Below are 72,089 nucleotides of genomic sequence, written 5' to 3'. Positions count from 1 at the left end.
TATAAATTTACAAAATGTGTATACAACCTTAGGAAATAACCTATACAATATTGGGTATGTGTGCGCATATGCAATAAAAAAAATTATTATTAATACATATTTTAATAGAATAAGGCCATTTATTCCAAAAATATATATATATATTATAATTGCGTGAACAATATGTAAGTGTGTATGATAAAGGACATGAACATTAAGTGAATAATTATTTGTAAATGTGTTTGGTAAAGGACATGAACATTATTACGTGCCTGTGCACATTATGCATTAAAAAATATATTTTAATAAAAAATGTGCACACAGATAAATACTTTAATAGAAAGTATATGTACTATATAGCAACTGATGCAATAGTATGACTGGTGTGTGAATAGTGTTGTGTAAAAAAAAAAGGGCATTTGTGCACATTTTTCCAACTGATAATAAATACAGTGACCCCCCGACCTACGATGGCCCCGACATACGATCATTTCAACATGCGATGGCCTCTCAGAGGCAGCATCAACATACGATGCTTTTGTATGTCGGGGCCATCGCATAAACGGCTATCCGGCAGCGCAGACTGCTTCAGCTGCCACCGGATAGCCGTTTACGGTGCCCAGTGTGCGCTGACGATCACTTACCTGTCCTTGGGGCTCCGGAGCGTCCTCTTCGGGATCCCCTGCATCGTCGGCGCTCTCCATCGTCGTCATCACGTCGCTGCGCACGCCGTCCCGTCATCCAATAGGAGCGGCGTGCGTAGCGACGTGATGGCGGCAACGGAGAGCGAGGATGCCGGGGAAGCAGAGGCCTTGCCGGAGTGTCGGGGACACCTCAGGGACGCGGCGACAGCGATGGAAGGCGACATCCAGGGCAGCGGTGACGAGCGGGGACGGTCCGGAGTGGTGGGGACAGGTGAGTACAACTTCCTCTAACAGTGGTCTACAACCTGCGGACCTCCAGATGTTGCAATACTACAACACCCAGCATGCCCGGACAGCCAACGGCTGTCCGGGCATGCTGGGTGTTGTAGTTTTGCAACATCTGGAGGTCCACAGGTTGTAGAACACTGTCCTATACTTTACATTGCACGGATCCCTCAACATGCGATGGTTTCAACAAACGATGGTCCATTTGGAACGGATTACCATCGTATGTTGAGGGACCACTGTAATATCATTGTATACAGAAAAAAAATATATATATATATGTATAAGTTAAAACCATACTGAAAAAAAACACATTAACCAAGGTGGTTAAATGAATAAAAATTCTCTAATTATTTTACATTTTCTATAGTTTCATTTAAACCCTGAGGGGTCAATGTAGCTAATTTGTGAATCCAAAAGGATTCAAGACTTATGAAACGTTGGTAACGATTAGGACATTTATCAGGAATCTTCTGTAAAATAATTAGACTTAATGAACTAATATCATTTTTATGTACAAAAGAAAAATGTCGGAACAGTCTATGGGACAAAAAATAGTTTTTATACATTTGAATTTGAATTTCTATATACTATAGCAACTGATGTGATAGTATGACTGGTGTGTGAATAGTGTTGTGTATAAAAGGGCATATGTGCACATTTTTCCAACTGATAATAAATAATATCATTGTTTACAAAAAATACATATATAAAAAAAAGTTAAAACCATACTGAAAAAAACACATTAACTAAGATAAATGGATTAAAAAATTATTTAATTATTAAAAATTTTCTATAGTTTCATTTAAACCCTGAGGGGTCAATGTAGCTAATTTATGAATCCAAAAGGATTCAAGACTTATCAAACGTTGGTAACGATTAGGACATTTATCAGGAATCTTCTGTAAAACAATTAGACTTAATGAACTAATATCATTTTTATGTACAAAAGAAAAATGTCGGGACAATCTATGGAACAATAAATTGTTTTTTTTTTATATTTGAACGGTGTTTGCACATGCGGGAACGCACCATCTGAATGGCGCGCCCCACAGACTGCAACCGACAGCTACAGGACAGAAGATAGATCACGTACTGTGTGCTGTAATCTACTCTGTCCTGGATGGAAAATGTTTTATTTGTTTAGAAAGATTGAAAGGTGACAATCCAATTATTTTTTTATCATAGGACAACATAAACAGCGAACACTCGTGCAACGTGAGCATCCAACTTCATCAAGAGAATCTACAGTAAGTGGATGAATTTCTTTTAATCTGCTGGAAAATTTATGTACTTACTGTAGACTCTCTGGATGAAGTTGGATGCTCACGTTGCGCGAGTGTTCACTGTTTATGTTGACCTACGATAAAAAAAATAAATTGGATTGTCACCTTTCAATCTTTCCAAACAAATAAAACATTTTCCATCCAGGACAGAGTAGATTACAGCACACAGTACGTGATCTATCTTCTGTCCTGTAGCTGTTGGTTGCAATCAGTGGGGCGCGCCATTCAGATGGTGCGTTCCCGCATGTGCAAACACCGTTCAAATATTTAAAAAAAACAATTTATTGTTCCATAGACTGTCCCGACATTTTTCTTTTGTAGATAAAAATGATATTAGTTCATTAAGTCTAATTGTTTTAGAGAAGATTCCTGATAAATGTCCTAATCGTTACCAACGTTTGATAAGTCTTGAATCCTTTTGGATTCATAAATTAGCTACATTGACCCCTCAGGGTTTAAATGAAACTATAGAAAATTTTAAATAATTAAATAATTTTTTAATCCATTTATCTTGGTTAATGTGTTTTTTTCAGTATGGTTTTAACTTTTTTTATATATGTATTTTTTATAAACAATGATATTATTTATTATCAGTTGGAAAAATGTGCACATATGCCCTTTTATACACAACACTATTCACACACCAGTCATACTATCACATCAGTTGCTATATAGTATATAGAAATTCAGGTAGAAAAAACAGACATGGTCGCACATCTACATATTGGCCCTCATTTACTCAGAAAATCGGGTTGTAAGTCTATGTTGCTTTTTTCCCCTGGTATTTATTATTATGTCGCATCCTGTTTGTCGCACTGGGTTTTGTTGGTTTTGGTTTCCAACTCCTCTGAGCTGTCGGGAAAAAATCCACAACAATTCAACAAATTCGGGTTGGAAACCTTTATAAATACGTGGGAAAGCTCAGAATTGTTGGGTTACGCCCCTTTTTCGGGTTTGGGAGAATCCACATTGGGTCCGTCGGGAAAAAATGTTGCATCCTGTCGCAGACTGGCGCACGATGTCTGCGACATGTCGCAGACAAAGATGAGCCAAAAAAAAACGACAAAAGAAGTCGGGTTTAGAATAGTAAATGAGGGCCAATATGTTTTGATCTAATTGCTTCTCAGCATAAATTCAAAAACTAACAGGTTGTTAGTATACATTTTGATCAAACGGTACAAGCCCACTCACCACGTCAAGGCCACCTATTTGAGTGGGTCCCCAACATAAAATGGCGTAGCATTGGGCGGCGACCACCACCGCCGCGGCACCAGCGCCCACAAGGGGAACGACCCACCGGCAGAGCGGCCCCAATGTCACTCAAACCAGTCCATGGGTCGCACCTCCCCACAGACACGGCGCCACGGCAGCAACGGACGCTGCACAGCACCACACCAGTGTGAACAGGGTGCTACAGCTCACTTACCATGCGCTCCCAATCAGACTGGGAGGCTGCTAGGAAAGAAATGTCCCTTGTGTAGATAACTACTACTTATACACTAATCCCCCGACCTGCGATGGCCCCGACATTTGATAAAATCGACATACGATGCTTTTATATGTCGGGGCCATCGCATTAACTGCTATCTGACAGCGCAAAATGCTTAAGCTGCTGTTGGATAGCAGTTTATTAAGCAGTTTATTCCCGCTGCTCCGGGTCCACTTCGCGATCCTCTGGCGTCTTCTGCATCTTGTCCGGGCCTCGCTTTCTGATGTTGTTATTACGTCACTACGCACGCCATGCCGGCGCAGCAGCGTAATAACGTCACCAGAAAGCGAGGCCCGGACCCTGCAGAAGATGCGGAAGAAGCCGGAGGATCGAGAAGAAAACACCGGAGCAGCGGGACAGCATCGGGAGCCCCTGGGACAGCATCGGGAGAGGTGAGGACCTGGTCCGGAGCGGCGGGGACAGGTGAGTACAGCTTCCTATACTTTACATTGCACGGATCCCTCAACATACGATGGATTCGACAAACGATGGGTCGTTTGTAACGAATTACCATCGTATGTTGAGGGACCACTGTATAGAGTTGGGCTGAGGGGGTGGGGCAGAGTGCAGACACATGTTAAAACACATGTGATTCCTACGGTGCGCTCTTACATGCACTTGAGTGTCAGGCACGACCCAAAAGTAGGTTTTGACTGTTTGGAGGAACTAAACCATGGCAGTTCTGAAAGGAAAGCTGGGGCCATCAAATCTGTCACTGGAATTCATGAAGGCCAAGGCACCGGTACTCCAGGGAATTTCACCTAGCATCTCCTGGGAGTCACCTCGCCAGCCAGAACCCACCCTGCAGGGGGTAAGTGACCGGGAGCTCAGAGAGAGCTGGAGTCACCATAGATATTCTTCCACCCCCCACTTTACTAGGAAGTGCAGAAGGGGGAAAGAATCCGAATTAGTCAACATTGGCGGAGGGGGACACCGATTGATCCCAGTTGCTTTCTCCTCCAGCAATCTCCGAAGACCAAGAGATGCCAGAAGAGACGACTCTGCTGTGCCCCATAGGGACAGAGAATTGTTCCCTTTCGGGGGAGGGGCTTTTTAACCACTCTACTGTGTCTCCTGTTCCTATGGGATATAGTACTATGACAGCGACCCACTTCAGCCAGTGAAAACAAGATGAACCGACACTGGTGGTGGGGGGGGGGGGGGGTTGTCCAATCACTACATTATAGTCCCATGAAAACCCGCCACAAAGATGCAAACCGTGTACGCAGGCCTCAAGTCGTTGCATTATCTTTTAGTGATGTAACATGTTTGTCCTTTTGTATCTTCAGAAATAATTGTCTTCCCAATGGAGATCATCTACCCAACACCCTATGTCCTTGGCTGACAGTGTGACAGATACTAAATAATTAGAGTGTAATAGAATCAATCCCATATATAGCGACAAAGGAATTACTGAGATGATAAGAAGAAAAATAAATGTCTTACGGTGGGTTCACACCACGATTTTTCTAGACAGTTTTTGGATATGTTTTTGTTTTTCTTAACTGTATGCAACCGTACAGCAAACCGTGGCCATAGACTTTCCATTCAAAACCGTATCAATAGTCACTTTTTTTCCCTTTTAAAAAAACATAAGCAATTTTAGGACATTCTGTAATATACAGTACGGGATTAACAGCTCGGATTCGATTTGTGCAGATGACACCGAGCTGTGCAGCATTGTACAGTCTATAGAGGATGCGCAGAAGTTACAATGTGGATAAATGTGGATAAATGTAAAGTTGCGTGCATCGTATGTCTTGGGGGGGGGGGGGGGGGGTTAAAGGGGTATTCCAGGAAAAACTTTTTTTTTTTTTATGTATCAACTGGCTCCAGAAAGTTAAACAGATTTGTAAATTATCATATTTTTCACCCTATAGGACGCACCGGCGTATAAGACGCACCCAATTTATAGGTGCAAAATCTAAAAAATATTACGATTTTTAACCCAATAGTGGTCTTCAACCTGCAGACCTCCAGATGTTGCAAAACTACAACTCCCAGCATGCCCGGACAGCCAACGGCCATCTGGAGGTCCGCAGATTGAAGACCACTGCATAGGAGGTAATACTCACGTGTCCCCGCCGCTCCGGACCCGTCAACGCTGCCCTGGATGTCGCTCCATCGCTGTCGCCGTGTCCCCGTCGCTCCGAAACGTCTCTGCTGCCGGCCGGGTATCCTCGCTCTCCGTCGCCGCCACCAAGTCGTTACGCATGCCGACGCACGTACGCGACGACGAGGAAGGAGAGCGCCGGCCATACAGGGGATCCCTGAACGGAGAAGACAACGAGGAGGCAGGTAAGGTCCCTCCCGGTGTCCTGTAAGCACTAACCCGGCTATTCAGTCGGGCTGTTCGGGACGCCGTGGTGAAATCGCAGCGGTCCCGAACAGCCCGACTGAACAGCCGAGTTAATGTCACTTTCCCTCCAGACGCGGCGGTCAGCTTTGATCGCCGTGTCTGAAGGGTTAATACAGGGAATCACCGCGATCGGTGATGTCCTGTATTAGCCGCGGGTCCCGGCCGTTGATGGCCGCAGGGACCGCCGCGATAGGGGTGTATTCGCCGTATAAGACGCACCGACTTTTCCCCCCAGTTTTGAGGAAGGAAAAGTGCGTCTTATATGGCGAAAAATACGGTATTTCACTTCTATTAAAAAATCTTAATCCTTTCAATAATTATCAGCTGCTGAAGTTGAGTTGTTGCTTTCTGTCTGGCAACACTGCTCTCTGCTGACATCTCTGCTTGTTCGGCAATTGCTCTATAGCGGTATTGGTGAAAAATAGAACCTCTAGACGCGCTTCAGGGTGCTTCATATATTGACCCTTTCTTCAGTAGAGACCATACTCTACTGAGGAAAGGGTCAATATATGAAGCACCCTGAAGCGCGTCTAGAGGTTCTATTTTCACCAATACCGCTATAGAGCAATTGCCGCATCAATACCGCATTATACAATAGAACTCTAATCTTACCCGCTACTAATCCAGCCGCTTGTATCAGGAATTACAGCCTTTACCGGGCAAATCTTCATTACCATAGAGCTGAGGTCACACGCCAAGATCCCTTCCACAAGGTTTGTTTGCCATCACCGGAGTGACTACATCTTTCTCCGTGAGCGGCGGCATATCCAGGTCTGTGGCAGACAGACCAGCCTCCGGTGCGCATCAGCCTCTTCGGGACGGATAGTGAAAGCAGCTCCAACAATCAATATACCTCTTCTTGAAGCCGGTAATTATATACGCTGATCATACATTTGTGATTGCGGACTGAGAAAAAAAAAAAAGACACATCTTGTCATTGAATTTACATCTTTGCCGGATTATCAGATTAGAGACTCATTGCGGTATTTCTACATTTTAAGTGTATTTTTTTTTTTTTTTTAGAGATGAGCGAACTTACAGTAAATTCGATTCGTCACGAACTTCTCAGCTCGGCAGTTGATGACTTTTCCTGCATAAATTAGTTCAGCTTTCAGGTGCTCCCGTGGGCTGGAAAAGGTGGATACAGTCCTAGGAGAGTCTTTCCTAGGAATGTATCCACCTTTTCCAGCCCACCGGAGCACCGGAAAGCTGAACTAATTTATGCAGGAAAAGTCATCAACTGCTGAGCCGAGAAGTTCGTGACCAATCGAATTTACTCTAAGTTCGCTCATCTCTAGTATTTTTCATCAAAGTTATTTATGCCTCCCCACAAGGGCCATGTGGAAGGAGACATCTTTATTTTGTATTATATTTTCTTATACATTTTTGTCAAATTGTTCTATGTATTTTATTATATTAGCGGTTATTAAATATATTTTTAGATTCTCATACATTTGAAGCACAGTTCTAATTTATTATTTATACTATAACCATCATGTATCAGTTTTTTCTTGTATTAGTCTAGAGGTGAATGGTTTTTTTTATTCTTTTTCTCTCATTTACAAATCTGTTTAACTTTCTGGAGCCAGTTGATATATATATATAAAAATGTTTTTTCCCCTGGATAACCCCATTTAAACTGGGAGAGTCACTGGTAGAGATGAGCGAACTTACAGTAAATTCGATTCGTCACGAACTTCTCGGCTCGGCAGTTGATGACTTTTCCTGCGTAAATTAATTCAGCCTTCAGGTGCTCCGGTGGGCTGGAAAAGGTGGATACAGTCCTAGGAAAGAGTCTCCTAGGACTGTATCCACCTTTTCCAGCCCACCGGAGCACCGGAAAGCTGAACTAATTTATGCAGGAAAAGTCATCAACTGCTGAGCCGAGAAGTTCGTGACGAATCGAATTTACTGTAAGTTCGCTCATCTCTAGTCACTGGTAGAGAAGGATCTGGGTGTACTTGTAGATCATAGACTACAGAATAGCACAATGTCAGGCAGCTGCTTCTAAGGCCGGCAGGATATTGTCCTGTATGGACAGGGACATAATACTCCCCCTTTATAAAGCATTGGTACGGCCTCGCCTGGAATATGCTGTTCAGTTTTGGGCGCCAGTTCATAAAAGGGACGTTGTGGAGCTGGAATGGGCGCAGAGACGCGCGACTAAACTAATAAGGGGCATGAAACATCTTAGCTATGAGGAAAGCTTAAAACGTACCTGTTACCAAATATACTGTAGACCGAACTACATAGGGTTAGTCCAGTCTATTTTGCACCTAATTTATCAAGAGGCGCACGGCTCTTGATAAATTCTGTGCACGGACTTTGAGATCTATGCTTTAGACCAGTGGTCTCCAACCTGCAGCCCTCCAGACTGTATCTAAACCTGCTCCAGCATGGTCTGACATTTCGGCGTACTTTCAGCCCATGTGACTTGATGCCGAACAGTCGCTTTTGATAAATTCAGCACCAATGCATTTTTCTGTCTAAAATAGACTAGAATGCATCATGTTCTAAAAATAACTCTAAAGCAAAAGTCGCAGAAAAGTCGCACATATTTAGACTGCGACTTTCTGTGCGACAAATTTAGACAGGAAAAAACCAGTCTGAATCCTTTGATAAATCTCCCCCAGAGGTTTCCGAGACTGGAGCAGCGGCCCGGCATAGAATGTAGGTGCTGCACAGAGATCGCGGGGGGTCCCAGCGCCGGGCCCCCAGCAATCAGACATCTCATCCCCTGTGCTTTGGATAGGGAATAAGATGTCTATGGCCGGAATACCCTTTTAAAGGGTCACTCTCATTAAAACTAATTTTTGCTATTGCACTCCTTATGGAAAATGAAAAATATTTCTAATATACTTTGTTTAAAAAAAGTTTTCTATGTTTTATTTGTGCTTAAAAGGGGTTATCCAGGAAAAAACTTTTTTATATATATCAACTGGCTCCAGAAAGTTAAACAGATTTGTAAATTACTTCCATTAAAAAATCTTAATCCTTTCAGTACTTATGAGCTTCTGAAGTTAAGGTTGTTCTTTTCTGTCTAAGTCCTCTCTGATGACACGTGTCTCGGGAACCGCCCAGTTTAGAAGAGGTTTGCTATGGGGATTTGCTTCTAAACTGGGTGTTTCCCGAGACAGGTGTCATCAGAGAGGATTTAGACAGAAAAGAACAACCTTAACTTCAGAAGCTCATAAGTACTGAAAGGATTAAGATTATTTAATAGAAGTAATTTACAAATCTGTTTAACTTTCTGGAGCCAGTTGATATATAAAAAAAAGTTTTTTCCTGGAATACCCCTTTAAAAAAAAGCTCAAGAGAACATTTTCCCGCAACTCATACACAGACTTTGGACCAAAGTCCAAACACAGGAAGTGCAGCCTGGAGTGCTGAGGGGGGTGTGTCCAGCCTCATCCAATCAGAGCTCCTCTCACGCATAACTGCCATATGCTGTTGGTTGGACTCAGCACTCCAGGTGGCACTTCCTGTGTTTGGACTTTGGTCCAAAGTTTGTGTATGAGTTGCGGGAAAATGTGCTCTTGAGCTTTTTTAAGCACAAATAAAACATAGAAAACTTCATTTTTTTTAAAACAAAGTATATTAGAAATATTTTTCATTTACCATAAGGAGTGCAATAGCAAAAATTTGTTTTAATGAGAGTGACCATTTAAATATAAAGTGCAAATTTAACCCCTTAAGGACGCAGGACGTACTCAAACGGCCCCTTTTCCGAGTCCTTAAGGACTCAGGACGTTTGAGTACGTCCTGTCAAATCCCGGTCCCCCGCCGCTAGCTGGAGGGGAGCCGGTGCCCGATGCCTGCTGAAATCGTTCAGCAGGCATCGGGGCATATCGCCCAGGGGGATCATTATGCCCCCCCATGTCGGCGATGGCCGCAGATCGCTGGACAATTCAGTCCAGCGTTCTGCGGGAGATTCCGGGTCAATCGGGTCTCCAGAGCCTGCAGGGGTGAGGTGGCACTGGTGCCACCTCACGATCGCCCTGATTCGTCGGCCGGATTACCGGCCGACCAATCAGGGCGCCTGCTGCGGGTGTCACTCCCGCAACCCGCTCCGCCCCTCTTCCGGAGGACGTGAGCGGGTGCGGGACGTGCACCCCAGGTGCTGGGGACCCCGATCCCCGGCGTCAATGTTGGGATCGGGGCCCCAGGAGCAGCGGCGGCGACGACGAGGGACTGACCTCATGCGGCTGGATCGTTGGAGGTGAGTGACAGCCTCCTGCTGTTGCTTAGCAACAGCTCCCAGCATGCAAAAAGGGCATGCTGGGAGCTGTAGTTATGCAACAGCAGGAGGCAGACCACCACAACTCCCAGCATGCCCTTATGGGCATGCTGGGACTTGTAGTTTTGCAACAGCTGGAGGCACATTTTTTTCTATGGAAAAGTGTACCTTCAGCTGTTGTGTAACTACAACTCCCAGCTTGCACCAACAGCTAAAGTGCATGCTGGGAGTTGTAGTAGTGCATCTGCTGGTTGCATAACCACAACTCCCAGCATGCCCGTTGGCTGTCGGTGACTGCTGGGAATTGTAGTTTTGCAACAGCTGAAGGCACACTGAGTTATGTAGCAAACCAGTGTGTCTCCAGCTGTTGCATAACTACAGTCCCCAGCCAAAGTAGTATGCCTCCAGCTGTTGCATAACTACAAGACCCAGCATGCCCTTCCGCTGTCCGTACATGCTGGGGGTTGTAGCTTTTGCAACAGCTGAAGGCACACTGGTTGCAAAACACTGAGTTTGTTACCAAATTCTGTGTTTCACAACCAGTGTGCCTCCAGCTGTTGCAAAACTACAACTCCCAGCATGCACTGATAGACCGTACATGCTGGGAGTTGTAGTTTTGCAACAGCTGGATGTCCCCCCCCCCCCCCCAATGTGAACGTACAGGGTACACTCACATGGGCGGAGGATTACAGCAAGTATCCGGCTGCAAGTTTGAGCTGCGGCAAATTTTCTGCCGCAGCTCAAACTGCCAGCGAGAAACTACTGTGAACCCCCCGCCTGTGCGACTGTACCCTAAAAACACTACACTAACACACAATAAAAAGTAAAAAACACTACGTATACACATACCCCTATACAACCCCCCTCCCCTCCCCAATAAAAATGAAAAACGTCTGGTACGCCACTGTTTCCAAAACGGAGCCTCCAGCGGTTGCAAAACTACAACTCCCAGCATGCACTGATAGACTGTACATGCTGGGAGTTGTAGTTTTGCAACAGCTGGATGTTCCCCCCCCCCCCCCCCCCCCAATGTGAACGTACAGGGTACACTCACATGGGCGGAGGATTACAGTAAGTATCCGGCTGCAAGTTTGAGCTGCGGCTCAAACTGCCAGCGTGAAACTACTGTCAACCCCCGCCCGTGTGACTGTACCCTAAAAACACTACACTACCAAAGTAAAAGTAAAAATCACTACATATACACATACCCCTACACAGCCCCCCTCCCCAATAAAAATGAAAAACGTCTGGTACGCCACTGTTTCCAAAACGGAGCCTCCAGCTGTTGCAAAACAACTACTCCCAGTATTGCCAGATAGCCACTGACTGTCTAGGCATGCTGGGAGTTTTACAACAGCTGGAGACACCCTGTTTGGGAATCACTGGCGTAGAATACCCCTATGTCCACCCCTATGCAAGTCCCTAATTTAGGCCTCAAATGCGCATGGCGCTCTCACTTTGGAGCCCTGTCGTATTTGAAGGCAACAGTTTAGGGCCACATATGGGGTATCGCCGTACTCGGGAGAAATTGTGTTACAAATTTTGGGGGGTATTTTCTGCATTTACCCTTTTTAAAAATGTAAAATTTTTGGGAAAAGAGGCATTTTAGGTAAAAAGAAAATCATTTTTTTTACATATGCAAAAGTCGTGAAACACCTGTGGGGTATTAAGGTTCACTTAACCCCTTGTTACGTTCCCCGAGGGGTCTAGTTTCCAAAATGGTATGCCATGTGTTTTTTTTTTTTGCTGTCCTGGCACCATAGGGGCTTCCTAAATGCGGCATGCCCCCAGAGCAAAATTTGCTTTCAAAAAGTCAAATGTGACTCCTTCTCTTCTGAGACCTGTAGTGCGCCAGCAGAGCACTTTTCACCCCCATATGGGGCGTTTTCTGAATCGGGAGAAATTGGGCTTCATATTTTGGGGGTATTTTCTGCTTTTACCCTTTGTAAAAATGTTAATTTTTTGGGAAACCAAGCATTTTAGGTAAATTTTTTTTTTTTTTTTTTTTTTTTTTTTTTTTACATATGCAAAAGTTGTGAAACCTCTGTGGGGTATTAAGGTTTACTTTACCCCTTGTGACATTCCCCAAGGGGTCTGGTTTCCAAAATGGTATGCCATGTGGGGTTTTTTGCTGTCCTGGCACCATAGGGGCTTCCTAAATGCGGCATGCCCCCAGAGCAAACTTTTCTTCAAAAAAGCCAAATGTGACTCCTTCTCTTCTGAGACCTGTAGTGCGCCAGCAGAGCACTTTTCACCCCCATATGGGGTGTTTTCTGAATCGGGAGAAATTGGGCTTCAAATTTTGGGGGTTTTTTCTGCTATTACCCTTTTTAAAAATGTAAAACTTTTGGGAAACCAAGCATTTTAGGGAATTTTTTTTTTTTACGTATGCAAAAGTCGTGAATCACCTGTGGGGTATTAAGGTTTACTTTACCCCTTGTTATGTTCCCCGAGGGGTCTAGTTTCCAAAAAGGTATGCCATGTGGGTTTTTTTGCTGTTCTGGCACCATAGGGGCTTTCTAAATGTGACATACCCCCAAAAACCATTTGTCGCTCCTTCCCTTCTGAGCCCTCTACTGCGCCCGCCGAACAATTAACATAGACATATGAGGTATGTCCTTACTCGAGAGAAATTGGGTTTCAAATACAAGTAAAAATTTTCTCCTTTTTACCCCTTGCAAAAATAAAAAAATTGGGTCTACAAGAACATGCGAGTGTAAAAAATGAAGATTGTGAATTTTCTCCTTCACTTTGCTGCTATTCCTGTGAAACACCTAAAGGGTTAAAACGCTGACTGAATGTCATTTTGAATACTTTGGGGGGTGTAGTTTTTATAATGGGGTCATTTATGGGGTATTTCTAATATGAAGACCCTTCAAATCCACTTCAAACCTGAACTGGTCCCTGAAAAAAAGAGAGTTTCAAAATTTTGTGAAAAATTGGAAAATTGCTGCTGAACTTTGAAGCCCTCTGGTGTCTTCCAAAAGTAAAAACACGTCAATTTTATGATGCAAACATAAAGTAGACACATTGTATATGTGAATAAAAAAAAAAAATATTTGGAATATCCATTTTCCTTACAAGCAGAGAGCTTCAAAGTTAGAAAAATGCTAAATTTTCAAATTTTTCATCAAATTTTGGGATTTTTCACCAAGAAAGGATGCAAGTTACCACAAAATTTTACCACTATGTTAAAGTAGAATATGTCACGAAAAAACTATCTCGGAATCAGAATGATAACTAAAAGCATTCCAGAGTTATTAATGTTTAAAGTGACCGTGGTCAGAATTGCAAAAAATGGCTGAGTCCTTAAGGTGAAAAAGGGCTCAGTCCTTAAGGGGTTAATAGGTAATAAAGAGAGACAATTTAGCATTTAGTAACTGTAAACATTATTTATCTTTATATCTTAAACCAAAATTCCAAATTTTGGGGTATATAAAACAATTACATAGAACCAAATTATTATTACAAAATGCATCATAAATAAAAACAATTAGGTAGCAAAATAAATTTGACATAGCCAGATAGTTAAAGGGGTACTCTGGTGGAAAACATTTTATTATTAATTTTAATTTTTTTTAAATCAACTGGTGCCAGAAAGTTAAACAGATTTGCAAATCTTAATCCTTCCAGTACTTATCAGCTGCTATATATACTACAGAGGAAGTTGTGTAGTTCTTTTCTGTCTGACCACAGTGCTCTCTGCTGACACCTCGGTCCATGTCAGGAACTGTCCAGAGCAGGAGAGGTTTGCTATGGGGATTTTCTCCTGCTCTGGACATTTGACCTGACATGGCCCGAGGTGTCAGCAGAGAGAACTGTGGTCAGATTGAAAACAAATTAATAAAGGAAAGAACTTCCTGTGGAGTATACAGCAGCTGATAAGTACTGGAAGGATTAAGATTTTTTTTAATAGAAGTAATTTACAAATCTGTTTACTTTCCGGCACCAGATGATTTAAAAAAAATAAAATAAAAGTTTTCAACCGGAGTACCCCTTTAAGACATCCCAAGGCTTGAGTCAGCTGTAAGTATGCCCTATCGCTGTCTTTTGTTTGATCGACAATAGTTAAAGGGGTATTCCAGGCAAAAACTTTTTTTATATACCGTATTTATCGGGGTATACCACGCACCGGCCTATAACACGCACCCTCATTTTACCAAGGATATTTGGGTAAAAAAAGTTTTTTACACGTGTATACCCAGATATACCCCCAGGATAGGCAGGGGGAGAGAGGCCGTCGCTGCCCGCTTCTCTCCCCCTGCCTTTCCTGTGGTCTAGAGCGCTGCTGTCGGCCCTTTTCACCCCCTGGTTATCGGCGCCGCTGCCCTTCTGTCCCCCTGACTATCGGTGCCGGCGCCGATAGCCAGGGGGAGAGAAGGGGCAGGTGCACCCATTGCCGGAGCCGCTGCCCCGTTGCCTCCCCCCATCCCCGGTGGCATAATTACCTGAGTCGGGTCCGCGCTGCTCCAGGCCTCCGTCGTGCGTCCCCGGCGTCGTTGCTATGCACGGCGCGGCGCTCTGACGTCATGCGCCGCACCGTTCAGCGCATAGCAATGACGCCGGGGACGCACGACGGAGGCCTGGAGCAGCGCGGACCCGACTCAGGTAATTATGCCACCGGGGATGGGGGGAGGCAACGGGGCAGCGGCGCCGGCAATGGGTGCCGCTGCCCCTTCTCTCCCCCTGGCTGTCGGCGCCGCTTCTCTCTCCCTGGCTATCAGCGCCGGCACCGATTGTCAGGGGGACAGAACGGGCAGCGGCGCCGATAACCAGGGGGTGAAAAGGGCCGACAGCAGGGCTCTAGACCCCAGGAAAGGCAGGGGGAGAGAAGCGGGCAGCGACGGCCTCTCTCCCCCTGCCTTTCCTGGGGGTATATCGGGGTATAACACGCACACAGACTTTAGGCTAAAAATTTTAGCCTAAAAAGTGCGTGTTATACGCCGATAAATACGGTATATCAACTGGCTCCAGAAAGTTAAACAGTTTTGTAAATTACTTCTATTAAAAAATCTTAATCCTTTCAGTACTTTTGAGCTTCTGAAGTTAAGGTTGTTCTTTTCTGTCTAAGTCCTCTCTGATGACACGTGTCTCCGGAAACGCCCAGTTTAGAAGCAAATCCCCATAGCAAACCTCTTCTAAACTGGGCGTTTTTCTGAGACAGGTGTCATCAGAGAGCACTTAGACAGAAAAGAAGAACCTTAACTTCAGAAGCTCATAAGTACTGAAAGGATTAAGATTTTTTAATAGAAGTAATTTACAAATCTGTTTAACTTTCTAGAGCCAGTTGATATATAAAAAAAAGTTTTTGCCTGGAATACCCCTTTAACTTCTTGAAAATCCATGGTTTCACCTTGTTGTCCCTTTCCATACAAGATGGGAGAGAGAAGCCCGATCTGCTATGAATTCTCATGTTCGGATTTTATGAACAAAACAGTTTTTACATGGGGTCTGTTGCATAAAGGAGATGAAAATTCTCGGGAATCCAATAAGGTTATTTTACCAGTTTTTTCAATTGGAGTTGACACACAAGGACTTATTTGGCAAAAGTACTGATTTTCAGAAGCCTCCAACAATTCTCTAGTCACCTCCTTTGTTTCCAAAAAACCCACTTTAGAATTTGTTAAGGTGAAATCTGTTTGTGTTGCCACAGATCTAAATTGTGGAATTAAAATTTCAAATTCTGGAGTGGTATCCGTGCCCAGAGTCATATTGTCAGAAGAGGTAGCAGTCGACTCAACGTTTAAACCGGATCTTGATGTTCTTTTCTTGCGTTGCGGAGGGTAATACCGTTTCTTTTTTAAACTTTCCTCAATCAAATACTCCCCTTCCTTTATGGCTGGAAAAATAGAGGGCATAGCATATGGTGTTAAAGCTGGACCTTTCGGAGTATCATAGTATGAATCCTTAGAAAAGTGTTGGGAACAAATATAATATTTGTTCTGTTTATATCCTTCTTGTATTTTCTCGACTAATCCTTCCAAGTTCGTAAATGTCTGCCCAGTCTGTTCTAGCCAAATTCTTAACCTTCGTGGTTCTTTTGGAAATTTGTGAAATTTTATGTCTGGATCTTGAGCTTTTCTTCCAGTACTACTGGTACATTTGTTTACCAAGCATGATGGCATTATTTTGCCTAAGTAGGGGGAGGAAAAAAAATAAAAATAAAAAATTAAATAATGTAATAGATTCATTTGAAACCAACCTAATAACTCCAAAAGCAGTAAGAAATCTGCTTTATTACCGTAGAAAGAACAAACTCACCATGTTGAACCCAAGTAATAATAATAAATTATACTAAGAACTGTTTTAAATAACTACATTATAAAATAATAAAGATGCTTAAAGGGGTACTCCACTGCTCAGCTGGGAGCTTGTGACATCATGGCCCTGCCCCCTCATGACGCCCCGCCCCCTCAATGCAAGTCTATGGGAGGGGGCGTGACAACTGTCACGCCCCCTCCCATAGACTTGCATTGAGGGGGCGGGGCATGAGGGGGCAGGGCTATGACGTCATGAGCTCCTGACGCCGACTCCAGCTTTTAGAACAGTTTGTAGCGGAGTTTGCAGCGGAGTACCCCTTTAATAAATAAACAGGTGTGTCAACCACCCAACAACTCTCTTGACAGTACGCCTTAGGCTGCTTTCCACATAATAAAAAAAATATATATAATTATTATTTTTTTCTTAAATGAGGGAAGGGTGATGTCTGTGACACGCGGGGAGAAGATGAGTGGACAGCAATGACTGGAAGTGTCGGTTATTACTGTCCACTCATCACCGCCCTGTGTGTCACAGTTATTACAGTCCCTTCACTCCCCCTGTGTATCAGTAAATTCAAATAAGGCTAGGTTTCCAGAAGGGCTGGTGCAAGGATTTTTGTCAACGTAGGCAAAAGCTAATTTTGCCGCTTTCTTGACTCAGCCCATTGGCTCCGCCCATTGATACACCCTACCTTACTACTGGGGTGAAACACTGTAACAAGCCACCTCCTCGCATAGTCACCTTACTACTGGGTTGACACTGTTGACAGAGAAAGTGTGCAGTGCAGTAACTGCAGTTTCTTGCAGCTTGCTGAGCTGCGCCCCCATCAAGAGTACGTTCTAGGCGGCTGCCTCTTTTGCATATAGGTGGCACCGTCCCTGGTTGCCACACAGTTTTTTTTGTTTTTTTTTTTTAAACCTGCCACTGCAGTTTTTCAGCCAAAGCCAGAAGTGTTTTCAAAAGGAATGGGAATCATAATGGAAGGACTTCTACTTCTCCTTCCTACTGGATCCACTTCTGGCTTTGGCACAAAAACTGCAGTGGCCATTCAGAAAAATAAAAAATAAAAAAAAACGCCTGAAAAAAACCTTTGTGGAAACCTAGCCTAAGGCTAAGTTTCCACTTGTTTTTTTTTCTGGCAGTTTTTGGATTTCTGCCACTGCAGTTTTGAGCCAAAGCCAGAAATGTATTCAAAGGGAATAGGAAAAATAAAGGAAGGACTTACACTTCTCCTCCATTATGGATCCACTTCTGAATTTGGCTCAAACAGTGGCAGATATCCAAAAACTGCCAGAAAAAAAACCAGTGGAAACTTAGTCTAAATGTTCAATCACAACAGCTACCTTTCGGTGTAGAATTCCCAGTTTCCTGTGCTGTACCTGGATTCCGGTGTCTGATATTTTTGTGAACCGATCACAATCTACAGAGGAAACATTCGGTTTAAAAAGAATATAATGATTGCTCATCATCCTTAGTTATTTATCTTCTGGTATGTAAGTGTGAGATCCAGGATACTGGCCGGACTGTCTAATCATTAGGGTCTAGAATGAATAAACACGATACAATCTGAGTATCAGTCTTATGCAGTTTTAGGGGATAAGATGTCTTTTTACTCATATTAATAAAAAGAAACCGTGGTGATTCTAACTTACCATCCAGGATGTCTTGGTGGCGCGATGCAAGCTTTAAGGTTTTCTCTCTGTATCAAGTCCGACACACAGGGAGTGATGTGGGGACGGTAATAACTGTAACACACAGGAAGAGATGAGGGTGATCGGGCCAACAATGATTTATCTTATGACGTCACATGACATCAGGTTGTCCAACTTACCGTCCAGGATGTCTTGTCTCAGTGGCGGGATCCAAATTTCAAGGTTTCCTCTCTGTAGGCAAACAAGTACAGATGCGGGGACGGTAATAACTGTGACACACGGGATGAGATAAGGCCAACAATGAGTTATCTCATGACGTCACATGACATCAGGTTGTGTAACGTGAGGTGCGTCATCCTTGCTGATATATAAATATATGTAGCAACAGGGAGTGCTGGCCAATTTATTCTTTGGTTATATGTATGTGTGTATATATATATATATATATATATATATATATATAGATAGATATGTATTTGGACCAGATATATGCACGTGATATAAATATATATCATATATAAAATAACCAGCAGCACAAGTGGGGTTTTTCTGCCCCTGTGGACTGGTAGTGCAGACAGAATGTCAAGCAAGTAAAAAAGTAATTAATCTGTTGGGGATGGAGGGTGTACCTGTACGCCCTCAGCCCGCTCCCTGTCTATAATGCGGGGCCACGCCTCGAACAATGGCCGGGACCCGTGGCAAATAGCTGAATAGTTGAATGCCGCGTCTAAAGTGAAAGTAAACAATTGCCGGTTAGCTCAGGGGGCTGTTCAGCATCCCGAACAGCTTACAGGACAGCGGGAGGGTCCCTACCTGCCTCCTCGCTGTCTGATCGCCGAATGACTGCTCAGTGCCTGAGATCCAGGCATGAGTAGTCAAGCGGCAGAATCATTGAAAAATGGTTTCCTATGAGAAACCATTGATCAATGTAAAAGATCAGTGTGTGCAGTGTTATAGGTCCCTATGGGAGCAATAACATTGCAAAAAAAAAGTGAAAAAAAAAAAGTTAATAAAAGATCATTTAACCCCTTCCCTAATAAAAGTTTGAATCCATTAAAAAAAAAAAAACTGTGTAAATAAACATATGTGGTATCGCCGCGTGTGGAAATGTCAAATTATAAAAATAATATATCATTAATTAAACCGCACGGTCAATGGTGTACGCGCAAAGAAATTCCAAAGTCCAAAATAGCATATTTTTGGTCCCTTTTTAGATCATGAAAAAATTAATAAAAAGTGATCAAAAAGTCAGATCAATGCATAAATGGTACCGCTAAAAACTTCAGATCACGGTGCAAAAAAATGAGCCCTCATACCGACCCATACGCGGAAAAATAAAAAAGTTATAGGGGTCAGAAGATGACAATTTTAAACGTATAAATTTTCCTGCATGTAGTTATGATTTTTTCCAGAAATACAACAAAATGAAACCTATATAAGTAGGGGATCATTTTAACCGTATGGACATACAGAATAAAGATAAGGTGTCATTTTTACCGAAAAATGAGAAACAGAAGCCCCCAAAATTTTACAAAATTGCATTTTTTCTTCAATTTTGTCGTACAATGATTTTTTTTTCCGTTTTGCCGTACATTTTTGGGTACAATGACTGATGTCACTGCAAAGTAGAATTGGTGGCGCAAAAAATAAGCCATCATATGGATTTTTAGGTGCAAAATTGAAAGAGTTATGATTTTTTTTTTTAAACCGAAAGTTCAAAAATGGAAAAACCCTCTGTCCCCAAGGGGTTAATCACCAATTAACCCCCCCACTCCCCCAACAACAGTGTGTTTTTCTGTCCTGTCGGACTGACGGTGCAGCCTCCATAGGCTCCTTATACATCTTCTAACCTTTCTTTCAGGTCACTTTAGCTGCTCCTGGCCATCTTCCCTGCATTCTTATCTGGCTCTGCTGTGTTATCTGCAGGGCTAAGGAAGATCCATCCTGTTGGTTTTCTGTGCGTAGGATCTGTGTGTCCGCTGCATACTGTGTCCCAGCTCCATGCTCTGTCACTGCTTCTCTGTACTGCTGCTTCTATGTAGTTTGTCCGCTCCATACTCCATCTCTACTGCTCTGTGTGTTTGCAGTTAATAAAGTTAGCCTGTTTGAATCCCCTGAGCTGACATCACAACCGGGGGGAGGGGCTTAACTCCAGTGGAGCCAGATTCACATATAAAAGGCTCCTTTTTTCTCCAGACTCTCTGTATTTGCCGCCTAGTTTGTGTTCGGGCAGCATGATGGACAGTAAGTAGCTCTGCCCCCTGCAGTGCTGGGCTCCCAGGTTCAGATCCCACCCAGGACATCATCCGCAAGGAGCCCATCAGTAACATACGTACTCTGATTTGTGCATTATAGAGAAGCTTTATTGTGACGTTAAAGGGGTACTCCGTTCCTTTGCTTTTGGAGTTCCGCACCCCAGCGTTCGGAAGTTATTGTTCCGAACGATGTGTGTGCAGGCTTCCATGTTCAAGGCCGCCCCTCGTGACGTCACGCCCGCCCTGCGGGCGTGACGTCACGAGGGGCGGCCTTGAACACGGAAGCCCGCACACACATCGTTCGGAACAATAAACTTCCGGACGCTGGGGAGCGGAGCTCCGAAAGCAAGGGAACGGAGTACCCCTTTAATCGTGATGTAAAGATTTTTTTGTGATCTTTCTGGGTACGTTCCTGCCTCCTCCTTCCCTCCTAAGTTTGAGGATAAGCATTTATTTTTACTTGTTTTTCTCTTCCAGAAAATGTCTGCTGGTGACTGTGACCGTTCTGGGCACAAGGTGACGTCTAAACACAGATATCTGTCTACAAGGATAGGGACCCCCGTCTTGCGGACACCTATGAATAATAACAGGTGTCCTTCATGTCGTCCTTCTCTTCCGCCTGAGGCCGAACCATCCATATCGGAAGGTGTAATACGGGTAAAGACAGTGGAGAAGACCCAGAGACTACTTAAATCCATCCGGTCAGGGGACCAGGATGTTGATCCCGGGGAAGGGCCAAGGGGCCTTCAAAGTGGACGAGTCTCTTTCTCTCGTATGAAGCTACAGTGAAGGCATCCTGAGAAGGCACCGGTGATCACAAAGTGGTTCTAGTCCATGTTTCCGATTGTGGGGACTCAGCTGGAATGAAGTTCTGCGCCTGAGGTTGACTTAGCGTTTGCAACGTTGACTTAGTCCCTGCTGTGGACGGGTCAAACTTGCAGGACCCTATGGACCGACGTGTAGAATGCACTTTTTGAAGTTCCTACTCAGGACCCTCCGCTGTCTGCTGTTCTACAGTTTATGCCGGACGGGCTGGATAAGGCCTCAGCCCTTCTACACTTAAGGTGCAGATTTCAGCTCTTTCTAAAGCCTTTGGTAGATCATATCCCCCTGATTAAGAAGTTCCTTAAGGGAACCGTATGTTTCAAGCCTAGTTTCTCAAGACCTAGACCGCAGTGGGATCTCTCAGCAGTGCTTAAGGGGTTGAGTGGTCTCCCCTCTGAGCCCCTGGAAGAGGTGGAGTTCAAGTTTTTTGCCTTGGAAAATTATTTTCTGATTGGCGGTGACATTGGAGAACTACAATGCAGAGCTCAAAGGAGAACTAAAAGCCTTTCCAGCGTTTGAGCCATATATACTCTATTCCTTCCAGATAGTTTTTATGCATTTTACCCACCTTTCTACCCAAGGTGCCTACAGTTCATTATAGTAATCAAGTTGTTACTTTACCTGTTTTATGTCCTTCTCCATCCTCTCCAGGAGTTGGATCCCCCCATGCCCTGGATGTGGCCAGAGGTTGAGAATTTATATCGAGCGATCTAGGGAGTTCAGAAGATCAGAATCTTCAAATTGGCAGGAATAAAGGGAGGAAGGCCTCTAAGCCTTCCCTGAGTAGGTGGATTAAGGAGGCTGTTAAGGAGTAATTTACTCCCAGGAGAAGCCTCCTCCTGCCTTTGTCTCTGCTCCTTCCAGATCAGTGTCTATTAGCTGTGCCGGAGGGCCCTTATTCCCTTGGAACAGATTTGTTCCCCAGCCTCCTGGAAACTCACATTCCACTTCTGTGAGCCATTACAGGATTGACCTCAGGGGTTCGGAAGACACTGCCTTCGTACGGTCTGTTCTGAATTCAATTCAACCTGAAGTCCCTTCCCCATAGGACAACTTCTTGCTAAGTCCCCACTTCGTGCTGCTGGTCAGGACATAAGGGAAGCGTTAATTTCTCAACATTAATTTGTTTTCCCTTAGTCCTAACAGCAGCACACAAATATCCCTCCCTTATGTTTGTTTTAATGTTTTTCTTGTTACATAACACAATGGCCCTCATTTACTCAGAAAATCGGGTTGTAAGTCTATGTTGCTTTCTTACCCGACTGCTTTTTTCTCTGGTATTTATTATGTCGCATCCTGTTTGTCGCACGTGGGTTTTGTTGGTTTTGGTTTCCAACTCCTCTGAGTTGTCGGGAAAAAATCCACAACAATTGAACACATTCGGGTTGGAAACCTTTATAAATACGTGGGAAAGCTCAGAAATGTCGGGTTACGCCCCTTTTTCGGGTTTGGGAGAATCCACATCGGGTCCGTCGGGAAAAAATGTCGCATTGTGTCGCAGACTGGCGCACGATGTCTGCGACATGGCGCAGACAAAGATGCGCCAAAAAAACCTGACAAAACAAGTCGGGTTTACAATAGTAAATGAGGGCCACTGTTGTTGTGGAGTATCTCCTCTTATAGGTTCGGGCTAATTGGTGATTAATTACCGTTTTACTTGCTTAACTTCATTAACAGTCAGTCTGTCCTACCAGTTCATAGGGGGCAGATAAAACCCCACTTGTGCTGCTGTTAGGACTTAGGGAAAACAAATGAAAGGGGTACTCCGCTGCTCAGTGTTTGGAACAAACTGTTGTGATGTCATAGCCCCGCCCTCTCATGACGTCACACCTCACCCCCTCAATGCAAGTCTATGGGAGGGGGTGTGACGGATAATGTCATGAGGGGGCAGGGATATGACATCACGAGCTGCCAAACGCTGAGCAGCGGGGTATGACTTTAAAGTTAAGACATTTATATAATATATATATATATATATATAATTTTTTTATTTAGATCTGATATTTCTGATATGTATATGCGTGTGTGTGTGTGTGTGTGTATATGTATTTTCCCGTCTCGGAGCAAATGTTATGGAGAAATGAAGGCAGTCCTTACAAAGTACAATTGGTCCCACAAAAAAAAAAAAAGCCCTCATATGGGTGTGTAGATGAAAAATGAAAGAACTATGGCTATTAAAGGGGTAGTCCAGTGCTGAAAAACTTATCCCCTATCCTAAGGATAGGGGATAAATTTCAGATCGCGGGGGGTCCGACCACTGGGGCCCCCCGGCAATCTCTTGTACAGGGCCCTGGCTCGCTGGCCAGATAGCGGGTGTCGACCGCCGCACGAAGCAGCGGCTGACACACCCCCTCAATACATCTCTATCGCAGAGCCGGAGATTGCCGAAGGCAGCGCTCCGGCTCTAACATAGAGTTGTATTGAGGGGGCGCGTCAGCCGCCGCTTCATGCATCCGTCAACACGTCACCCCTTCCTAAGGATGGGGGATAAGTTCTTCAGCACTGGATATGTCCTTTTGGGGTCCGTTCACACGGGCAGATTACCTGCGGAATTTCCGCAGCGTATTTGCTGCGGAAAATCTGCAGCGGATTTTGCAACCATTGACTTCAATGGGTCATCAGAAAATCCGCATTAGAGGCAGTTTTGCAGATTTTCCTTTGCACCCATTGAATTCACTGGTAGTAGATTATCTGCTGCGGATTTTCCGCAGCGCTAATCCGCCCGTGTGAACGTACCCTTTAAAGTGCAAGAAGGAAAATACCATATTCTGCAACGTGTGGACAGACCCTTATATGTGAACCCCCAAAGATGCCTCAGACTGCGGATACAGGTTAGGCTGGGTGGGGGGGGGGGGACAGATACTAAAAACAGACAGAATACAGCAGTGGTCTCCAACCTGTGGACCTCCAGATGTTGCAAAACTACAACTCCCAGCATGCCCGGACAGCCAACGGCTGTCCGGACATGCTGGGAGTTGTAGTTTTGCAACATCTGGAGGTCCACAGGTTGGAGACTAGAGATGAGCGAACTTACAGTAAATTCGATTCGTCACGAACTTCTCAGCTCGGCAGTTGATGACTTTTTCTGCGTAAATTAGTTCAGCTTTCCGGTGCTCCGGTGGGATGGAAAAGGTGGATACAGTCCTAGGAAAAAGAGTCTCCTAGGACTGTATCCACCTTTTCCAGCCCACCGGAGCACCGGAAAGCTGAACTCATTTATGCAGGAAAAGTCATCAACTGCCGAGCCGAGAAGTTCGTGACGAATCGAATTTACTGTAAGTTCGCTCATCTCTATTTGAGACCACTGCTCTAGGACAATGATTTACCCAATATTAGGGCTTTCGATTAATCGGATAAAAAAAATAAATAAAAAATTGCGGCTTTATCTGTCCTTTTTATTGGTACCGATTTGGTGTAGATCAGACTTCTTGATCGCTATTTTTTTCTGGGAACTCTGCCGTTTTTTTTCTTAAAGGGGTACTCCGCTGCTAGACATCTTATCCCCTATCCAAAGGATAAGATGTCTGATAGCGGGGGTCCGACTGCCGGTGCCCCCCTGCGATCTCCCGCTGCAATCGGACTTCTTAACAAATGCCGGGTTCCTGCGGCAGCGGTCATAACGTCACGGCCACGCCCCCTCGTAGCATCACACCACGCCCGCACCCATAGACATGAACGGCTGTCTGGGCATGCTGGGAGTTGTAGTTTTGCAACATCTGGAGGTCCGCAGGTTGAAGACCACTGGCATACAGCATGTGTTTCCCATTGACTTATGGGAAATGGAGTTTATTTTTATTATTATTATTTTTTTTTAAGGGGGTTGACAATTTTAGCATATAGCAGAGGTAAACAGACTAATGGAAACGCGTGAAAATAGTGTTAACTGACACAATTTATAACAATGCTTCAGATTTACCAACATTTTTGCCGGAAAAGTTGTTTCAAAGGCGCAAAATCCGACCCTGACGTGTAATTACCAAAGTAGTCATGTAATACCGTAAATGCCGCTCAGTGTGAACACCGTCAATACTTCGCCTCTTCATCGCGGTTTTGTGTCTCGCAGCGCTGGAGAGGAAGACACGGAATCACTCCGCGCCTCACACACCTGACACATCCCTGTTACCAAGGCGACAAGCCGTTCCCGCCCCCCTCAGTCACTCTCCACCAATGAGCTCGCAGCAGCGGGGCGCGTGGTGAAGTCGGAACCAGGAACCTCCTTTCCAGCCGCCTCCTCTGTCCCTGCCCGGAAGAGATTCTGAGTGGCACCGCCGCTGCCGCCGAGATGGGGTTCGAGTGGCCTTGGCAGTACAACTTTCCCCCGTTCTACACGTGAGAGATTCTCGTATTCTTATAGGGGCTGAATGTGCTGCATGACACGGTGTGAGGGGAAGATTTAGGCCAGAGCACCCCTCCTGTAATAGAAGTGCTTCTCTAAAGAGTTCCGGTAGAAACAAGGAAGTGGAGTGAGGATTAAAGGGATACTCCCGTGGAAAACTTTTTTTTTTTTTTAAATTAACTGGTGCCAGAAAGTTATACAGATTTGTAAATCACTTCTGTTAAAAAAAAAAAATCTTAATCCTTCCAGTACTTTTTAGGGGCTGTATACTAAAGAGAAATCCAAAAAAGAAATGCATTTCCTCTGATGTCCTGACCACAGTGCTCTCTGCTGACATCTCTGTCCATTTTAGGAACTGTCCAGAGCAGGAGAAAATCCCCATAGCAAACATATGCTGCTCTGGACAGTTCCTAAAATGGGACAGCAGAGGTCAGCAGAGAGCACTGTGGTCAGGACATCAGAGGAAATGCATTTCTTTTTTTTTTTGGATTTCTCTTTAGTATACAGCCCCTAAAAAGTACTGGAAGGATTAAGATTTTTTTTAATAGAAGTGATTTACAAATCTGTTTAACTTTCTGGCACCAGTTGAGTTAAAAAAAATAAATTTAAAAAAAATTCCACGGGAGTACCCCTTTAACACTTGAGTTGCTGGGTGAACGTCATCTGTGACACCCGGCTATACTTTCCTATAGATCTGATCCTGTATTAGAGATCAGGCTGCAGATTGTGACTATTCCTCAATGTCTTATGATTATTACTGTCAGATGGTAAAAACCTAATATTAGAGGGGGAGGGGTACTCCTAACTTCAAAAGTTATATCCACAGGACAGGCAGATCAGAGGCGTCACACTGCGGGGACCCCCATTGATCAGAAGAACCGAGGTCCCTGAAGGAACCTCCCATAGAAATGAATGGAGCACATACCACCTGCATGTCGCGTGGGGTACGAACGCTGGGACCCCCTGCAATCTGCTGAATGGGTGTTCAGTTAAAAGCGCGGGGGCCTATTCAGTAGATCGCAGGGGGTCCCATCGTTCAGACCCCCCCCCCCCACTATCAGTTACTTAACCCCTGAGTTAATTTTCTATGGATATCTCCTTGAAAGACATATACAGTGGTCCCTCAACATACGATTAGAGATGAGCGAACTTACAGTAAATTCGATTCGTCACGAACTTCTCGGCTCGGCAGTTGATGACTTTTCCTGCATAAATTAGTTCAGCTTTCCGGTGCTCCGGTGGGCTGGAAAAGGTGGATACAGTCCTAGGAGACTCTTTCCTAGGACTGTATCCACCTTTTCCAGCCCACCGGAAAGCTGAACTAATTTATGCAGGATAAGTCATCAACTGCCGAGCCGAGAAGTTTGTGACGAATCGAATTTACTGTAAGTTCGCTCATCTCTACATACGTAATCCGTTCCAAATGGACCATCGTTTGTTGAAACCATTGCATGTTGAGGGATCCGTGCAATGTAAAGTTTAGGACAGTGGTCTACAACCTGCAGACCTCCCAGATGTTGCAAAACTACAACACCCAGCATGCCCGGACAGCCAACGGCTGTCCGGGCATGCTGGGTGTTGTAGTTTTGCAACATCTGGAGGTCCGCAGGTTGAAAACCACTGTTAGAGGAAGTTGTACTCACGCGTCCCAGCCGCTCCGGACCATCACCGCTCGTCCCCGCTGCCCGGGATGTCGCCGTCCATCGCTGTCGCCGCCTCCCCGAGGTGTCCCCGCCGTTCCGTCAAGGCCTCTGCTTCCCCGGCATCGTCGCTCTCTGTCGCCGCCATCACGTGGCTACGCACGCCGCTCCTATTGGATGACGGGACGGCGCGCGCAGTGAAGTGATGACGACGATGGAGAGCACCGACGATGCAGGGGATCCCGAAGAGGACGAGGACAGGTAAGTGATCGTCAGCGGACCACACGGGGCACCGTAAACGGCTATCCGGGGGCAGCTGAAGCAGTCTGCGCTGCCGGATAGCCGTTTATGCGATGGCCCCGACATACAAAAGCATCGTATGTTGATGCTGCCTCTGAGAGGACATCGTATGTTGAAATGATCGTATGTCGGGGCCATCGTAGGTCAGGGGGGGTCACTGTATCTCTGTATAGGAAATTATGTAATGATTTAGGATTTCAGCCCTGACCAATGCTCTGTTCATTTGTTTTGCAGGTTACAGCCTAATGTCGATACCCGACAGAAGCAGCTTTCAGCATGGAGTTCCCTAGTCTTGTCTTACTGCCGCCATAACAAGTTATACATCACGAATGTCATGGAAATACAAGAAAGTCCCCTGTTCAACAACAAGAAAATACAAAGTATCCTTTACAACTTGGACCTTGTGTGAAGGCTCCTTATAGGATCACGCAAACAACTTATATTTAGGAGCGATTTTATATTATACATTGGCTCGACGGCTTTAAAGAAGTACTCCGGCGGAAAACTATGTTTAAAAAAAAATCAACTGGTGCTAGAAAGTTATACAGACTTGTAAATGACTTCTATTAAAAAATCTTAATCCTTCCAGTACTTATCAGCTGCTGTATGCTCCAGAGAAAGTTGTGTAGTTCTTTCCAGTCTGACCACAGTGCTCTCTGCTGACACCTCTGTCCATGTCAGGAACTGTCCAGAGCAGGAGAGGTTTGCGATGGGGATTTGCTCCTACTCTGGACAGTTCCTGACATGGACAGAGGTGGACACCAGTTGATTTAAAAAAAAAAAAAAAGTTTTCCACCGGAGTACCCCTTTAAAATGTTAATAATTTTCCAATGTTAATTCATTTTTGCCTGTATTAATTTAGTGTGGCCATAAGAGTTAGCATTGTTTTTTATTTAAGTCATTGGTTCCTCTCTTCTTGTGAATGATCTTAGTCAGGCTGGATACTAGGGATATGCTGCCTGGCCACTCCGATTCAAAGAACCCGGATGTGCGACTAAAAAGGTCTAAGACTATGTTCACACGGCCCAAAATGTGCGCAATGTCTGCCCAGAAGACAATTCGCACATTAAAAATGCGCCGTCTCCATAGACTGCAATGCATTTCTGAGCGGAATCTGCAGAAATATTTAAAGGGGTACTCCGCTGCTCAGCGTTGGGAACAAACTGGAGTCGGGAGCTCCTGACATCATAGCCCCGCCCCCTCATGCCATCACGCCCCACCCCCTCAATGCAAGTCTATTGGAGGGGGCGTGACTACCGTGCAATAAAAGTCTATTGGAGGGGGCGTGATGTCATGAGGGGCGGGGCTATGACGTCACAAGCTCCCAGGGTTTGGAACAGTTTTTACCCCTTTAATGTTTTTGCAAACACCAGAATCAGGATTTCTGCCGCAGAAATTCCACCGCGTGCAGTGCAGCAGAGTCTTGTTAAATTTAATAGGACTCTGCTGCTGCAGAATTATTTAGGTGGAAGTCTGGTAGGAAATTCCGATGTGTGAACATAACCTAAGCGTTTTAGGTCATCAGACCTAGACCACGTAGGCCATACGCTTTGTACCATGCTTATTATTTAAAAAAGAGTGACCTTTTTATTCACACATCCTGGTGCTGGACACGACTTTGAACCGTTGGATACCAGCAGAAGCGCAGCCTGCTGACCTGTGCACGGGGGTGACGAGTGGAGATTGCATCTGTCTAAGGGTGCGTTCACACTGAGGCATTCATGGGGAATAGTCTTGGTCAGGAAATTGTTGCCGTCTGTCATTTTATCCATCAAGCGGAATTTGAGCAGAATTCAAGCGGAATTTCCATGCGGAAATGAAGAGGAAAGGAGGAGGAGGCAATTTAATCTACTTTTCTGGATTCCGCTTGAAAACGATGTCGGGCAGAATTTTTTTTTTTTACCATTGATTTCTATTGGATTCTGCTGGCGAATTCTGCTTGAAGAATGAACATGTTCTTTCTTCAAGCTGAAAGGAATTCAGCATCGGAATTCTGCTAGCAAAAATTCCGCGGTGTGAACAGGACAGCAGAAACCTTTTTAAAGGGATACTACGGTGGAAAATGAACTGGTGCCAGAAAGTTAAACAGATTTGTAAATGACTTCTATAAAAAAAAAAAATAATAATAATAATCTTAAAGGAGTAGTCCAGTGGTGACCCAGTGGTGAACAACTTATCCCCTATCCTAAGGATAGGGGATAAGTTGCAGATCACGGGGGTCCGACCGCTGGGGCCCCCTGCGATCTCCTGTACAGAGCCCCCACAGCCCGCGGGAAGGGGGCGTGTCGATCTCCGCACGAAGCGGCGGCCGACACGCCCCCTCAATACAACTCTATGGCAGAGCCGAAGCGCTGCCTTCGGCAATCTCCGGCTCTGCCATAGCGATGTATTGAGGGGGCGTGTCGGCCGCTGCTTCGTGCGGGGGTCGACACCCGCTATCTGGCCGGAGAGCCTGTCCCCCGTACAGAGAGATCGCAGGGGGCCCCAGCGGTCGGACCCCCCGCGATCTCAAACTTATCCCCTATTCTTAGGAGAAGGGATAAGTTTTTCACCACTGGACTACCCCTTTAATCCTTTCTAGGGATCGACCGATTATCGGTATGGCCAATATTATCGGCCGATAATCACGATTTGGGGCATTATCGGTATCGGCAATTACCTTGCCGATAATGCACCGCCCCCACCGCACCGCGACCGCCCCCCACCGCAGGACAGCGACCCTACCGCCGCACCGCGGCTGCAACCCCAGCCCCCCCCCCCCCCCCCGACCCACCGCACCACGTCGCACCCACCACCGTAGTGCTGGGTGGTATACCGGTATGGATTTTTGCCCATACCGCTATACCGGTCGGGCCCCTCCCCCACCCTCCGAGTCAATAAAAAAAATTAAACTTACCCGTAATGGGGGTGGTCCGGGCAATCCATCCTTCCTGTATTGTCCGGCGGTATTCCGGGTGGAGGGTGAACCAGTCCGGGCTGTCCTTCTCTGGGGGGTCCTCTTCTCCACTCCGGGCAGGCTCCGGCCTAGTATGCTGCATAGACGCCGCTACGCCGTGACGTCAGGTGCTATCCGGCCTAGTGCTATGCTGCGTTACTAGGCCGGAGCCTGCCCGGAGTGGAGAAGAGGACCCCCCGGAGAAGGACAGCCCGGACTGGTTCACCCTCCACCCGGAATGCCGCTGGACACTACAGGAAGGATGGATGGCCCGGACCACCCTGACAGGTAGGGGGAGAGAAGCGGGAGGCGGCGGTGGCCTATGGCACCGCAAAAGCCACTGCAGTGCATTGATTTAAAGCGCCCGCTTTAAATCAATGATCTGCAGCGGTGTCGCGGGGGGATAAATAGCCGATAACTTATACCGGAATATCAGTATAAGTTATCGGCTATCGGCCCTAACCTCCACCGATTATCGGTATCGGCCCTAAAAAAACGATATCTGTCGATCCCTAATCCTTTCAGTATTTATTAGCAGCTGTATGCTACAGAGGAAAATCTTTATTTTTTTTGTCTTGTCCACAGTGCTCTCTGCTGACACCTGATGCCCGTATCAGGAACTGTCCAGAGTAGGAGAAAATCCTCATAGCAAACCTATCCTGCTCTGGACAGTTACTGACACGGACAGAGGTGTCAGCAGAGATCACTGTGGACAAGACAAAAAATAAATTCAAATAGAAAATATAGGATACAGCTACTAAAAAGTACTAAAAGGATTAAGAATTTTTAATAGAAGTAATTTACAAATCTGTTTAACTTTCTGGCACCAGTTCATAAAAAAATAAAATAAAAATAAAATAAAGGTTTTCACCTTTCACCGGAGTACCCCTTTAAAGTCAATGGGCAGAGGAGACGCGCATTCATTTGGAGAGGAGAATTCAAGAGGAATTACGAGTAAATTCCTCTTGAATTACTCAGTGTGAACGCACCCTAAATTTCTCTTTGTCCCAGAAAGGTATATTGGGGGGGGGGGGGGATGTCCCTGTCCCTGTCCCTGTCCCTGTCCCTGAAATATTCAGCATAAATCTAGTGACCAGTTCCCTTGAAACTTGATACTTTTTACAACATCAACAAAACCTGAATGTGAAATATTTGCCCTTGACATTGACCAGGAAAGCTTTCTTTGGAATCCGTACAGGTGGTCCTAGAGGAACTCAGGAAAAAAGGTGCGTCCATTAAAAAACATTCAGTAACACAGGAAGTGCCAAGTATTATTGCTCAGTTGCTTCCTAAGTGTCTAAATAGTCTTTATTAAACATTTTCAACCATTTTGCCGCTGTAGAGTTTATAGCCCAGATTTATCAATCTGTCTGAATCCAAAACATGATTGGTTGTTACAGGCAAAACCAGGTAGTTCTGGTTCCAGGCAGATTGATAAATCTGGGTCCTCCTGCTTCCTACTATACAGATTATAGATTAGTCAATAGGAAAATATATATATATATATATATATTTTTCTAGCCAACCATTATCTTATCAGTAAAATCCTCTTAACGCCCCAATGATCGGTTGTAATGACCAATATGGATATAATGTTTATGGGGAGGGGGGCTCTTCCATAGGTGTGTTTAACGCTCATTTAGAGACATTTCTGACAATTTTAAGCATGAGCTTTATTCAGTTCATGAACTATTGTTTATGGAGAGAGATTAATTTACACTGCTCAAAAAAATAAAGCGAACGCTTAAACAACACAATGTAACTCCAAGTCACTGACACTTCTGTGAAATCCCACTGTCCACTCAGGAAGAAACACTGATTAACAATCAATTTCACATGGAACAGACAACAGGTGGAAATTATAGGCAATTAGCAAGACACCCCCAATAAAGGAGTGGTTCTGCAGGTGGTGACCACAGACCACTTCTCAGTTCCTATGCTTCCTGGCTGATGTTTTGGTCACTTTTGAATGCTGGCGGTGCTTTCACTGTAGTTGTAGAATGAGATGGAGTCCACAACCCACATAAGTGGCTCAGGTAGTGCAGCTCATCCAGGATGGCACATCAATGCGAGCTGTGGCAAGAAGGTTTGCTGTGTCTGTCAGCGTAGTGTCCAGAGCATGGAGGCGCTACCAGGAGACAGGCCAGTACATCAGGAGACGTGGAGGAGGCCGTAGGAGGGCAACAATCCAGCAGGACCGCTACCTCCGTCTTTGTGCAAGGAGGAGCAGAAGGAGCACTGCCAGAGCCCTGCAAAATGACCTCCAGCAGGCCACAAATGTGCATGTGTCCACTCACACGGTCAGAAACAGACTCCATGAGGGTGGTATGGGGGCCCGACATCCACAGGTGGGGGTTGTGCTTGCAGGCCAACACTATGCAGGACGTTTGGTATTTGCCAGAAAACACCAAGATTGGCAAATTCATCACTGGTGCCCTGTGCTCTTCACAGATAAAAGCAGGTTCACACTGAGCACATGTGACAGAGTCTGGAGATGCCGTGGAGAACGTTCTGCTGCCTGCATCATCCTCCAGCTTGACCGGTTTGGTGGCGTGTCAGTAATGGTGTGGGGTGGCATTTCTTTGAAGGGCCGCTCAGCCCTCTATGTTCTTGCCAGAGGTAGCCTGACTGCCATTAGGTACCGAGATGAGATCCTCAGACCCCTTGTGAGACCATATGCTGGTGCGGTTGGCCCTGGGATCCTCCTAATACAAGACAATGCTAGACCTCATGTGGCTGGAGTGTGTCAGCAGTTCCTACAAGAGGAAGGCATTGATGCTATGGACTGGCCCCCCCGTTCCCCAGACCTGAATCTGATTGAGCACATCTGGGACATCTCGCTCCATCCACCACAGACTGTCCAGGAGTTAGCGGATGCTTTAGTCCAGGTCTGGGAGGACATCCCTCAGGAGACCATCCTCCACCTCATCCGGAGCATGCCCAGGCATTGTAGGGAGGTCATACGGGCACGTGGAGGCCACACACACTCCTGAGCCTCATTGTGACTTGTATTAAGGACATTACATAAAGTTGGATCGGCCTGTAGTGGGGTTTTCCACTGTAATTTTGAGGGTGACTCCATATCCAGACCTCCAGGGGTTGATAAATTTGATTTCCATTGATAATTTTTGTGTGATTTTGTTGTCAGCGCATTCAACTATGTAAAGATGAAAGTATTTCATACGATTAGTTCATTCATTCAGATCTAGGATGCGTTGTCATAGTGTTCCCTTTTGAGCAGTCTAGTTGTATTGTCATATATGAGCTACAGGCCAATTGTATTTATACATTGTAGGTAACTTAGAATGGCTGGATAAAAACAAAACCAGATTCCTAATAATGTGGAGAAGGCCAGAAGAATGGGGAAAAGTGCTTTACCAATGGGTAAGTAGATACAACAGTGTTCTTTCTAGTCTGTGGTTTATTCTCATTTAGGGCAGGGTCACATGTGGCACATCCGCATCTCCCGTAGCTCTGTGTGTCCACTCATAGTGGCGGATTTCCTGCTGTAGATTTCGTGCTGTAGCACGGACCTACCCGGCTACAATCCCTCTGTGACTGCCGTCCGTGCATCTTCAGCTTGAAATACGCTGCGGATGTGTCCCATGTGACCTTTCTTTATGGATGCTGACGTTATAACTGTGCAGCTGACAGCAACGTCTATTACCCTCCTATTCCTTGGCTGCACTAATATCAATAGCTGACGGCTAAAGAATCACATCATCCGCATATAACCTAAACTCCTGTGCATCCAACTTGGCCAAATAGATTGAGGCCTTATATTGTTCCAACGGCCTAAAACAAACAACACAAAACAGCTGTATATGTTACAGTTGATTTGTTATTTCTGTTGTTCTGTTTTTTTTAAAAATCTACTTAACGACGAAGGAGGTATATTTACGTCCTGCGCCAGCTCCCGCGATATGCCACGGGGTCACGCGGTGACCCCGCGTCATATCGGGTCTGTCCCGGCGGCCATAAACGGCCAGGACCAGCGGGTAATACAGGACATCGCCGATCGTGGTGATGCCCTGTATTAACCCTTCAGACGCGGCGATCAAAGCTGACCGCTGTGTCTGAAGTGAAAGTGAAACTATCCCGGCTGTCCGGGACAGCCGCAGGGAAATCGCGGCATCCCGAAAAGCTTACAGGACACCGGGAGAGCCCTTACCTGCCTCCTCGGTGTCCGATCGGCGAATGACTGCTCCATGCCTGAGATCCAGGCAGGAGCAGTTAAGCGCCGATAACACTGATCACAGGTGTGTTAATACACGCCTGTGATCAGCATAGGAGATCAGTGTGTGCAGTGTTATAGGTCCCTATGGGATAACAATGATCAGTGTGTGCAGTGTTATAGGTCCCTATGGGATAACAATGATCAGTGTGTGCAGTGTTATAGGTCCCTATGGGATAACAATGATCAGTGTGTGCAGTGTTATAGGTCCCTATGGGATAACAATGATCAGTGTGTGCAGTGTTATAGGTCCCTATGGGATAACTGATCAGTGTGTGCAGTGTTATAGGTCCCTATGGGAGCTATAACATTGCAAAAAAAAAAAGTGTTAAAGGGGTACTCCGGTGCTTAGACATCTTATCCCCAATCCCCTCCCATAGGCTTGCATTGAGGGACGGAGCGTGACATCACAGGGGGGCGGAGGCGTGACGTCACACACCGCCCGCCCTGCAGTCGCCGGTAATCAGTCCCGGAGCGAACACGCTCCGGGGACTGATTACAAACGGGGTGACGTGTGCATGATCACGGGGGTCCCCAGCGGTGGGACTCCCACGATCAGGCATCTTATCCCCTATCCTTTGGATTGGGGATAAGATGTCTAAGCACCGGAGTACCCCTTTAATAAAGATCATTTAACCCCTTCCCTAATAAAGGTTTGAATCACCCCCCTTTTCCCATTAAAAAAATAACAGTGTAAATAAAAATAAACATATATGGTATCGCCGCATGCGTAAATGTCCGAACTATAAAAATATATCATTAATTAAACCGCACGGTCAATGGCGTACGCGCAAAAAAAAATCGTATTTTTGGTCACTTTTTATAGCATTAAAAAATTAATAAAAAGTGATCAAAAAGTCATATCAAAACAAAAATGGTACCGATAAAAACTTCAGATCACGACGCAAAAAATGAGCCCTCATACCGGCCCGTACTTGGAAAAAAAAAAAATTATAGGGGTCAGAAGATGACATTTTTAAATGTATACATTTTCCTGCATGTAGTTATGATTTTTTTTCCAGAAGTATGACAAAATCAAACCTATATAAGTAGGGGATCATTTTAACCGTATGGACCTACAGAATAACGATAAGGTGTCATTTTTACCGAAAAATTACCTGCGCAGAAATGGAAGACCCCAAAAGTTACAAAATGGTGTTTTTTCTTCGATTTTGTCGCACACTGATTTTTTTTTTTTCCATTTTACCGTGATTTTTTGGGTAAAATGACTAATGTCACTGCAAAGTAGAATTGGTGAGGCAAAAAATAAGCCATAATATCGATTTTTAGGTGGAAAATTGAAAGGGTTATGATTTTTAAAAGGTAAGGAGGGAAAAATGAAAATGCAAAAACTGAAAAACCCTGCGTCCTTAAGGGGTTGTATTTTTGCTTGTTAATGGCCTAACATACATTCCAAATGAAAAAAGCCAAGTATGGACTATAGATTTTGCCACTGTCCAAAACAGTTAAAGTGCTATTCCATCTTATACTTAGAACTACTTTAACCCCTTAAGGACTCAGACAATTTAATTTTTACGTTTTCATTTTTTCCTCCTCGCCTTCTAAAAATCATAACTCTTTTATACTTTCATCCACAGACTAGTATGAGGGCTTGTTTTTTGCGCGACCAGTTGTCCTTTGTAATGTCATCACTCATTATATCATAAAATGTATGGCGCAACCAAAAAACACTATTTTTGTGGGGAAATTAAAAAGAAAAACGCAATTTTGCTAATTTTGGAAGGTTTCGTTTTCACGCCGTACAATTTATGGTAAAAATGACGTGTTCTTTATTCTGAGGGTCAATACGATTAAAATAATACCCATAATTACGTACTTTTCTATTTTTGTTGTGCTTAAAAAAAAATCACAAACTTTTTAACCAAATTAGTACGTTTATAATCCCTTTATTTTGATGACCTCTAACTTTTTTTTATTTTTCCGTATAAGCGGCGGTATGAGGACTCATTTTATGCGCCATGATCTGTACTTTTTTTTGATACCACATTTGCATATAAAAAACTTTTAATAATTTTTTCATAATTTTTTTTTAAATAAAATGTATTAAAAAAGTAGCAATTTTGGACCCTTTTTTTTTTTTTTTTGCGTTCACGCCGTTCACAGTACGGGATCATTAACATTTTATTTTAATAGTTCGGACATTTACGCACGCGGCGATACCAAATATGTCTATAAAATTTATTTTTTAGGCTTTTTGGGGGTAAAATAGGAAAAAACGGACGTTTAACTTTTTTATTGGGGGAGGGGATTTTTCCCTTTTTTTTTTTTTTTTTACTTTTACTTTATTTTTACATTTTTTTTTTTTTTACACTTGAATAGTCTCCATAGGGGACTATTCATAGCAATACCATGATTGCTAATACTGATCTGTATAGGACATAGAACAGGTCTGCTTGATCTCAGACCAGAGCATGAGACGCCGGGAGCCGCACGGAGGAAGGAGAGGGGACCTCCGTGCGGCGTTATGAATGATCGGATCCCCGCAGCAGCGCTGCGGGCGATCTGATCATTCATTGAAATCGCGCACTGCCTCAGATGCCGGGATCTGTATTGATCCCGGCACCTGAGGGGTTAATGGCGGACGCCCGCGAGATCACGGGCGTCGGCCATTGCCGGCAGGTCCCTGGCTGCGATCAGCAGTCAGGATCAGCCTCGCATGACACGGGCATCGCTCCGATGCCCGCGGTTATGCACAGGACATAAATGTACGTCCTGGTGCGTTAGGTACCACCGCACCAGGACGTACATTTACGTCCTGCGTCCTTAAGGGGTTAAAGGGGTACTCCGGCCCTAAGACATCTTATCCCCTATCCCACCCCCTGCTGGGTACCGACCACGTATTGTGATGTCACGACCCTGCCCCCGTGTGATGTCACCCTCTGCCCCCCGCTATGCAAGTCTATGGGAGGGGGCGTGGCGTAGCATAACCGGGGTGGGGCGTGGCAGCGTGGCGTGCAGCTCAAAGAGGTGGGTGGCGAATGCAAGATTGCGGGGGTTCCCAGCGGCGGGACCCCCGGGATAAGATGTCTTGGAGCCGGAGTACCCCTTTAACAATACCTAAAGATAAAAGTGAGCTCCGAGTGTAACATCATTGCATAATAATAAACAGTGATAGTAAATGCGTTTACCGTACGATGTTGCACAACACCTCTTGTCATAGAAGGGTCAGCTGCCTTGGATTTGCTGCCCTCCCTCGCCCTGATGTGCACTCTGATGTGCCGCAGCATGGTGAGTCGCAGAGTCTTTTTTCTTTCATGTTTTATCTATAAAGTATCATATCTCCTGTATTTACAGCGTTCATTACACACATCATATACATTGCCTCAAATCCGTTTCCTAATCTTTTTGTCATCAAGGTTTCAAAGAACGGGATGACCAATTCTGTCTTTACGCTTTACGAGCTGATCCACGGAGACGACACGGAAGGCGAAGGTAAGGAGGAAAACGGACGGACTTTTCACTTGGAACCGTATCTGCTCGCTGTGGAATTACTTTACTGAATCCGAAATTTATTTCCACTTGCCTTTTATTGTCAAACGGATTTTTATTCCCAAATTCGGGGAGAGGAAACCAAAAAAATAACAGGGGAGATTTATCAAAACCTGTGCAGAGAAAAAAGGGGTCCAGTTGCCCATAGCAACCAATCAGATCGCTTCTTTCATTTATAAGAGGACTTTTTGAAAATGAAAGAAGCGATCTGGTTGGTTGCTATGGGTAACTACGCCACTTTTCCTCTGCACGGGTTTTGATAAATCTCCCCTAATGTGTATAAATCACACTTCATACAGAAAAGGAAACAACATCTCTTCCCAGTTAGGAAAATAATGCAATAACACATTTAAAGGGGTACTCCTAGAAAAAAAAAAAGGTTTGAAATCTACTGGTGCCAGTAATATAGATTTGTAAATGACTTCTATATAAAAATCTTAATCCTTCCAGTACTTATCAGCTGCTGTATGCTCCAGAGGAAGTTGTGTAGTCCTTTCTGTCTGACCACAGTGCTCTCTGCTGACACCTCTGTCCATGTCAGGAACTGTCCAGAGCAGGAGAAAATTCCCATAGCAAACCTGATCTGTTCCTGGCATAGACAGAGGTGGCAGCAGAGAGCACTTCCTGAGTGCAAAGACTACTGTACCCCATGGTACACAGCTGCTGATAAGTACTAGAAGACCTACGATATTTAAATAGAAGTAATATACAAATCTGTATAACTGACTGACACCAGTTCATCCTTGTAAATGACTTCTACTAAAATAATCTTTATCCTTCCAGTACTTTTTAGCAGCTGTATGCTACAGAGGAAATTCTTTTCTTTTTTAATTTCTTTTTTGTCTTGTCCACAGTGCTCTTTGCTGACACCTCTGTCCATGTCAGGAACTGTCCAGAGCAGGAGAGATTTGCTATGGGGATTTTCTCCTGCTCTGGACAGTTCCTGACATGGGCATCAGGTGTCAGCAGAGGAAACAAATGTTTTCATATCAACTGAAGGCAGAAAGTTAAACAGATTTGTTATTTACTTCTATATAAAAATCTTAACCCTTCCAGTACTTATCAGCTGCTGTATGCTCCACAGGAGGTTGTGTAGTTCTTTTCAGTCTGACCACAGTGCTCTCTGCTGACACCTCTGTCCGTGTCAGGAACTGTCCAGAGTATCCCCATTTCAAACCTCTCCTGCTCTGGACCATTCATGACATGGACAGAGGTGTCAGCAGAGAGCACTGTGGTCAGACTGCAAAGAACTACGCAACTTCCTCTTGGGCATACAACAGCGGATAAGTACTGGAAGGATTAAGATATATATATATAATATATAAATATTTTTTTTTTTTTTTTTTTTAAAGTAATTTATAAATCCATATAACTTTCTTGCACTTGTTGATTTGAAAGTAATTTTTTTCATCGGAGTACCCCTTTAAAGAAACACAACAAACAAGACAAATGAGGAGGAAGGTAGACTTCCCTGCCTGGGGATTATCCTGCGGTAGACTTCCCTGCCTGGGGATTATCCTGCGGTAGACTTCCCTGCCTGGGGATTATCCTGCGGTAGACTTCCCTGCCTGGGGATTATCCTGCGGTAGACTTCCCTGCCTGGGGATTATCCTGCGGTAGACTTCCCTGCCTGGGGATTATCCTGCGGTAGACTTCCCTGCCTGGGGATTATCCTGCGGTAGACTTCCCTGCCTGGGGATTATCCTGCGGTAGACTTCCCTGCCTGGGGATTATCCTGCTGTAGACTTCCCTGCCTGGGGATTATCATGCGGTAGACTTCCCTGCCTGGGGATTATCATGCGGTAGACTTCTCTGCCTGGGGATTATCCTGCGGTAGACTTCCCTGCCTGGGGATTATCCTGCTGTAGACTTCCCTGCCTAGGGATTATCATGCGGTAGACTTCCCTGCCTGGGGATTATCATGCGGTAGACTTCCCTGCCTGGGGATTATCATGCGTTAGACTTCCCTGCCTGGGGATTATCATGCGGTAGACTTCCCTGCCTGGGGATTATCCTGCTGTAGACTTCCCTGCCTGGGGATTATCCTGCTGTAGACTTCCCTGCCTGGGGATTATCCTGCGGTAGACTTCCCTGCCTGGGGATTATCCTGCTGTAGACTTCCCTGCCTAGGGATTATCCTGCGGTAGACTTTCCTGCCTGGAGATTATCCTGCTGTAGACTTCCCTGCCTAGGGATTATCCTGCGGTAGACTTCCCTGCCTAGGGATTATCCTGCTGTAGACTTCCCTGCCTAGGGATTATCCTGCTGTAGACTTCCCTGCCTAGGGATTATCCTGCGGTAGACTTCCCTGCCTGGGGATTATCCTGCTGTAGACTTCCCTGCCTAGGGATTATCCTGCGGTAGACTTCCCTTCCTGCGGGAAGAGGTTTAGAATCCCTTTCTTTTGGCAGAAGTTGAAACCCGGTAAAACGTAAAGCAGAGTCATCCAGGGGGTCCATCTAGTTTGTTCTCCCGTCGAGTACAGATGGTTATCATTATGTTGAAGGGGGCTCTGAACTGATGGCTCCACCAGATCTGTCCATGAGGGATTCTCCTCACCACATCTCCAGCAGAACAGATACATCTGTGTTACATTTGCTGGTATTTTATAACTCCGAGAGGAGCCTGCAGGAGATGGAAGGTTTGTGGGTGAAGAGAAATGACCCCATCCAGTCTCCTGGGTCTGAAGTGACGCCCAATTCTCTTTCCCATATATTGGTTAATGGGGGGGGGGGGGGGGGGGAGGTTGTTTGACTCTCTGTCTCCCTCTACCTCCAAGAGCAGGGCAATGCAGTAGTTACACAAAGGGTAAAGTCTATAACTGACCGGTAACACAGAGATCCAGTTGTCTTTTATATATAGCACCAACATACTTCAGGCGTTGTACAGATTAATGCTGCTCTATTATGAAATCACGAGTCTGATAACCTATATTCGGGATTAAAAGTGTTTTACCAGATTAGAAAAACACGTTGTGGGTTGTGTGTACTTCAAAGTGAAGGGAGCTGAGCTGCAATGCCGCACACTACCTGTGGACAGGTGTGGCGCTGTTTTTCTTATCTTGTATAATGCCTTTAAAGGTGGTACTCTGTTGCCAGACATCTTAGCCCTTATCCAAAGGAAAGGGGATAAGATGTCTGTTTGCGGGGGTCCCGCCGATCTCCGTGCAGATCGCCGGCGTTCTGAACATTATGTTTATAAAGCTGGGTTTGGGCAGTTGTGGTCATGACATCATGCCACACCCCCTCCATTCATGTCTATGGGATGGGGCGTGACAGTCGTCACGCCCCCTCCCATAGACATGAATGGAGGAGCGGGACATCATAACCATGGCCGAATAAACCTAGCGTTCTGAACGTAATGTCCCAGCGGCCGGACCACCGCGATCAGACAACTTATCTCCTATTCTTTGGATAGGGGATAAGATGTCTAGCAGCGGAGTACCCCTTTAAGTGTTAACCCCTTTAATGACTCGTGCTGTAATTGTCCAACCCAGGCAGAAGTCTTTTGAGGACCCCCCCCCACCGTACTATTAGGGCACTCAGATCCATGTGGGCAATGTCACTGTGTCTAGGGTATCAGCAACAGGAACGCGGCCGCCCTACACAGCCAATCCTATAGGACTCTGAAACTTAACCCCTTAGATGCCACGGACAAGAGACCTGACATCAGAATGATTTAATACAGGAAGGGGGGGGGGGGGGGGGAGGGGTTCAAGGGTTATTGCCATTCTGCTTCTGTCGGCTTGTCGATTGATATCCTAATGTTTCTTGTTTCCCAGAATTCCATGGGTTGGATGAAGCCATGCTCCTCAGATCACTGGAAGCGCTGCAGATGGAACACAAAGCGGAGATCATTACACTAAGTGACAGCAAGGGGGTGAAATTCTTTTAATGTCCCCCCCCCCCCCCCCCCCCCCCCCCCCCCCCCCCGTCCTGTCCGACCTCTGAAAGGACCTTGAACTATTCAATAGCGGGAGCATATGGTCTTCTCCTGCCATCTGCTGGACATTTGTGTATATTACAAGGCGGAATTTGGTCTTCACTGGATGCTTCCGCTTACAGATAAGGTTTTATTTTTTACTGTGCATACATTGTGTGTGTGTGTGTGTGTGTGTGTATATATATATATATATATATATATATATATATATATATATATATATATATATGTGTATATATATATATATAATGTTAGCAGTGATCTGAGAACGGTCCTGGGGAATGATGAGATCCCAAAAGCTTCAAGATAGAATTGGATTATAAATTATCTGCCCCGGCCATTTTAGTTTCGCTTACAGATTGACCTCTGAACTGTGACAGGTAATGTCTTACAAAAATTTCGGCACGGTTTACTCACATAACGCTGTATGTACATAATAAACAGGATCCAACCATCTGCCTGGTATTACTTATTATAAAATAGTGACATGATGGCATAAAGGGTAAGGTAAGACTATGTTCCCACAGAGGAAGGTCTGCACGGAATATTCCACACTGACATTCCACAGCAGCAGAGTCCCATTGATTTCAACAGGATTCTGCTGCACTGTGCACGTGGCGGAATTTCTGCGCCAGTTGTTTCTGCACATTATGCACACATTTCCGCAGTGTGAACCCGGCCTAAGGGCATCAGGTCTTTATAAAATAGAAACGGGGATTGGAGACACTGAACCAGCACAGAGTTGCAAAAGCTCCATCTTTGCACAAAAGCAGAGTTTGCTTGAAGGGATATATATATATATATAATTTTTTGTTTTGTTTTTTTGTTTTTGTTTTTTAAATCAACTGGTGCCAGAAAATTAAACAGATTTGTAAATGACTTCTATTAAAAAATCTTAATCCTTCCAGTACATATTTGCTGCTGAATACTACAGAGGAAGTTCTTTTCTTTTTGAATTTATTTTCTGTCTGACCACAGTGCTCTCTGCTGACACCACTGTTCATGTCAGGAACTGTCCAGAGTAGGAGCAAATCCCCATAGAAAATCTATCCTGCTCTGGACAGTTCCTGACATGGACAGAGGAGTCAGCAGAGAGCACTGTGGTCAGACTGGAAAGAACAACACAACTTCCTGTGGAGCATACAGCAGCTGTCTAGTACTGGAAGGATTAAGATTTTTAAATTGGAGGAATTTACAAATCTGTTTAATTTTCTTGCACCAGTTGAATAAAATAAAAAATTCCACCGGAGTACCCCTTTAATAATTTTGTGTGTTTTTGCCACTCTGCACTGGTGAAGAAAATGATAAATCCCCTCCCAAGTGCCCATCATGCAGCCCCGCTGTCCAGATAAATGTGTTATGCTGGCAGACATCCATTTAGGAACTGTAAACATGATGGATTATATTTTTCAATAATCAACCGGTGACAGAAAGTTAAACAGATTTATTAAAAAATCTTAATTCTTCCAGTACTTAGCTGCTGTTATGATCCACAGGAAGTTCTTTTCTTTTTGAATTTCCTTTCTGTCTGACCACAGTGCTCTCTGCTGACACCTCTGTCCATTTTAGGAACTGTCCAGAGGAGGAGCAAATCCCCATAGGAAAGCTAACCTGCTCTGGACAGTTCCTAAAATGGACAGAGGTGTCAGCACAGAGCACTGTGGTCAGACCGAAAGGAAATTCAAAAAGAAAAGATCTTACTGTGTAGTATACAGCAGCTACGTACTGGAAGGATTAAGATTTTTAAATAGAAGTAATTTACAAATCTGTTTAACTTTCTGGCACCAGTTAATTAAAAAAAAAAAAAATGTTTTCCAGTGGAGTACCCATTTAAAGGGGTACTCAGCCCCTAGACATGTTTATCCCCTATCCAAAAGAATAGGAGATAAGATGTCTGATCTCGGGGGTCCAGTTGCTGGGACCCTCGTGATCTCCAGGCCAGCATCGGGGCGTTCTGAATATGGAATCTTGGAGCTTCCGTGTTCGTGACTTCAGGTGGCGCCCCCTCTATTCATGTCTTTGGGAGGAGGTTTGTGGGCTAGTACACAGCGGTCACGCCTCCTCCCATAGACATGAATGCAGGGGGCGTGGCAGCTGTGGTCGCCTGTCATCCGGCACGGAGTTCGCTCTGTGCACCCGATGCTTGGGGTGCCGGGCCGGAGATCACGGGGGGTCCTTTGGATTGGGATAAGATGTTTAGGGGCGGAGTACACCTTTAACTCCATCTGCTGCATTATTCACTTTCCTGGCACCTCTTCCACTGGTGTAGGGGGCTGGCCTCTTAAAAACATATTAAAGGGGTTATCCAGGAAAAAACTTCTTTTTTTATATATCAACTGGATCCAGTAAGTTAAACAGATTTGTAAATTACTTCTATTAAAAAATCTTAACCCTTCCAGTACTTATCAACTGCTGTATTTTCCAGAGGAAGTTCTTTTCTGTTTGAATTTCCTTTCTGCCTGACCACAGTGCTCTCTGCTGACACCTCTGTCCATTTTAGGAACTGTCCAAAGTAAGAGCAAATCCCCATAGAAAACTTATCCTGCTCTGGTGTCAGCAGAGAGAACTGTGGTCAGACAGAAAGGAAATTCAAAAAGAAAAGAATTTCCTCTGTAGTATACAGCAGCTGATAAGTACTGGAGAGGTTAAGATTTTTAAATTTACAAATCTGTTTAACTTTCTGGCACCAGTTGATAAAAAAAAAAAAAAAATTCCAGGGGAGTACCCCTTTAACTCTATTCTGTAGGTCCATACAGTTACATCGATACCCAATTTATACAGGTTTTATTTTATTTTACTACTTTTTATATAAATATTAGTATGTTTAACCTCTTAAGGACTCAGGGCATACCTGTACGCCCTGAGCACGGTCCTGGTGTGAAAAAGGGGGTCACGCCGTGACCACGCATCACATCGGGTCGGTCCCAGCTGCTAACGATAGCCGGGACCCTGGGCTAACAGCGCGTGGCACCGATCGTTGTGCCGCGCGCTGTTAACCCTTCAGACGCGGCGATCAAAGTTGACCGCCGCGTCTGAAAACGAAAGTAAACACTTCCCGGCAGCTCAGTCGGGCTGATCGGGACATCACGATAAAATCGCGATATTCCGATCAGCTGGGACGCAGGCGGAGGTCTCCTTACCGGACTCTGCGGCGTCTGATCGTCGATTGATTGCTCCAAGCCTGAGCTACAGGCTTGAGCAATCAAGCTCCTATCTCACTGATCCCTGCAAAGCTATGTCATTTAAAAAGGTCATTTAACCCCTTCCCTATTAAAAGTTTGAATCACCCCCCTTTTCCCATAAAAAAAACCCAGTGTAAATAAAAATAAACATATGTGGTATCACCACGTGCGTAAATGTCCGAACAATAAAATTATATCATTAAGTAAACCGCATGGTCAATGGCGTGTGCGCAAAAAAATTCCAAAGTCCAAAATAGCATATTTTTGGTCACTTGTTATATCATAAAAAAATGAATAAAAAGCGATCAAAAAGTCCGATCAACACAAAAATGGTAATGATAAAAACTTCAGAACACGGCGCAAAAAATTAGCCCTCATACCGGCCCGTATGCAGAAAAAAAAAAAAAAGTTAAGGGGTCAGAAGATGACAATTTTAAAAATATAAATTTTCCTGCATGTAGTCATGATTTTTTTCCGAAGTACGACAATATCCAACCTATATAAGTAGGGGATCATTTTAACTGTATGGACCTACAGAATAAAGATAAGGTGTCATTGTTACCAAAAAATTCCGTAGAAACGGAAGCCCCCAAAAGTTACAAAATTACATATTTTCTTCAATTTTGTCGCACAATGATTTTTTTTCCGTTTCACCGTGGATTTTTTGGTAAAATGACTAATGTCACTGCAAAGTAGAATTGGTGGCGCAAAAAATAAGCCATAATATGGAATTTTAGGTGCAAAATTGAAAGCGTTATGATTTTTAGAAGGTGATGAGGGAAAAAATGAAAATGCAAAAACGGAAAAACGCCAAGTCCTTAATGGGTTAAAATGATCCTCTTCTGACCCCTATAACTTTATTTTTTTATTTTTCCGTATACGGGGCCCTATTATTTTATTGGTACCGTTTTTGTTTTGATTGGACTTTTTGATAGTTTTTTATTACATTTTTTATCCTATATGAAGTGACCAAAAATACGCAATATTGGACTTTGGAATTTTTTTTACATTTACGCCATCGACCGTGCGATTCAATAAATGTAGTAATTGTTGTATTTCTATAGTTCAGACATGTACGCACGCGATGATACCACATAGGTTTATTTTTGTTTACATTATTTTATTTGGAAAAAGGGGGTGATTCAAACTTTTATTAGGGAGGGGGCTTATTCACATTTATTTCCTAATTTATTTATTTATTTTCCTTCTTTTTTTTTTTTTTTTTTTTTTTTTTTTTTACACTTTTTTTTTTTCTTTGTCCCCATAGTGGACTATAACTTGCAATCTTTAGATTGCATACACTGTTCAATCCCTCTCCATAGAGCAACATTGATCAGTGTTATCGGTGCTCCATTGCTCCAGCCTGTCAGAGCTGACTGGAGCATAGGGGTGCCGATCAGACAGTGAGAAGGCTGGTAAGTGCTCTCCTGCCATCCTTTCGTGATTTCACCATGGAGGTCCCGATCAGCTACCCTGAGCTAACCGGCAATGCATCAAGACGCCACAATCAACTTTGATTGCGGCGTCTAAAGGGTTAATGATGGATATTGTTGTGATGTCCGACATTAACCGTGGGTCCTGGCTGCTGATAGCAACGGGGACTTACCTGTACGCCCTGTGCCCTCTAGGGGTTAATAAACTATTTTTGGCCTCACTTTTTTCTCTTTGAATAAGATTTCACTGCTGTTACCTGTTTTAGGCTAGGTTCACACGGCCATTTGCATCCAACCCGTTTTAGGATCTGATTGGCTCAAAAAAAAAAAAAAAAAATAAGCTGTTCATGCCGATCAGGTTTTTTATTTTTTTTTTTTTATTTTTTTTTTTTTTTGAGCCAATCAGACCATAAAATGGGTCAGATGCAAACGGCTACTACCGGGTCCTGACAGACCCCATTCACTTGCATGGGGTCCATCGGTGATCCGGGAATTTTACAGGAATTTAGCATAGAAAAAAAAAGTGCTTTTTATTTTCTCCGTTAAACTTCTGGACGGATTGCCGCCGAATAACGGAGTCTGACGGCAATGTGAACGAGGCCTTACTTGTGTAAGTTACAGTTTGTTTGGCTTAGGTAATATATAAGGGTAATTGAAGGAAATGTTGACATTCAAGGCCTAAGTAACGTGGGCAGCATGTACGGGTTGTCTGCCGTGTGCTTGTTATTGATCTCCATGTTTACGGAGGAATCGCCTGCCATGTCTATTTTAGTGTTTGTGTTCTTCATAATTCTGGAACATCTTGTCCATAGAGCTTTATGTTTTGCTGTTCCTGTCTTTTTTCCCCCTAGAAATGATGACTAAATATACGGTTGTTCCTAGTAAAGGGGGGAGGTGTTGTCCCTACACACTGGCTGTCCAATCAGTGCTGAGAGTACAGCACTCTGTAGCGCACACCCTTGGACAACAGGAGTGGTATTCATAGATTTGCAGGAACAATAACAGAGGAACAGCAAAAAATTCAGTACACATTAAGTACACTGCTCAAAAAAATAAAGGGAACACTAAGATAACCCATCCTAGATCTGAATGAATGAACTAATCGTATAAAATACTTTCATCTTTTATTTTTTTTTTTAGCAACTGTTTTTACAAAACATAAACAGCACATGACAGCCAGGACAATCCCCTGGCATGCCAAAAGCAACCCTCAAAAGAGAGTGAGTAAACAGAGACATAGTATAATACCCATGACGAGAGTGTCTGCAACATAGACTAGCACTTCACTGCATAGATCCACACCCTCCGACACTTACAAAATCGGCAGGGTCTGCAATGGATAGAGCAGTTTGGAAAAACTAAGCATTTTGACAACATGACACCTTGATAGCAAGGAAAGGGGTAAACCCATCCATCTACTCAACTCCGCAGTTATCTTGCGTATCAGAGGAGGATAATTCAGAGAACACAATGAACCTGTCATCCTCCCCACATGGATTCCCAAATATGTCAAGGAACTTCTAGTCAGGGAGATCGGCAGAGGCAAATCCGCATGTCTCACATGCTTAGCCGTTTGCAGGGATAGGTCTAGCGTCACACTCTTTTCTATGTTAATCTTGTACCCCGAGACAATCCCAAAGTCCACTAAAAGATCCATCACAGTGCTTACGTCCCTAGTCGGCTCAGCCAGAAATAACGCATGCGATACCACCTGGGACCCTACACGTATACCTTGAAAAATAGATGATGAAGAGGCGGAGGGCAAGGAGAGGACACGAGACAGGGGTTCAATGGCAATGTTGAACAGTAACGGAGACAATGGGCACCCCTGCATCGTGCCCTTCTGTGGTGTAAAGGGGCTGGATAAAAACCCCGTCGTGGCTATACATGCTACAGGGGAGGTATACAAAGCCATGACATAATCCATGAAGGCCCCCTCAAATCCCATCTCCCGTAACACCCTCCACAGCCATCCCCACCGGACGTTGTCAAAAGCTTTTTCAGCGTCGACCGAGAGGATGGCTGGGGAGGGGTGCTCATTTCGGCGTAGAGCTATCTCGTCCAGGAGAGTAATGACTCTCCGTAGATTTATCACCGCCAACCTACCCTTCACGAATCCCACTTGTAGGGGTGTGATAAGTCGTGGGAGAATCTAAGCTAACCTATCCGCCATAATCTTTGACAACAACTAGAGGTCTACATTTATGAGCGATATAGGTCTGTACCCATTGGGGGTCGACAGGTCCTTACCGGGCTTGGGTAGCACCTTGATATGAGCGGTGTTCATAGAGGAGGCAATAGGACCCCCCCCCCCCCCTTAGGTAGGATCCAAATAACGAAAGCAGTGTGGGGGAGATCTCCCCGCGCAGTACTTTATAAAAAAAAAAACAGAAAAGCCGTCGGGGCCAGGGGCCTTGCCCGGGTCTAAATTCTTAATGGCGTCCGACAATTCCTCCTCAGACCCGCGCATTCAGGGCAAGTCTATCGTCCTCAGTGAGCGAAGGGAGACGTGCCGAGGCAATCCAGTCCCTGGCGGGGGTCAGATCAGTCCCTGACTCAGTATACAAAGCTTTAAAGTAGGATTTAAGAATGTCGTTAATTATTTTAGGATCCCTCCTCTCACTCCCTACATCATCTTTTAGGACTGAGATGTGCGTCAAGGGATTAAGTCCCTTTGCAAATCTAGCTAGTAATCGGCCAGGTCGGTTTCCATGACAGAATAGTGTGAATACTTTCGTCTTTACATAGTTGAATGTGCTGACAACAAAATCACACAAAAATTATCAATGGAAATCAAATTTATCAACCCATGGAGGTCTGGATATGGAGTCACACTCAAAATCAAAGTGGAAAACCCCACTACAGGCTGATCCAACTTTATGTAATGTCCTTAAAATAAGTCACAATGAGGCTCAGGAGTGTGTGTGGCCTCCACGTGCCCGTATGACCTCCCTACAATGCCTGGGCATGCTCCTGATGAGGTGGAGGATGGTCTCCTGAGGGATGTCCTCCCAGACCTTGACTAAAGCATCCACCAACTTCTTATCCGCCAACTCAGACCCGTGCATTCAGGGCAAATCTATCGTCCTCAGTCTGTGGTGCAACGTGGTGTTGGTGGATAGAGTGAGACATGATGTCCCAGATGTGCTCAATCGGATTCAGGTCTGGGGAATGGGCGAGCCAGTCCATAGCATCAATGCCTTCCTCTTGCAGGAACTGCTGACATACTCCAGCCACATGAGGTCTAGCAGTGTCTTGCATTAGGAGGAACCCAGGGCCAACCGCACCAGCATATGGTCTCACAAGGGGTCTGAGGATCTCATCTCGGTACCTAATGGCAGTCAGACTATCTCTGGCAAGCACATGGAGGGCTGTGCTGACCCACCGCCAAAGCAGTCATGCTGGAGGATGTTGCAGGCAGCAGAACATTCTTTACGCCGTCTCCAGACTCTGTCACGTCTTTCACATGTGCTCAGTGTGAACCTACTTTCATCTGTGAAGAGCACAGGGAGCCAGTGGCGAATTTGCCAATGTTGATGTTCTCTGGCAAATCGCAAATGTCCTGCACGGGGTTGGGCTATAAGCACAACCCTCCCCCTCTGGACGCCAGGCCCTCATACTACCCTCATGGCGTCTGTTTCTGACCGTTTGAGTGGACACTTGCACATTTGTGGCCTGCTGGAGGTCATTTTGCAGGGCTCTGGCAGTGCTCCTCCTGCTCCTCCTTGCACAAAGGAGGAGGTAGCGGTCCTGCTGCTGGGTTTTTGCCCTCCTACAGCATACTCCACGTCTCCTGATGTACTGGCCTGTCTTCTGGTAGCGCCTCCATGCCCTGGACACTACGCTGACAGACACAATAAACCTTCTTGCCACGGCTCACATTGATGTGCCATCCTGGATGAGCTGCACTACCTGAGCCACTTGTGTGGGTTGTAGACTCCGTCTCATGCTACCACTAGAGTGAAAGCACCGCCAGCATTCAAAAGTTACCAAAACATCAACCAAGAAGTATAGGAACTGAGAAGTGATCTGTGGTCACCACCTGCAGAACCACTCCTTTATTGGGGGAGGGGTGTTGCTAATTGCCTATAATTTCCACCTGTTGTCTGTTCCATTTGCACAACAGTATGTGAAATTGATTGTCAATCAGTGTTCTTCCTGAGTGGACAGTGGGATTTCACACAAGTGTCATTGACTCGGAGTTACATTGTGATTTTTAAGCGTTCCCTTTATCTTTTTGAGCAGTGTATTTACTTTGACAGGCAGGTCAGCTGTAGTAATAGGTCTTCTTTAAGCTAAGTTCACACCGTGTTGCAGTTCCCATAGACTGCAATGCATTTCTGAGCCGATCTTCCAGCAGATCTGCTCAAAACAGCATTGCTTTCTATATGGAAATCAATGCATTCCACATGGCCCTTGGCATCTTTGGCAGGAATTCAGTCTGGAGATTCCACATTTTGAACCCACAGTATATTCCATCAGAAAAGGCTCATTGCTGCCTTATCTTATGAGTCCTAAATCTAATGAGCAGTAATATAAGCTTTCCCCCTTCACATCACTGGTCTCATCCAGAGCAGACTGCATTCAGAGAGTGTGATGTGATGTCATAGCTACAAGCCAAACAGATCAGCTGGAATGGAAGATCTCTGCACTATGGCTCAGTGATTTCATGTATGTAGCTGTCTTCATTGAATAAAGTAACCCGTTTTTATCCACATCCTGGTGCTGGACAATAATTTCGTTTTGTCTGCTATTGAAGCCGGAGGCGGGACTGGTGGATCTGCGCACAGAAGGTGTGTGATTTCTGGGTGAGCGGTCAATGCTTTCTCCTTCTCATAACATTATATTAGTAAGTTGCTTTATTATACTTTTTGACACCATACACAAGCTGTTTCTTTTGCTTGATTGGAAACTATCTGCCGCTACGAGCAGACACACAGCTACCCTGCCGCAGCAGAGAGCTCGCTCTTGTGACTGCAGTTGATGCATTTGCAGCGTGAGGATTTGCAGCACTGAGGATGTGTTCAGGGCCGGATCAACATTGGTGCTCATGGAGCGCCTGCTCCAGGCACCGTTCCTGCAGGGGGCCCCCATCATATTCGGGACATCCCTGTGTCCCGAAAAATCTTTTCAGGACACAAGGATGTCCCTGTTACCTCTCTGCGGCCCCGCGTTAACTTTAAAAATGCAGGGGCCACCGGGAGGTAGCGCACGCAGGGATGTCACTGACATCCCGTGCGTGCGCCCATAGAAGATTGGAGCAGTGACGAGGACACACCGGTATGGTAAGCCACCACTCACCAGCGCGTCATGTCCAGTGTTCTGACCACCGCTCCTCTCTGGTCCTGGGACTTACTGCTATAGCCCTTAGGCCATGGCAGTAGATCGTGACCCCGGACCGGAGGAGTGGTGGTCGGAACACTGAAATGGGGCAGTAAACAGGCATACAGCCTCCAGCCATACTGTATATGGCTGAAGGCTGTATGTCTGTGGGGGAACTGTACTGCACCTAATGTGGGGGAACTATACTGCACCCCTAATGTGGGGGAACTGTACTGCACCTAATGTGGGGATACTGTATTGCACCTAATGTGGGGGAACTATACTGCACCCCTAATGTGGGGGAACTGTACTGCACCCCTAATGTGGGGGGAACTGTACTGCACCCCTAGTGTGCGGGGAACTACAACTTAATGCAGGGGAACTATACTGCACCTAATGTGGGGGAACTGTCAGGGGGGGGGGCATCATAATGAAGTGCTCTGTCTTCCAGGCAGCCTTAATCTGCCCCTGGACGTGTTAGGTGTGACACAGCCCTAAAGGTGTTTTCCAATATCAAATATTAAAGGGGTACTCTGATGCTCCAGCTTTCTGAACATTTTGTTCAGAATGCTCAGAGAGGATTGAGGAGAGAAAATAAACACTACATCTTGATAAAATATTATCATTAATATACTACATAAGAAAAATGTATCTCGTCTCTATAGAAATCGTGACTTATAAAAAAGACCACTAGGGGTCCCCATACAAGCCAGAATATAATCCTGTCAGGGTGCAACATCATCTTTATATATCCAATTTCCCATTGATAAAGCTGGTTGCGGCCGGCGAAACGTCAGGGGGTGCCAATACATGGCGTTTTAATAAGCAGCCTAGGGACCAGAGAGAAAATGATAATAAAATATATGGATTGGAGGCAGGAATTTAACTCCTGAGTGGAGGAAATAATAAATATCCTTTGGGAGAATATCCAACCATAATACAGAGGACAAGAGGAATATATATTCCAAGTTATCTGTTTCCTGACTGTGTTTTTAAAGCAGATCATTATTTTCTCACAAGTGTTAAAAGTTTTGATATAGAAATAATAAAGATATATGTTTTAATATTATAGGGTTCCCAAGTTTTGGGTTTTGGGAAATTAGTCCGATAGAGGCGTAAGCCTTAATGGGAAATTGGATATATTTTGTATAAATCCTGGGAAACCCTTTGGATGAATTAGATTTTTTTTCAACATCATCTTTGTCAGAGCTGATGCACAGGCAGGGACAAAGTCCAGGAAGTGAGTGTGGGGACTGGCTCTCCTCACTCCTGTCCTATCAGACTGCAGTATGAAAAGGAGTTACGAGCAGCCGGCAGTGATTGGATGAAGAGACCCGGTACAGCAGACTCAGGGAGGAAGTGAATGTGTGGTGAGTGAGGGCGGGCTCAGTGCTTGCCTGGGACACGCCCCTTCCTGAGCAGTGGATGTCAGAATGAGAGAGCAGAACGGAGGGATTTGTGAGCTAAATGCTGAAGCTAGACACCTAAAAAAGACAAGTAAAGTATCTGCATGGCCTAGTGAGTACTAAAACTGTCAGGACAATGCAATGATTATAGCCCCACAGATATGGGACCTGCCGATGAGCATACCATACACAATCTTTAGTAATATGATTAGTATAGCATTATGTATTCTTATTAAGTGTAATGATTCTGATCTGCCTCTGAGTTTGATTAATTAGGATGGTCATCCGATGCAACATACTTACCTTATTTAAATATTTTGCCATAAGAGATGATGGTGATTACCGGTATATATACCAATGTCAAAGATGGCGAAAATCTAGTCAAGTCGGAGCCATACGCATGCGCTGGGGGCGTTCCTCATTACGTCTCTAAGCGAACATATGATCGCCCACAACTTCCGGTTGAAAGCGGATGTGACGATCCGATACATGCGCACAAGCTTTGTTTACAAGCGAGACCCACGAGAAGAACAGCGGAGCTTCCATTGGCTGAAGAGGTTCATGTCAACAGGTGAGCGCCGCCCTTGATGCCGGACCAAGACATCAATTATAAGATATTATGCACACTACTTGATTGTACTACACATGATCGCACGTTTGTGGACTTAATATTGTATATGGGCTCACCACCCTTCACTGTTTATATTGTTATGTATGACCGATTGTGGTCTCTGATCTGTTTTACTAGTATTGTTATTGTGTTGTGAGCACACGCCCCCTCCCTGTTGCATGTGCAATCGGGGGGTGGGTATATATACACCATTCTTGCACTGTTGATTCATGCTTGAGAAAGGCTTTATTGATAAGCCGAAACGTCGCTTACACAGATGAGTGAATAAACCACTATTTTGATGTGATCTTGGAGTGCCGCTTCCACTTTTTTGAGGATATATATATATATATATATATATATATATATATTGGGTATAAACAGACAGCGTTCTCAAGGACTAGATATACTAAAAATGGATGGAGGGTGTGATTGGAATGTGTTTGGTAGGAATATGGATTGGAAAGAAATGTGTAAGGATGGAGGTCTAGTTGACTAGTACTATGAATGTAGTTAGAGGTGAGGTATAGATAGGTCTGTTAATAGCAATATGTTTGGTAGGAATTCCTACCAAACACATTCCAATCACACCCTCATCCATTTTTAGTATATCTAGTCCTTGAGAAGAAGCCAAAACGCTGTCTGCTTATACCCAATTTTTACCTTGAGTGTTGAGAGGATACCACTCCTTGGCTAAATTCTCGGTCAGATTTTGTAGCAGATTGAGTACCTCCACATTCTAGTCTTATATATATATATATATATATATATATATATATATATTAGTCTTATCTTCTAAAAGACCTTTATATAATTGTAGAAAAAGAAAACTGGTTCAGCTGCCCACTTGCTGAGGACATCGGTAGATGGATATGCGGTTGTCATGCGGTTTTAGCAGATAGACTTGGAGCACGGACGGTGCAGGCCGTATCCCGGAAAGTACAGAACAAAGGAATGAAGGTCGGGGGTCCGGCTCACAAAAATAGGTAAAACATAGCTTTTTACTTCACATGGTTAAAAACATGGGGAAAAAAAAAAAACAACAAAAACCCCATGGGTGTATTAAAAATGAACGCCAACGCGTTTCAAACTTGCTAAGAGTTCGAAACGCGTTGGCGTTGATTTTTTAATACACCCATGGGGTTTCAGTTGTTTTTTGTTCCATGTTTTTAACCATGTGAAGTAAAAGCTATGTTTTACCTATTTTTTTTTTAGCTGGACCCCCGACCTTCATTCCTTTATATAATTGTACTTGTTATTCCATCCTGCATTAAGGGGTCCATGGAGTGCTAATGTATTCTGGTATCCATATACACTCCCTAAAAATAAATGGTACTCTGCATTATGGGATGTACTTGTCCCTTCATTACATATTAGGCCGGGTTCACACCACGTTTTTGCAATACAGTTTCCCGTATCAGGTTTATGATGAAAAACGGATTCCTCAAAACCTGACTAAACTGTATGAAAACGTGTGTACAAATTATAACCCATATAGAGTGTTAAAAATGTTGTCCGGTTGCATCCATTTTTTAAAGAAAAAAACGTATCCGTTTTTAACTTTTCGCTGCATTATGAATAAAGTTTCACTTGTTTGATTGAAATCCCAAGAAAAAAAAAACAGTGCAAAGTCAAAAACCGGATGGTGAAAACCTGATGGAACCGTACGCACATACAGTTCTGTACGGTTCCCATTGACTCCCATGTTAATTAAAAAAAAAAAATGTTTATGGTTTAATACGGTTTTTCACCCGGACCAAAAACCGTGGTAGGCTACAGTTTTGGGTACGGGAAAAAAAAACTGACAAAACCTTACAGGATGCAAAACTGACACAACCTGATACATCGTTTGGCGTACGGTTTTGAATGGAGAGTCAATGCATACGATTTTCAAATTGAAAACGTATACGGGAACTGTATTGCAAAAACATGGTGTGAATGCGCCCTAAGAGATGACTGCAAAACTACAACTCCCAGCATGCCCGGACAGCCTTTGGCTGTCCGGGCATGCTGGGAGTTGTAGTTTTGCAACAGCTGGAGGCACCCTGGTTGGGAAACACTGTTCTGTTTTTTTTCAGTAAAAATATATGTGATCTTTGGTGACGGAAGGGGGTATGGATGTGTCTTTTACCAGCATAGAATAACTGTCCCGTAAATAATAGGATCTGCCACTAGATGGAGACATACAATTAACCAAACGCCTGGAGCAAACTATCCTATCTAATCTAATCCAGCAATGAAATAGAAAGTTGATAAGGATAGAATGGAAATGAATGCCTTAAAGGGGTACTCCAGTGGAAAAAATATTTTTTTTTTCTTTTTTAAATCAACTGGTGCCAGGAAGTTAAACATATTTGTAAATTAATTCTATTAAGAAAATCTTAATCCTTCCTGTACTTATTAGCTGCTGAATACTACAGAGGAATTTTTTTTCTTTTTGGAATGCTCTCTGATGACATCACGAACACACTGCTCTCTGCTGACGTTATTATAATAATAATAAGTCTTTATTTATTATTGTCCTTAGTGGGATTTGAACCCAAGGCCCCAGCGCAAACCACTGAGCCACCATGCTGCCCATAGCATATATCTGCTATGCTCGGTTGCTAAAATGGACAGAGATGTTAGCAGAGAGCACTGTGGTCGTGATGTCATCAGTGTTCCAAAAAGGATGGAGTTTCATTCAGCAGCTAATAAGTACTGGAAGGATTAAGATTTTTTAATAGAAGTAATTTACAAATATGTTTAACTTTCTGGCACCAGTTGATTTAAAAAAGAAAAAAAAATATTGTTTTTCCACCGGAGTACCCCTTTAACCCCTTAAGGACTCAGGATTTTTCAGTTTTTGCACTTTCGTTTTTTCCTCCTTACCTTTTAAAAATCATAACCCTTTCAATTTTCCACCTAAAAATCCATATTATGGCTTATTTTTTGCATCGCCAATTCTACTTTGCAGTGAGATTAGTCATTTTACCCAAAAATGTACGGCGAAACGGAAAAAAAAATCATTGTGCGACAAAATCGAAGAAAAAACGCAATTTTGTAACTTTTGGGGGCTTCCGTTTCTACGCAGTGCATATTTCGGTAAAAATTACACCTTATCATTATTCTGTAGGTTCATACGATTAAAATGATCCCCTACTTATATAGGTTTGATTTTGTCGTACTTCTGGAAAAAATCATAACTACATGCAGGAAAATTAATACGTTTAAAAATGTCATCTTCTGACCCCTATAACTTTTTTATTTTTCCACGTACAGGGCGGTATGAGGGCTCATTTTTTGCACCGTGATCTGAAGTTTTTATCGGTATGATTTTTGTTTTGATCGGACTTTTTGATCACTTTTTATTCATTTTTAATGGTATAAAAGTGACCAAAAATGCGCTATTTTTGACTTTGGAATTTTTTTTGTGCGTACGCCATTGACCGTGCGGTTTAATTAATGATATATTTTTATAGTTCGGACATTTACGCACGCAGCGATACGATACATATGTTTATTTATTTATTTTTTTACACTGTTTTATTTTTTTTATGGGAAAAGGGGGGTGATTCAAACTTTTATTAGGGAAGGGGTTAAATGACCTTTATTAACACTTTTTTTTTAACTTTTTTTTTTGCAGTGTTATAGGTCCCATAGGGACCTATAACACTGCACACACTGATCTCTCATACTGATCATTGTTATCCCATAGGGACCTATAACACTGCACACACTGATCTCTCATACTGATCATTGTTATCCCATAGGGACCTATAACACTGCACACACTGATCTCTCATACTGATCATTGTTATCCCATAGGGACCTATAACACTGCACACACTGATCTCTCATACTGATCATTGTTATCCCATAGGGACCTATAACACTGCACACACTGATCTCCTATGCTGATCACTGGCGTGTATTAACACGCCTGTGATCAGTGTTATCGGCGCTTGACTGCTCCTGCCTGGATCTCAGGCACGGAGCAGTCATTCGCCGATCGGACACCGAGGAGGCAGGTAAGGGCCCTCACGGTGTCCTGTAAGCTGTTCGGGACGCCGCGATTTCACCGCGGCGGTCCCGAACAGCCCGACTGAGCAGCCGGGTCACTTTCACTTTAGAAGCGGCGGTCAGCTTTGACCGCCGCTTCTAAAGGGTTAATACCGCACATCGCCGCAATCGGCGATGTGTGGTATTAGCCGCGGGTCCCAGCCGTTGATGAGCGCCGGGACCGACGCGATATGATGCAGGATCGCGGCGCGATCCCGCTTCATATCGCGGGAGCCGGCGCAGGACGTAAATATACGTCCTGCGTCGTTAAGGGGTTAAAGGGTTGACATAAGAGAAACAAAAAAACTTGATGCCAGCGCCTTAATTCTGTAGTTTGGAAATGACCAGCACAGCCTGGCTTGAAGAGTTCTTTAACCCCTTAAGGACGCAGGGTTTTTCCATTTTTGCATTTTCATTTTTTCCTCCTCACCTTCTAAAAATCATAACGCTTTCAATTTTGCACATAAAATTCCATATGATGGTTTATTTTTTGAGCCAACTACTCTACTTTGCAGTGACATCAGTCATTTTACCAAAAAATTCCATGGCGAAACGGAAAAAAAAATCATTGTGCGACAAAATTGAAGAAAAAATTTAATTTTTAAACTTTTGGGGGCTTCCGTTTCTACGCAGTGAATTTTTCGGTAAAAAGGACACCTTCTCTTTATTCTGTAGGTCCATACGGTTAAAATGATCCCCTACTTATATAGGTTGTATTTTGTCGCACTTCTGAAAAAAAAAATCATAACTACATGCAGGAAAATGTATACGTTAAAAATTCTCATCTTCTGACCCCTATAACTTTTTTATTTTTCCACGTACGGGCCGGTATGAGGGCTCATTTTTTGCGCTATAATTTGAAGTTTTTAGCGGTACCATTTTTGTATTGATCAGACTTTTTGACCAAAAATACGCTATTTTGAACTTTGGAATTTTTTTTGCACGTACGCCATTGACCGTGCGGTTTAATTAACAATATATTTTTATAATTCGGACATTTCCGCACGCGGCAATACCACATATGTTTATTTTTATTTACACTTTTTTTATGGCATTAGGGGGGTGATTCAAACTTTTATTAGGGAAGGGGTTAGGTGACCTTTATTAACTTTTTTTTGACGCTTTTTTTTTTTTTTGCAAAGTTATAGCTCCCATAGGTAGATGGTTGTGTGTGAAAATTCTACCAGATTAGCAGTTTCTGAAATACTCAGACCGGCCCATCTGGCACCAACAACAATGACACAATCAAAGTGACAAAAATTCCCATTCTAATACACAGTTTTAAATTCAGCAAGTTGTCTTGACCATGTCTACATGCCTAAATGCAATCAGTTGCTGTCATGGGATTGGCTGATTAGCTATTTGGGTTAATAAGCAACCAAACAGGTGTACCTAATAAAGTGGGCAGTGATACATCATACTGTATGTCTGTGTTTTTCAACCAGGGTGCCTCCAGCTGTTGCAAGACTACAACTTCCAGCATGCCCGGACAGCCGTTGGCTGTCCGGGCATGCTGGGAGTTGTAGTTTTGAAACAGCTGGAGGCACCCTGGTTGGGAAACACTACTGTATGTGATCACATACATGTATAGTTTATAGGAGACCATAGAGAGACTTAAAGGGGTATTCCAGGAAAAAAAAACTTTTTTTTTTATATCAACTGGCTCCAGAAAATTAAACAGATTTGTAAATTACTTCTATTAAAAAATATTAATCCTTTCAAAAATTATCAGCTGCTGAAGTTGAGTTGTTCTTTTCTGTCTGGCAACAGTGCTCTCTGCTGACATCTCTGCTTGTCTCGGGAACTGCACAGAGTAGAAGAAGTTTGCTATGGGGATTTGCTTCTACTCTGGACAGTTCCTGAGACAGGTGTCACCAGAGAGCACTTAGACAGAAAAGAACAACTCAACTTCAGCAGCTCCTAAGTACTGAAAGGATTAAGATTTTTTTTTATAGAAGTAATTTACAAATCTGTTTAACTTTCTGGAGCCAGTTGATTTATATAAAAAAAAAGTTTTTTCCTGGATAACCCCTTTAAGATAATATCATTTGTAAACTGGCCAAAGCAGCCAATAGTCTGCCAGCAGGTTGTCTTTGAACATGTGCAAATGATTGTTGCTTTTGGAGGAGTGGTGGGACCCCCGTCAAGTGCGGTTGTATTGAGGTCTGTGACATTGCATTCTTCAGTAAAGCAGAGGCTTCTCTCTTCTCTTTCATCTCCTTATAGTCAAGTCTTATGTAAGTTATTGCAAAATAATGGACTCCATTCTTTAAAGGGAAACATGAAAAAGGAAGTGCAATATACCGCACCGGAGCTGAGCAGATGATATGTACAATACAGTGCAATCTGCAGGTATCATGTTATAGAGCAGGAGGAGCTGAGCAGATGATATATACTATACAGTACAATCTGCATGTATTATGTTATAGAGCAGGAGGAGCTAAGCAGATGATATACATAATACAGTACAATCTGCAAGTATCATGTTATAGAGCAGGAGGAGCTGAGCAGATGATATATACAATACAGTGCAATCTGCAGGTATCATGTTATAGAGTAGGAGGAGCTGAGCAGATGATATATACTATACAGTACAATCTGCAGGTATCATGTTATAGAGCAGGAGGAGCTGAGCAGATGATATACATAATACAGTACAATCTGCAAGTATCATGTTATAGAGCAGGAGGAGCTGAGCAGATTATATATACAATACAGTACAATCAGCAGGTATAATGTTATAGAGCAGGAGGAGCTGAGCAGATGATATATACAATACAGTACAATATGCAGGTAACATGTTATAGAGCAGGAGGAGCTGAGCAGATTATATATACAATACAGTACAATCAGCAGGTATAATGTTATAGAGCAGGAGGAGCTGAGCAGATGATATATACAATACAGTACAATCTGCAGGTAACATGTTATAGAGCAGGAGGAGCTGAGCAGATGATATATACAATCTGCAGGTATCATGTTATAGAGCAGGAGGAGCTGAGCAGATGATATATACAATACAGTACAATCTACAGATATCATGTTATAGAGCAGGAGGAGCTGAGCAGATGATATATACAATACAGTACAATCTGCAGGTATCATGTTATAGAGCAGGAGGAGCTGAGCAGATGATATATACAATATAGTACAATCTGTAGGTAACATGTTATAGAGCAGGAGGAGCTGAGCAGATGACATATACAATACAGTACAATCTACAGGTATCATGTTATAGAGCAGGAGGAGCTGAGCAGATGATATATACAATACAGTACAATCTGCAGGTATCATGTTATAGAGCAGGAGGAGCTGAGCAGATGATATATACAATACAGTTCAATCTACAGGTATCGTGTTATAGAGCAGGAGGAGCTGAGCAGAGGATATATACAATACAGTACAATCTGCAGGTATCATGTTATAGAGCAGGAGGAGCTGAGCAGATGATATATACAATACAGTTCAATCTACAGGTATCGTGTTATAGAGCAGGAGGAGCTGAGCAGAGGATATATACAATACAGTACAATCTGCAGGTATCATGTTATAGAGCAGGAGGAGCTGAGCAGATGATATATACAATACATTACAATCTGCGGGTATCATGTTATAGAGCAGATGGAGCTGAGCAGACGATATATACAATATAGTACAATCTGCAGGTATCATGTTATAGAGCAGGAGGAGCTGAGCAGATGATATATACAATACAGTACAATCTGCAGGTAACTAGTTATAGAGCAGGAGGAGCTGAGCAGAGGATATATACAATACAATACAATCTGCAGGTATCATGTTATAGAGCAGGAGGAGCTGAGCAGATGATATATACAATACAGTACAATCTGCAGGTATCATGTTATAGAGCAGAAGGAGCTGAGCAGATGATATATACAATATAGTACAATCTGCGGGTATCATGATATAGAGCAGGAGGAGCTGACCAGATAATATATACAATACAGTACAATCTGCAGGTAACTAGTTATAGAGCAGGAGGAGCTGAGCAGATGATATATGCAATACAGTACAATCTACAGGGATCATGTTATAGAGCAGGAGGAGCTGAGCAGATGATATATACAATACGGTACAATCTGCAGGTATCATGTTATAGAGCAGGAGGAGCTGACCAGATGATATATGCAATACTGTACAATATGCAGGTTTCATTTTATAGAGCAGGAGGAGCTGAGCAGATGATATATACAATACAGTACAATCTGCAGGTATCATGTTATAGAGCAGGAGGAGCTGAGCAGATGATATATGCAATACTGTACAATATGCAGGTTTCATTTTATAGAGCAGGAGGAGCTGAGCAGATTATATATACAATACAGTACAATCTGCAGGTATCATGTTATAGAGCAGGAGGAGCTGAGCAGATGATATATACAATACAGTGCAATCTGCAGGTATCATGTTATAGAAAAGGAGCTGAGCAGATTATATATACAATACAGTACAATCTGCAGGTATCATGTTATAGAGCAGGAGGAGCTGAGCAGATGATATGTACAATACAGTACAATCTACAGATAACATGTTATAGAGCAGGAGGAGCCGAGCAGATGATATATACAATACAGTGCAATCTGCAGATAACATGTTATAGAGTAGGAGGAGCTGAGCAGATGATATATACAATACAGTACAATCTGCAGGTATCATGTTATAGAGCAGGAGGAGCTGAGCAGATGATATATACAATATAGTACAATCTGTAGGTAACATGTTATAGAGCAGGAGGAGCTGAGCAGATGACATATACAATACAGTACAATCTACAGGTATCATGTTATAGAGCAGGAGGAGCTGAGCAGATGATATATACAATACAGTACAATCTGCAGGTATCATGTTATAGAGCAGGAGGAGCTGAGCAGATGATATATACAATACAGTTCAATCTACAGGTATCGTGTTATAGAGCAGGAGGAGCTGAGCAGAGGATATATACAATACAGTACAATCTGCAGGTATCATGTTATAGAGCAGGAGGAGCTGAGCAGATGATATATACAATACAGTTCAATCTACAGGTATCGTGTTATAGAGCAGGAGGAGCTGAGCAGAGGATATATACAATACAGTACAATCTGCAGGTATCATGTTATAGAGCAGGAGGAGCTGAGCAGATGATATATACAATACATTACAATCTGCGGGTATCATGTTATAGAGCAGATGGAGCTGAGCAGACGATATATACAATATAGTACAATCTGCAGGTATCATGTTATAGAGCAGGAGGAGCTGAGCAGATGATATATACAATACAGTACAATCTGCAGGTAACTAGTTATAGAGCAGGAGGAGCTGAGCAGAGGATATATACAATACAATACAATCTGCAGGTATCATGTTATAGAGCAGGAGGAGCTGAGCAGATGATATATACAATACAGTACAATCTGCAAGTATCATGTTATAGAGCAGAAGGAGCTGAGCAGATGATATATACAATATAGTACAATCTGCGGGTATCATGATATAGAGCAGGAGGAGCTGACCAGATAATATATACAATACAGTACAATCTGCAGGTAACTAGTTATAGAGCAGGAGGAGCTGAGCAGATGATATATGCAATACAGTACAATCTACAGGGATCATGTTATAGAGCAGGAGGAGCTGAGCAGATGATATATACAATACGGTACAATCTGCAGGTATCATGTTATAGAGCAGGAGGAGCTGACCAGATGATATATGCAATACTGTACAATATGCAGGTTTCATTTTATAGAGCAGGAGGAGCTGAGCAGATGATATATACAATACAGTACAATCTGCAGGTATCATGTTATAGAGCAGGAGGAGCTGAGCAGATGATATATGCAATACTGTACAATATGCAGGTTTCATTTTATAGAGCAGGAGGAGCTGAGCAGATTATATATACAATACAGTACAATCTGCAGGTATCATGTTATAGAGCAGGAGGAGCTGAGCAGATGATATATACAATACAGTGCAATCTGCAGGTATCATGTTATAGAAAAGGAGCTGAGCAGATTATATATACAATACAGTACAATCTGCAGGTATCATGTTATAGAGCAGGAGGAGCTGAGCAGATGATATGTACAATACAGTACAATCTACAGATAACATGTTATAGAGCAGGAGGAGCCGAGCAGATGATATATACAATACAGTGCAATCTGCAGATAACATGTTATAGAGTAGGAGGAGCTGAGCAGATGATATATACTATACAGTACAATCTGCAGGTATCATGTTATAGAGCAGGAGGAGCTGAGCAGATGATATACATAATACAGTACAATCTGCAGGTATCATGTTATAGAGCAAGAGGAGCTGAGCAGATGATATATACAATAAAGTACAATCTGCAGGTATCATGTTATAGAGCAGGAGGAGCTGGGCAGATATATATACAATACAGTACAATCTGCAGGTAACATGTTATAGAGCAGGAGGAGCTGAGCAGATGATATATACAAAACAGTACAATCGGCAGGTATCATGTTATAGAGCAGGAGGAGCTGAGCAGATGATATATACAATACAGTACAATCTGCAGGTATCATGTTATAGAGCAGGAGGAGCTGAGCAGATGATATATACAATACAGTACAATCTGCAGGTATCATGTTATAGAGCAGGAGGAGCTGAGCAGATGATATATACAATACAGAATAATCTGCAGGTATCATGTTATAGAGCAGGTGGAGCTGAGCAGATGATATATACAATACAGTACAATCTGCAGGTATCATGTTATAGAGCAGGAGGAGCTGAGCAGATTATATATACAATACAGTACAATCTGCAGGTATCATGTTATAGAGCAGGAGGAGCTGAGCAGATGATATATACAATACATTACAATCTGCAGGTATCATGTTATAGAGCAGGAGGAGCTGAACAGATGATATATACAATACAGTACAATCTGCAGGTATCATGTTATAGAGCAGGGGGAGCTGAGCAGATGATATATACAATACATTACAATCTGCAGGTATCATGTTATAGAGCAGGAGGAGCTGAACAGATTATATATACAATACAGTACAATCTGCAGGTATCATGTTATAGAGCAGGAGGAGCTGAGCAGATGATATGTACAATACAGTACAATCTACAGATAACATGTTATAGAGCAGGAGGAGCCGAGCAGATGATATATACAATACAGTGCAATCTGCAGATAACATGTTATAGAGTAGGAGGAGCTGAGCAGATGATATATACTATACAGTACAATCTGCAGGTATCATGTTATAGAGCAGGAGGAGCTGAGCAGATGATATACATAATACAGTACAATCTGCAGGTATCATGTTATAGAGCAAGAGGAGCTGAGCAGATGATATATACAATAAAGTACAATCTGCAGGTATCATGTTATAGAGCAGGAGGAGCTGGGCAGATATATATACAATACAGTACAATCTGCAGGTAACATGTTATAGAGCAGGAGGAGCTGAGCAGATGATATATACAAAACAGTACAATCTGCAGGTATCATGTTATAGAGCAGGAGGAGCTGAGCAGATGATATATACAATAAAGTACAATCTGCAGGTATCATGTTATAGAGCAGGAGGAGCTGGGCAGATATATATACAATACAGTACAATCTGCAGGTAACATGTTATAGAGCAGGAGGAGCTGAGCAGATGATATATACAATACAGTACAATCTGCAGGTATCATGTTATAGAGCAGGAGGAGCTGAGCAGATGATATATACAATACAGAATAATCTGCAGGTATCATGTTATAGAGCAGGTGGAGCTGAGCAGATGATATATACAATACAGTACAATCTGCAGGTATCATGTTATAGAGCAGGAGGAGCTGAGCAGATTATATATACAATACAGTACAATCTGCAGGTATCATGTTATAGAGCAGGAGGAGCTGAGCAGATGATATATACAATACATTACAATCTGCAGGTATCATGTTATAGAGCAGGAGGAGCTGAACAGATGATATATACAATACAGTACAATCTGCAGGTATCATGTTATAGAGCAGGGGGAGCTGAGCAGATGAGATTTTTCTCCAGGCGACTACTCCAAAGTATTTCAACTAGGGATCGACCGATTATCGGTATGGCCGATATTATCGGCCGATAATCACGATTTTGGGCAGTATCGGTGTCGGCAATTACCTTGCCGATAAGCCGATAATGCCCCGCCCCCCGCACCGCCCCCACCGCACCGCGACCCCCCCCCTCGACCCGCCATACCGCGACCGCCCGACCCACCGCACCGCGTCGCACCCCCCACCGTAGTGCTGGGCGGTATACCGGTATGGATTTTTGCCCATACCGCTATACCGGTCGGGCCCCTCCCCCACCCTCCGAGTCAATAAAAAATTTTTACTTACCCGTAATGGGGGTGGTCCGGCCCATCCATCCTTCCTGTAGTGTCCGGCGGCATTCCGGGTGGAGGGTGAACCGGTCTGGGCTGTCCTTCTCCGGGGGTCCTCATCTCCACTCCGGGCAGGCTCCGGCCTAGTACGCTGCATAGACGCCGCTACGCCGTGACGTCAGGTGCGTCGCTGCGCAGTGGCATCTATGCAGCGTTACTAGGCCGGAGCCTGCCCGGAGTGGAGATGAGGACCCCCGGAGAAGAAGGACAGCCCAGACCGGTTCACCCTCCACCCGGAATGCCGCCGGACACTACAAGAAGGATGGATTGCCCGGACCACCCTCCCCGGCAACTGGGAAGGTGAGTCAGGGTTCTGGGATGGACAGGGGTCTGTATAATATACTATACCTACAGTAGGCCCTCCAGCTGTTGAGGCCCTCCAGCTGTTGCAAAACTACAACTCCCAGCATGCCCGGACAGCCAACGGCTGTCCGGGCATGCTGGGAGTAGTAGTTTTGCAACAGCTGGAGGCACCCCTAGGCGTGGCGGGGGGAGCGGTGGAGGTGATAGGTCTCAGGACCCCCGGACAGGCAGGGGGAGAGAAGCGGGTGGTGGCGGCGGCCTTTGGCACCGCAAAAGCCACTGCAGTGCATTGATTTAAAGCGCCCGCTTTAAATCAATGATCTGCAGCGGTGTCGCAGGGGGATAAATAGCCGATAACTTATACCGGAATATCGGTATAAGTTATCGGCTATCGGCCCTAACCTCCACCGATTATCGGTATCGGCCCTAAAAAACCCGATATCGGTCGATCCCTAATTTCAACCTCCATTGACTTTTATGAAACGAGGCCGATTTTCTGTTTTGCTCGTCTTTACTTCTGATGAATAGACAATGGGGGAAGATTTATGAAACCTTGTGCAGAGGAAAAATCGTCCAGTTGCCCATAGCAACCAATCAGATCGCTTCTTTCATTTTTGATAAGGCCTCTGAATAATGAGTTGCTATGGGCAACGGGTTAACTTTTCCTCTGCACAGGTTGTGAAAAATCGATGAATTTTGTGAAAAAAGGGACGTTTCATATGACAATTTGATATCTTGGCGCAGCCCTCAGGAACAGTCGAATACATTGAGCAAGCGCTAGAATCATATTCTTAAAGGGGTACTCTGGTGGGAAAACAATTATTATTATTTTTTTATTTTTTATTAACTGGTGCCAGAAAGTTAAACAGATTTGTAAAATACTTCTATTTAAAAATCTTAATCCTTCCAGTACTTATCAGCAGCTGTATGCTCCACAGGATGTTCTTCTCTTTTTGAATTTCCTTTTTGCCTGACCCCAGTGCTCTCTGCCGACACCTCTGTCCATGTCAGGAACTGTCCAGTGCAGCAAAGGTTTGCTATGGGGATTTGCTCCTACTCTGGACAGTTCCTGAAATGGACAAAGGTGTCAGCAGAGAGCACTGTGGTCAGGTAGAAAGGAAGTTCAAAAAGAAAAGAACTTTATCTGGAGCATACAGCAGCTAAGAAGTACTGTAAGGTTAAGATTTTTAAATAGAAGTAATTAACAAATCTCTTTAACTTTCTGGCACCAGTTGATTTAAAAAAAATTCTCCACTGGAGTACCCCTTTAACATGACATCAGGTTTGCCGGTGTTATGTTCCCTTAGTCCAGTACAGATTAGGAGCACAATGCACCCTCTCTAGCGCACAGGTGTTAAGGAGGAAAGGACATTTCTGTGATATCAGTTTCGGAAAGTCCTTGAGGCGGCCAAGATCTGTAATAAGATCAGTCTGCTGATGGAGGGAACCAGCGCCTCCAAACTCCATAATCTACCGGGCCTTAGCGAGTTTCTTATGATACAGTCCGCGGCCCGTGGTGACGTCGCTAGATTGTTTACATGCCATGTGATGATAACCCCAACGTGGGCTGTGTGAGCGCTTATATGGGTGAACATCCGGCTTCTGCTCCCAAAACATGAGTGGAAATTTTCTTATCAAGAACTCGGGAGACCTATGTGGTATGGGGGTGTGATGTAGGGCAGATGGAATTACCCTAGGGGCAGATAGCATTAACCCCTTGTATTCGTGACGCCGGGGCGTGGTTTATCCTCAATACCACCCGAAGGTATACCGCTGGATCCTGGGCTAGGCACGGGGGCAATAATCACTTCCATGTCAAGTTACGGACAATGGTGGCTTTACTGAGGGTAGACAGGTGGAAAAGTCTATACAGTTCAGCCAGGGTCCAAGGAGGTGACCAGTGACCCAGAGACCTTAAGGGCTTGCTGGGACTTGTAGTAGATGGGGTCAATTTAATTCAGGCCACGTTGACTTTAAAAATTGTGACTGTGACTGATGACTGATGACTGATGACTGATGACTGATGACTGATGACTGATGACAATACTGAGACTGTGGTCACTTGTGGCCTCTTGTGGCTGCAGACTGGACTCCTAGGACTCTGGACTCTCTAGGACTCGACTTGACCTCAGCAAAGACGTATAAGAAAAATGAGAGAAGCTCCACCCAGGGCTTATATGGGGGAGACTAGCAGGGAGCCCATAGGTCACTCTTGGGGTCACCTGATCACTGGTACCTCCTGGGTAACAATCACATGACATAACTCTTAAAGATACAGCACATTTTATAATACAATACACTGCAGAACATGTGTACAGGAGGGAAACAGATGCCAGGGGCCCTGGGGACAATAAAGATGGCTGCCTGACAAGACAGCAAGGGTACGGGGTAACATCTCCCGTACTGGGCCACCACACCTATATCTGTCTTTAAGAACAATGTTATTTCCTGTGGATGTAAATATTGCTGGAAATATTTGTAAAACCATTACAGCCGACATAAGTATTATAGGTTAAAGCAGTGGTCTCAAACTGTGGCCCTTCAGATGTTGCAAAACTTCAACTCCCAGCATGTATGGACAGCGAAAAGCCTGTCTGCCTTCTCCAGAGGATCCACACTGTCCCTAAAAGGTAAATCAAGGCATCCCTCTCATTTCATCTTTTACCAGTGGTCTCAAACTGTGGCCCTTCAGATGTTGCAAAACTTCAACTCCCAGCATGCTTAGACAGCCAAAAGCCTGTCTGCCTTCTCCAGAGGATCCACACTGTCCCTGAAAGGTAAATCAAGGCGTCCCTCTCATTTAATCTTTTACCAGTGGTCTCAAACTGTGGCCGTTAAGATGTTGCAAATTTTCAACTCCCAGCATGCTAAGGACCACAATTTGAGACCACTGAGTTAAAGGTTTATCTCACAAAGACAGGACACCTAAAATAGATGCCAATGTTGCCACTGGCACTGGCACCCCAGTCATGATGCACCACAGTCGTCAGGCCCCCTCCGTTCATGTCTACGGGAAGAGTCGTGAGTGACGCCTTTTCCCATAGACAGGGCTGGTGCAAGGATTTTTGTCACCCTTGGCAAAATCTAATTTTTCCGCCCTTTGTGACGCCCCACCTTACTACTGGGGTGACACACTGTAACAAGTCCCCTTCTCATGTAATTGTCGTGTCCCTGCATCAGAGGCTATCCTGTGGCTTCGGACTGCTTTGGGCAGCCTTGCCGCACCAGTGTTGGGGCCACTAAAAGACTGATCGTTACATTAATTGTATTTTGCACTTTGCCAAAGATTAATATATTTTGATAATTATTTTGTTGTTATTCTAATGTATGTTATTTATATGTTACTGTACCCTTAAGAGAGGAATTGTGTAAACCCCATGTGACCCTGCCTGCCAATTGGAGCCCCTAAAATTCTTGCCCATGCAGTGTAGTGGGGGAGGAGTTGTCCCAGTTGAGTCCAGTACTAGTCACTGTGGTGTAAGCTGAGCACCAGTTTGGTAAAGGTGTGAGGTGTGTTGTGTGCTCCAAGGGAAGGCCCAGATCAAATCTATGTTATCCGGTCATTCTGCAAGGATCACGGTGGAAGTTCATGCCTGGCGGAGGACCCTAGCTACCAGGATCAATCTCCAAGTCTCTCAAGTCAGTATCAATTCATTGGGTGAAAGCACCACAAGTCCCAGCAAGGCAACAGGTCTCCCAAGGGGTCATGCTGCATCCTCTCATTCTGCACCAGACTGTCCATGTAATACCATCTGCCCCCTGCTCAGTTAAGACAGTTATCGTAACCTGACATTGGTATGTTCCTTTACTCCCTATGCCTGGCCCAGGAGAAGCTGTCTCCAACCTAGGACTGTGTATAGGATAACGGTGCCCTGGCGTCACAAAGTGATAAGGTATGTCTCTTATTACCCTCGTGGCTTCCACATAATTAGCTTACTACTGGGGTGACACTGTAACAAATCTCCTCCTCATGCTGCTGGCTCAGCGAGTGGTTTGGATGCTGGTTGTCTAGCTTTCTTGTGGCAGGCAGAGCGACGCCCCCCCATCAAAAGGGCGCTCTAGGCGGCTGCCTCTTTTGCCTTGTCATTGTCATTACGAACACGGAAGCTCCAAGAGTCCGTGTTCAGAACACAGCAGCGTCGCCCCAGCAATCACGGTGACTTTGGCTCAAAAACTGCCCTGTCTGTATTCCAAAAAACGCGCATGTCACCCCTCCACAGTGATAAGATGCTGGTGGAGGGGTGACATGTGCTTCTCCCGAGTAGATCAGGACAAACCCCTGTAAGGATACAACCAGTGACTTTTTGGTGTATAATAACTTATATACATCGTATTGGACCTTGACAAACATATTACAGGACCATAACATTTCAGTGTACTTCCGTAACCATTTTAATGAACCAAGATATATTACTTTGAGTATTTAAACAACAGTTCATATACTGCTCAGTAGTCCATGTACATAAAGGAGTTCATAGAGGTGGCTCAAGTCACGGTTCCCTCCTGATTTGATTGTGCCTATGTAAAGCTAATACAGTGACCCCCCCCCCCCCCCGACCTACGATGGCCCCGACATACGATCATTTCAACATACGATGACCTCTCAGAGGCAGCATCAACATACAATGGCCTCTCCGAGGCAGCATCAACATACGATGCTTTTGTATGTCGGGGCCATCGCATAAACGGATATCCGGCAGCGCAGACTGCTTCAGCTGCCACCGGATAGCCGTTTACGGTGCCCCCTGTGGTCCGCTGACAATCACTTACCTGTCCTCGGGGCTCCGGAGCGTCCTCTTCGGGATCCCCTGCATCGTCGGTGCTCTCCATAGTCGTCATTACGTCACTGCGCACGCCGTCCCGTCATCCAATAGGAGCGGCGTGCGTAGCGACGTGATGGCGGCGACAGAGAGCGAGGATGCCGGGGAAGCAGAGGCCTTGCCGGAGTGTCGGGGACACCTCGGGGACGCGGCGACAGTGATGGAGGGCGACATCCAGGGCAGCAGTGACGAGCGGTGACGGTCCGGAGCAGCGGGGACATGTGAATACAACCTTTAATACCAGTGGTCTTCAACCTGCGGACCTCCAGATGTTGCAAAACTACAACTCCCAGCATGCCCGGACAGCCGTTGGCTGTCCGGGCATGCTGGGTGTTGTAGTTTTGCAACATCTGGAGGTGCGCAGGTTGTAGACCACTGTCCTA

General features: G+C 44.3%; 1 protein-coding gene and 1 long non-coding RNA gene across 6 annotated transcripts; one reads left to right on the top strand and one right to left on the bottom strand.

The window, feature by feature from the left end:
- Positions 1-15,556: 15,556 nt before the first annotated feature.
- LOC130296921 (uncharacterized) lies at positions 15,557-25,422 on the bottom strand. 4 transcript variants are annotated; one of them, XR_008849339.1, is made up of 5 exons: positions 25,269-25,422; positions 18,372-18,461; positions 18,193-18,285; positions 17,884-18,081; positions 15,557-16,412 (listed from the first exon to the last, which is right to left on the bottom strand). It is a non-coding gene; the product is annotated as an uncharacterized LOC130296921 (long non-coding RNA). The 4 variants fall into 4 exon arrangements; XR_008849340.1 differs by having other exon boundaries at positions 17,920-18,081; positions 25,269-25,421; XR_008849341.1 differs by having other exon boundaries at positions 17,884-17,960; positions 25,269-25,421.
- VPS25 (vacuolar protein sorting 25 homolog) lies at positions 20,330-42,135 on the top strand. Of its 2 annotated transcripts, XM_056548986.1 has the most exons (7): positions 20,330-20,436; positions 20,925-21,511; positions 27,783-27,928; positions 31,656-31,709; positions 33,779-33,867; positions 38,095-38,170; positions 42,009-42,135. In XM_056548986.1, exons 2-7 carry the CDS (start codon positions 21,468-21,470, stop codon positions 42,119-42,121), a joined length of 522 nt encoding a protein of 173 aa, XP_056404961.1. In that variant the 5' UTR covers positions 20,330-20,436; positions 20,925-21,467; the 3' UTR covers positions 42,122-42,135. The 2 variants fall into 2 exon arrangements, with proteins under 2 accessions (XP_056404961.1, XP_056404960.1); XM_056548985.1 differs by lacking the exons at positions 20,330-20,436; positions 20,925-21,511 and adding an exon at positions 25,441-25,601.
- The last annotated feature ends 29,954 nt before the right edge of the window (positions 42,136-72,089 follow it).

This window comes from Hyla sarda, chromosome 12, assembly GCF_029499605.1.
Source record: "Hyla sarda isolate aHylSar1 chromosome 12, aHylSar1.hap1, whole genome shotgun sequence".
In the NCBI taxonomy this organism is placed as follows: Eukaryota; Metazoa; Chordata; class Amphibia; order Anura; family Hylidae; genus Hyla; species Hyla sarda.
Note: the sequence above shows the minus strand (reverse complement) of the source record. Positions and strands in the feature narration are given on the sequence as shown.

Coding starts and splice junctions, on each gene's coding strand:
- VPS25 (XM_056548985.1), top strand. CDS start 25,555: ATGGGGTTCGAGTGGCCTTGGCAGTACAACTTTCCCCCGTTCTACAC. Junction 25,602..27,782: donor AACTTTCCCCCGTTCTACAC/GTGAGAGATTCT, acceptor TTTGTTTTGCAG/GTTACAGCCTAATGTCGATA. Junction 27,929..31,655: donor CAACAACAAGAAAATACAAA/GTATCCTTTACA, acceptor GACATTGACCAG/GAAAGCTTTCTTTGGAATCC.